We start from the raw sequence: 72,089 nt of genomic DNA on the forward strand, positions 1-72,089 counted from the left end.
TGTTTTCAGTGCAATGTGGTAAGCAGATTTCTAGAGGCACAAAGGAGATTACATGGAGCTAGGCAACCAATGTGATATGCCATATAATCATTTCTTGATTATCTTCTGTTCATTTCCCTTATAAAATTCTTAATTAATTTTGGTTTGGAAGAAGTCACAGATTTGCAGAAAAGTAGGAAGTATGGTACAAATGACTTTGTTTCCTGTACCAGCTGAGTATACATTGCTGCCTTCCTGTTCCTGTACCCCTAAAAGTTTCAGCGTTTGTTTCCTACATGACTTACAATACAAGCATAAAAACTAGGTACTTAATCCCTAGCCAGTTTGGCTCACTGGATAGAGTCAGCCTGTGGACCAAAGGGTCCTGGATTCGATTCAGATGAAGGGCAAATACCTTGGTTGCTGCCTTATCCCTAGCCTGGGCCCTGGTCCAGGCTAGTGCAGGAGGCAACCAATCAATGTGTTTCTCTCACATTGATGTTTCTCTCTGTCTTTCCCTTTCTCTTTCATTCTCCCTAAAAATAAATGGAAAAATATTGTAGGGTGAGGATTAACAAAAACAAACAAACTAAAAGAATAAACAAACTAGGAACTTAACAGTGATATATCATTTTTATTTAATTCTCATAGGATGCAGGTCAGAGTTAAATTATATATTTAGTTATTATATTTTCCTAGTTCTGGTTCTTTTAAACAGTAGGTTATATTTAAATCCAAAATCCATTTTCTCTATTATTCCTTGTTGAAATTGGAGTACCATTACTCTCAGGCCTGCAGTGGGCAAAGCTAGGAAATATGTGTGTGATATATCGGTATCTATTATTGATCTAATATATACCTGTTCAGTTTATATCTATATTTTCTACATGTAATTGTGTATATGTATACATATGACATATCTAAACTAATAAAAGAGAAACATGGTAATTGGCGTAAAACCGCTACCCTTCCCATTGGCTAATCAGGGAGATATGCAAATTAAGTGTCAGCCAAGATGGCGGCCGGCAGCCAGGCAACTTGAAACTAACATGAGGCTTGCTTGCTTCAGTGATGGAGGAAACCAACGTTCCCCGCCTGCCGCTGCCGGCCTCTGAGCCTGCAGTTTGAAGCATTTTAACAAATATAGAAGCTAAAAAAAACACCCAGAAACCAGCTTTCAGCGAGCTGGGATCTCAGAGCTGGAGTTATACATTGTTTCGATTACCTACTTTCAGCAGCGGAGGCCGAGGAGCTGGAGCCTCAGAGCTAAAGCTGGCCCAGAATTAAAAAAAGAAAAAGAAAAAAAGGAGCGGTTGGAAGCTTCCGTCACCTGCCAGCCTGAAAACAGCCCTCAGTCCCTCACCCAGACTGGCCAGGCACCCCAGTGGGGACCCCCACCCTGAAGGATGTGTGACCAGGTGCAAACTGCCATCATCCCCTCACCCAGGCTGGCCAGGCACCCCAGTGGGGACCCCAACCCTGAAGGGTGTGTGACCAGCTGCAAACAGCCATCATCCCCTCACCCAGGCCGGCCAGGCACCCCAGTGGGGACCCCCACCCTGGTCCAGAACACCCTGCAGGGCAAACCAGCAAGCCCCACCCATGCACCAGGCCTCTATCCTATATAGTAAAAGGGTAATATGCCTCCCGGCACCGGGATCAGCGTGACAGGGGGCAGCGCCCAAACCCCCTGATAGCCCGGTGGCTCTGTGTGTGACAGGGGGTGGGGCCACAACCTCCTATCCGCCCTGCTCTCTTTGTGACAGGGGAAGGCGCCCCAACCTTCTGATCAGCCCTGCTCTGTGCCTGATATGGGGGAGCTCCCCAACCTCTGATCACCCTGCGGCTCTGTGTGTGACAGGGTGCGGCGCCCCAGCCCCCTAATCGGCCCTGCTCTGTGCATGACAGGGGGTGGCGCCCCAACTCCCCAATCGGCCCTGCTCTGAGCCCGACCAGGGGCTGCACCTAGGGATTGGGCCTGCCCTCTGCCACCCGGGAGCAGGCCTAAGCCAGCAGGTCGTTATCTCCTGAGGGGTCCCAGACTGCGAGAGGGCACAGGCCAGGCTGAGGGACCCCCCTTCCCCCCGAGTGCACAAATTTTTGTGCACCGGGCCTCTAGTATATATATTTATAAATATATATACATATATAAATATAAATATAAATATATATATATATATATATATATATATATATATATATATATATACATGGGTATGCACACATGTGTATCTGTATTCCCACCAATAACTTTAATTCCAGTCCATTATCACAGGGTTTATTCTAGTTTTATACTTTTCTATATTTGTAAATTGCTTCTTCTATAATGGGAAACCTGCCTGCCCTAATGCTGAGCATACTTGCTTGATTGACCTTTTGTATGTATACACACTGCTCTTGCCTTTGCACTTGTTCCCTGGCATGGGCTCCCTGTTGGTATGACCTGGGCTTTAAAATTAAATGATGGGCCTTTGTTATGTAAGCCTACTCCCTGCTTCCTGCTTAATATCTGACACCTCCCACTGAGCTTCCCTTACACACTGCAAACCTGTTCTGGACCAGTGACACTTACCCCACACAGGTCCTCTCCACCTACTAACCCATAAATTGTTATGCTACAGCTGGAGGCTTTAAGCCTAATTTAAGAAGGGAAAGGACAAAAAAAATAAAAAAAAGAATGAGAGGGAAGCGTGCAGAAAAGAAAGAGGAATAGCTCTACATGTTCGTCAACTAGTACTTATTTATGCTAATTATGATCATTGCAGCACATTGTTCATTATTCATGTCCATTTATGAGATCTTTCAGGAGAATCTGACTAACTGTGAGAGTGTGCTAAGTGTGCCCAGGTCCTACAGAAATATTGGATATATTGTTTTAGAAGAAAATCAAATAGATTAGGGAAGTCACTGGAAGGCAAGGGAGAGTTAAAAACAGAAGTATACTAGATATTAACAGCTTGGGGGAATAGCATGTGAAAATGTCCAGAGGTGAGAAAGAACATTGTTTGGATGAACAGAAATGTGGTCTATATTCTTTTATCATGGCAGAGGAAGATGGTTATCTGAACAATAGCAGCCAATAATTCGAGTCCTAGTTCTAGGCTCTTGATTAGTTATTATCGTAGTATATAATGATCTCTCCCAGTTGTCCAATTTGACAGTTACCTCAACACTACATTTTCTAAGTATCCATTAGCTGAATTAGTCAGGATATTTGAGGCAGAATTTATTGACCCAAGAAATAGGATGGCTAGTTCATGGTTGCTGAGCCAAAAGACTGTCAAACGTGTTCTGTGTTAATATATGGCTATGTGCAAAAGACAGGTAGAATAAAGAATTAAGGAATATTTAGAATACCAAAAGTTACTATGACTTGGAAGGAACCCCTCCCCAGGTCTTGCTTCTACAAACTCAACATTCCAATTTGCATGGATGGTCGAAATTGAGGTTGGCACTATTGAGTAAGCATATCTGAGAAAGTAATAGTCATCTCCAATCTTAATTTTAAATATTCCACGTGAATAAGAAAACAGGTTTTAGTATTAAAGAATGTCATAGGTGGCTTGGTTAAAGTTGTAAATACAGTTTATGTCTTAACCCAGAAGCTGCCACAGAACATTATTAGGTTGCAGTCATAAGCAGGCATATTAAATGACTCTTTATTTTGGCAAGGTACCCCTGGAGAAATGGATCACAGAGAAGCAATGATCTCAATCCCAAATTCCTATGAATGATGCTTTGCCTTAACTGGTGATATTGCTGTCCTTCTAGTACAGTATAATTATAATTTTGGTTAATATAGAAAGATTTTTAAAGAATTCTAAACTTAAGATGAAATTTCTGAGCAGTGATTTATGCTGCTCTGATTCCCAAGGCTGGAGCCATCAGTCAACCACATTATAGAATTTTTATTTCTGTGGTTCTGGGAGTATAACTGCACCAACCATTTGATTTCATTTTCACCTTTCTTCCTTTTTTCTTTGACTTTTTCTTTCTTTTGGACTGGATATTCTGGTATCAAAGTGCTTATGTGGATGAGCTTATGTATGACGTCCCTTGAAAATGTTTGATATTTTGTCTTGCAAACATACCCCATCCTCCCCCGAGCAACCTCATGTTTAATCTTGGTGTTGACTCTGAATCCTTACTCTTGCCCTGTTTCTTATGTCATGGTGCTCTCCATTTCAGCAGGACCTTAGGGAAGAGTGTCAGGGAATGCTGTATTGTAACTTGGCTACTTAATGTGTTTGTGCTCCTGTGCATGCCAGTTTGGTATGATTACCAAAGACACAGAATGCATTTCAATGTAACACTCAAGTTCTGACATTTAGAAATGTAGGGGAAAAGGAGACAGGGAGGGAAGCAAAGTTAAGATAAAACTGGGGGAGTTGAGTATATTCTAAAACGGTAATAGGACATACATGTGGAAATATCTAGCATGCATATGTAGAATTAAAATGTGAGATAAAAATAGAAAGCACTCATTTTGTTATTTCACACGTAATAATGTGTAGCACTTGGAGTTTTATCATGTTGAGGAAAACACAGCGTCTTATTCTGTATCTGTATGTTCCTAGATGTATTCGAAGGTAGGCCTACTTGAAATATTAACTTTGCATGTGGGTTTCATTGGGCAGTATGAAAATGACTGTCAGTGCTTTTGAAGTTGATAAAGTTATACTTAAAAATTTGAAAGTTTTTAGACTTAATAGACCATAGATATAATTGCAAACTTATTCCAATTATTTCAGTTAAGGGATAAGTATATGCCATATTAAAAACAAAATCAGGAAATGATTCTGATTAGGATGAAAGATTCATCACAAATTAAGAAATAAAAGTGTAACGCTGGTACTTCATGTTAGAGCAGGCCATTTAAAAAATCATGAAGTGAAACTTAAGAAGGCTAGAAAAGTTTGGAGTAGGCTGGATAAATTATTTGGAAGGCTCGGTGCTAATCTGCCATAAGTGTAAGAATCAATTTGGCTGATAGGCACCGAGTGACTTGTGTTTGATATCTGAATTTTTCAATCAGCATTTTCTGAACATGGCTTCATTATGATAATGACGAAAGGATTAATTATCACCATGAGAACAGTGATAATAGCACTTTGAACTGTACTTGTCACCATATGACACAGACTATTACTTGTTTTTCAGATATTTTAAGAAAGATATGCGCACTTGGAAGCATTTGATTTACTTGGTGGAAGTGATACTATTAAGTTATTGGAGTTAAATGATGGGGAGACAACATTTTAAAAATACTACTTTCACACTGGCCATCCTTTTTACAGTTTTAATTGACCAGTTAAACCAGAGAATAATTAACAGTATCAGTGTGAATGCTTATGTCGAATGGATGGTTCAATTAGGATATTTGCTGCTTTCTTCTAAAACTCTCTACTGTAGCAGATAGAATGTTGTAAGGAATAATATTGCTAATTACCTTTCCAAAACAATATCCTTCACTAACTCAAGTGCAACAGATTAGATGTAAGGCATTTAATGAGAATGGCACAGCATACTGGATTTTAATTTCAGATTATTGGATACATGCATGGTAGGCAATGATATAATTGAGAAATGACTATGTTACTAATTGATACTAATGGAGGCAAAGTATAGATTTTTTTGGTATCATTTTTATAGGGGATTAGAAACAATGTTTTTAAAATAATCAAATTAATTATATAAGTGATTATATTTTCTTTGTTTTCTTTTATAGTGTTCCCTATTTATCATATTAATGAAGGCTGCTGAGTTAAAGCGATAAAAAGTTCTGAAATAATGAGTGCGTTTATTGTAGCTAGCTGGTATTCTTTCATTTATACAATGTACCATATGGCAGCATGATTAAGATAACCACTAGACTAGACAGTTATAGATGCATAGTGCTCCCGAATCTGTCACTCCTTACTCAGGTGGCTTTAGAGCAAACTGTTTGGACCCCTCTGTACTGTTGTTTCTTCTTCTGTTTGCACTGTTTGTTTTAGAGTAGTCATTTCAAGCTCTTCTGACCCATAGGAAGACATACATTTTATCACACAAAGTAACATTTTCATATATGGAAAACAGAAAAAGTTTAACAAAAATATTTCTTACTACAAAATGTACACTAATATATATATATATTTCTTATCAGCTTTACACCATTTTTTTTTTTAAAAAAAATGCAGTTCTCACCACTAAACTGGGGGATCCCAGCCTGCAGTTGGAAAAAACCCTGGTTATACGACTTTGATATTAGTCCACTGTGGGGTAAGTTTGAAGGATGAGATAAGTCAGGGATTACAACTGAATAATTCTACATGCACTGCATAGTAAATAACACAAATCAATAAGAACTAGTTAATATGTTTTTCAGAATCATATTTTAGTGAAATCTAGATAGTAAAGGACCAAAATGGAAAGTCACTAGTAACTTAGCTATCAAAAGATAATAATTGTTAATATTTGGTATATGAGTTTTTTATAAATTTTTATTTATGTATTGTACAATTTCTTAGTAAAATATAATAGTATGATATATACTATTTTATAGTCCAGTTTTTCTCAGATATTATTTTACAGTATCATTTTAATAGCTCCACATTATAGCAAATCGTTAGTGGTAAATTTTTCAGCTTGAGTCCTGGGATAAAAAGTGTCACTGACATCAGAAATTTGATTGCTTAGCTGCCCTACCAGAGGCTGGCTGCTTCCTGGCTATGCCAGAAACCTAGTATATATTCCTTTACCACATCCTAGATGAGTTAATCTTTAAGAACAGTTTTCTACATTATGGATAGCAGATAGAAATTTCTGGAACTACATGAAATGGATGTAAAATAAAGTAAACATGATTTAACACAATATAAAAATAATAAAAGGTTGGAGAAAGAGGAGAGATTCACAAAGTTGAGCCATTGATTTATTGGGGGAAAAGGAAGATTAAGTGATCTTAGATTATAACTCCTTTTCTGCACTGGAAACTTCCATAAACAGTAGTCACTGTAAATGGCCTTGGCCTCAGGATGCATTAATAATACCTGCTATAGGCCAATAGTGAATCGATTAATGGGTGCCTTCTATATAATTATTTTAAGTGACATATAATTAACTCATATCTTGTATATACCTAATAGTGCTGTTCAATTAACATGTGATGACTATATTAGTAAATCAAAGTTAAATGCTTACTGAAGACACTAAGTTTAGTGTGTTATTCTCTTAACCTTTTGTGATTTACACATTTACATCTCACTAGTTATTAGTGTGTATGTCCTTGGATTGTGACAAACCTTGCCAGTAAAAACAACAGCTCAGGAGTCTAACAAGGTAAGGAATAGTAGATTTAGTTAACTTGGTTGAGTAAAGAATTTATTTTAAACCCTGGAATTTGACACTACCAAGTGCAATCCCAGTTGGTTCTCATGCCTGCGCAGGGAATCTTCCAGGCCATGATCTCTTTCTATTTGATTTTTTTAAAATATATTTTATTGATTTTTTACAGAGAGGAAGGGAGAGAGATAGTTAGAAACATCGATGAGAGAGAAACATCGATCAGCTGCCTCCTGCACGCCCCCCATGGGGGATGTACCCACAACCCAGGTACATGCCCTTGACCGGAATCGAACCTGGGACCCTTCAGTCCGCAGGCTGATGCTCTAGCCACTGAGCCAAACCGGTTTCGGCTCTATTTGATTTTTAAGGGCACTTTTGTTCTCTTGAATTAGCCATTTAGATTTTTGTTTGCTTGTTTATTTGTGTTTTTTTTGGAGGGGGTTATTGTTTGTTTGTTTGTTTAAATTAAATTAACTGGGGTGACACTGGTCAACATGAACATATGGGTTTCAGGTGTGGGTTTCCATGTTTCTTTCAAAATGTAAGTGTTTACTACTGAAAAGAACTCTGAAGTTCGGAAGAAATCCATAGGCTATCTATACTGAACATCATTCTCTAATTGTTGTGTTTATACTGCTCTGCCAATGTCATTTCCTGTCTCCAAGAGGTTTAAATTTGTTTATATCTGCAGATTGAGCATTCCAATTAGCTTTTAAATTTAAGGCAGAACCATTTTTGATGTACATTTGAGGGGCCATAACAGGTAGCCACTAAAGTTGTAGATTATGGAAAAGTCTTCCTGAGTTTGAATTACTGCTCTACTATTTACTTGGTTAGGTGACTCAGGCTTAGGTATTTTACCATTTTGTGCCTCATTTTCTGATCTGCAAAAATATGGAATGTAAAATTCTATCTGTCTCATAGGGTAGTTGTGAGAACCAGAAATAATAACTCATGTAGCACACGTTCACAGCAACATTTAGTAAACATTACCTATCTCTGTATTTGTCCTTAGCATCTAGTAGAATATAAAAGATAGTCATAACTGAATAAATGTTATTGGATGAATGGATACATATTATAGTGAAATAGCTCACAGGCATCTTGCTTACCCAATTACTTTATGTAGAATTTGAAGATAAAAACAGCTTACTTTATATTCCCTAAAGCACCTAGTGTTTTATGCTACAAATGATATTTAATGAGTGGGATGTGAAGAATGAAATTAACAATAAATGTTACAAAACGAAGTGTACTTTATCCTAGAATAAAAGTAATTTATAATGATTTGATATGTATAAGTTACAGATTCTGCAACCATCAAGGTCATCTCTCTTTCAAAAGTGATTGTAAATGTACACTGAATTGTGTGTGTACACACACACGCACACACACACACATTATATGTGAACTATTTACATTGAATTTTACAGTTATATTTTGATAAGTAAATCAGAAGTATGTGACTCCTATGGACTTCAAGACTGTTCACATAACTGTAATGCTATTCAAATATCTCTGAGACTTGTTCCCAGAATAAATTTATTCTGGCAATGGATTAGAATCCAGAATTAAGACCTTTGTATTCAAGTAATTAGCAGTACTTAGTAGTATTAGCAGCTTGACCCTGAATTTTGCAGTCTCTTCCCTGGACTATGTATAGATATTTGTGTCAAGCAATGTCTAACCAGTGTACAAAAGATATTAAATTATAGGGAACATGTAATAGAGGCCGTGGAGGGACTTTGGCAGTGGAATGTGCATCTGGAAACTGATGAGGGTGGGGGGAAGCTAAGAGGATTCTGAACTTGACTCACATACTTATGATAAAATGGCAAATTGTCATTTTTTTCTGATTTTCTTATTAACTCTTAGAAAATAGAATATATTTCATAATGTCGTTTAAATTTACATAGTAGGAGACACCTACCTCAGAGTAGTCAAAATTTTTTTTGAGAAATTGAAGTCTCCACATTTTTGTAGTTTGAACCTGGGTTGTTTTTCTCTAACTACTGATCAGTTTCAACTTAAGAGGAAAAGGATTTCATTTAAGTTACAGAGTTCAGGAATGATTACTTTAGTGATAATCCAAAATCTGTTGTTAAAAGTTAGAATAAAACATTCTCTTGAATAAAAAAAGCTATTTTTAATGTAACTGGTAGGTTCAATAAAATATAACCGAGCATAGGCAAGAATCTGAGAAGACTAAGGTATGAAAACATTATTTTGGCTTGTATATTTCTATTGCAACCATCTTTTTTTTTTCATAAAAAAACTATAGTCGATATGTGAATTTGAATTGTATTATTTCTGATTATAAGAATCATGTCACTTGCTTAGATGCTGCCTTTGGATGTAAAACTTTAAGAATCCTCCTTTTACCTCATTCCCTTAGTTAAAATATTGTGAATTTGACTAATCTGGAGCTAGAAGACATTGGAAGACTATTCATTGAAATACATTTAATTGAACTTCTGATTCAATAGCTATATTTCATTTCCCACAGTTTTCTCTCTTCATTTTTTTTATCTTCCTCATGGCTATATTTTATCATTGTCTTTTTACCCATAATTTATTTATTCCATTACTTCTTTCTATTCCTTCCTTTTTTGCTTTGACATTCTCCTTCCTCTTTTCTCCTCTTTCTTCAACAAGCCTGAGTCTCCATTGTTTAACCTCTGAATCAAATGTTTCCTTTGCACAGGAATGCAGCAAAGTCTTAGAAAAATAGAGGTGAACAAAAATCAGATGAATATATTGTTGGTTGCTCTGTGCATACTGTATCAATTAGGTGTTCAAGTTAGCTATAACCTGAGCATTCGTCTGTATGAGTGGATCCTGATTTATCTAAATACTAGAGGCCCAGTGCATAAATTCATGCACCTTGAAAGAAACTGTGGGCCGCAAGGCTGTGTCTCAGCCCATCCTCCACGCCCCTGCCTGGCCCCTCCTTCCACGGCCCCCAGTCCCCTGTCCCCTGGCAGCCCTGCTTCCACCACCACTGCTCCCATGTGCTGATGGCACCGGCCCCTGCTCACACCCGCTGATGGCACAGAGTGATTGAGGACACAGAGATTGGGGCCGGCGCCAGCAGTGGATGCAAGTAGGGCCAGCGCTGTCAGTGGGTGTGAGTGGTGGCTGCTGCCCCAATTGCCCCTCAGGAGCAGGGGGAGGTAGAGAATTCCTCAGGGGTGATCGGGGCCAGCAGCCACTGCTCACACCCACTGATGGTACTGAGTGATCAGGACTGGCACCAGGAACTGGCAGCAGGTGCTAGCGGCAGTGCCAGCTGTGTGTGTGAGTGGGGCTGGCGCTGGCAGTGGGTACAAGCAGTGGCTCTAGCACTGGCAGCAGATGCAAGTGGGCTGTTACTGGCAGCAGGTGCAAGAGGTGGCTGCTGGCCCCGATCGCCCCTCAGGAGCAGGGGGAGGTGGAAAAGCCTTGAGGGGCAATTGAGGCCAGCAGCCACCGCTCGCACCCGCTGATGACGCTGAGTGATCAGGGCTGGCACCAGGCTCTGGCAGTGGGTGCAAGCACCTGGTGGGACCACGACGTGCGGGAGCAAAGAATTTTCAGTATCCACCAGAGGCTCGCCCTGATAACAGTGACCAGCGACTCACCTTGGTCTGGCGCCCCCGCTCATCTGCTCTACCATCCTGCCAGGGCCGATGCCCATCATGTTCCATGCTCTGCCACCTGCTGCTGATGCCCGCCATATTCCACGTGCACCCCCTGGTGGTCAGTGTACGTCATAGTGACTGGTTGTTTGGTTGTTCCACAGTTCGGTCTATTTGCATATTAGGAATATAAAATATATATATATATTCTTGAAGAAGTTGCATGCAGGCTACGGGAATCACTGGATGGCCATTTCCAAAGCAGGATGCATTTATCCACTTTAAGACTTCTCTACACAAGAGAGAGACACTGGCTGTCAACCTGGATTTTCACTGATCTGCACTTTTTATATAACCCAACAAGTACACATGTTTAACATTACTACAAAGGCTTTAAAGACAACGTTGCTGAAGAAAATGTATCTGCAAATTAGCAAATGATTTTTAGTAAAGTGCTGGGATGACTAGCCTTAAATACATTTCCTCTTTCTTAAAAAGTATATTCTACCTGGAAAAGATCAAAATAATGAATCAAAGAATGACTCTTCAAGCATGTTAGTTTAAATGCAGTGCAGAATTTATGGCTATAAAATTTTTGTATGTGGCTTCAAAGATGAAAATTATTAATCAGGGGGCACTTCAATGCAAAATCAACCATATCTTTCTATGTGTAAAAGTATGTATATATAGAAAAAGCACCCTTTATATATGTAAACAGAGTGTCTTTTATGAATTTTCAATCACTCATATTACCATGGCATTCTGTATCAGCGAGACACTTTGATGATTGGTACTTTTTTGTTATATTTTTGAAAGACTTTCCCTTCACATAATTTTTGCAAAACTATGTATTAACATACTTATGAAGATTTAAAGACGCTAATTGTGATTGTCTCAGGAATTTTTAAAGAAGGTGAGAGGAATAAACGCTTACTAAAAAGCATGTTTGCCTACATTACACTCCTATGTTGTGATGGCTTATGCTTGCATTTTTAATATTGCAGTGTTTATTTTTTTTATGAAGGGTTTCTGTCTTAATCTTTGAATTTTCCAGTTTCATTCTTCTACTGATTCCATTTTTAATAAGAATAATTTGAAAGTTCAAGTGAAGTATTTGTAGTTAAGTTATAGCCCTGAACCAGTCATCACCCAGCCGAAACCACACACACTCCCACAAGGTTGATTTTATGGGACATAGAAACTTGAGGAAGTTCAGAGATGTATATGGTTTTCTGCAGTGTGGCTCTTGGACAATTGGTACTGCATTTGAAAGTGCCTGAAAGAATGACAGCAACCATAAGAAAATTTTATCCCCTTCACAAATTCAACTTGAGTTGACCCCAATAGCAGAAATACACTGGTGATTCACTTTTTAATAAAAGAAAGATAACAGTTGTACCATTATTGCATAAACAAGCTCCAAAAGCTTTGAATTACTTCTTTTCTCCTCATGAAAGTAAAGTATGAGGTGACTGCAACAGTGTTACATTGAAGTTAGGAATATTTTAAGGTTAGATATCTTATGAAAAAGACTCAACCCCCCAATTCTTCAGTGAAACTATATTTAGTCCTTGTCAGTGTGTTGAATTGAAAAAGTTAGTTTACATTGATCTTAACTTTATTTTAAACTTTTTTCCTTCTTTCCTTTCACTCATTCCTATAACAATTCTCTCTGTACAACTTCCCTGACAGAAAAAGCTATGGAGTTTTTCAAATTCTATAAGCAAGATCAGAAGGGAGACATCCCTCAACCAAACCTCCACCAGAGACCTTAGATCTCTAGAGTATGGGAGATCTTTAGAGCCATCAATCTGCAGCATTAGCAATGCAGCTGACAGCTTGGAGTGCCTTTATAGATGCCTGGGATGGGCACTATGTTTTAGTATACGACACTCTGCATGCTGGAGATCCCTCTGCCCTTTACTCAACCTTTTGTGGTATCTAAGAAGAGAGAGAGAAATGAACACAATTGCACATTGTATACTTGCATCACTTCGGTGTGCCATTAAAACACATTTTCTTGAAGGCTACTTGACATCCTCTTCTAAAGCCCCTTGACTGATTCAAAACAAAACTAGCCATGTTAATCCAGTCTCTGCTTTCAGAGCTACTGTTTAAGTTGTTTTCAGCCTATCTGAATACTTACTTTGGCAGCTGAGTATGGATTATTATATTAGAACTAGAGGCCCGGTGCACAAAAATTCATGCACTTGGGGAAGGGGGGAAGGGGAGAAGGGGGGGTCCCTCAGCCCGGCCTGTGCCCTCTCGCAGTCTGGGACCCCTCAGAGGATGACCACCTGCTGGCTTAGGCCTGCTCCCCGGGGAGATTGGACCTAAGATGGCAATCAGACATCCCTCTGGCAGCCCGGCAGCCCTCAGGGGATGTCCACTTGCCAGCGGGGAGCAGGCCTAAACTACAGTCGGACATCCTTAGTGCTGCTGAGGAGGCAGGAGAGGCTCCCACCACCACCGCTGTACTGGCAGCCATCAGCCTGGCTTGTGGCTGAGCAGAGCTCCTCCCATGTGAGAGTGACCTGACCACCAGAAGGCAGCTCCTGCATTGAGAGTCTGCCCCCTGGTGGTCAGTGTGTGTCATAGTGACCAGTCATTCCCAGTCTTTCTGCTGTTAGGGTCAGTTTGCATATTACCCTTTTACTATATAGGATAGAGGCTTGGTGCACAGGTGGGGGCCGGCTGGTTTGCTGTGAATGGTGTCCCGGATCAGGGTGGGGGTCCTGCTTGGGTACCTGGCCAGCCTGGATGAGGGGATGATGGCTGTTTGCAGCTGGTCACACCGCCTTCAGGGTTGGGGTCCCGCTTGGGTGCCTGGCCAGTCTGGGTGAGGGGCTGAGGGCCATTTTCAGGCTGGCGGGTGACTGAAGCTCCCAACCTCTCCTTTTTTTCTTTTTTTCTTTTTTATTCTGGGATTTATTTACCTTCTATGGCTGTCACTGGGACTGAGAGCTGGCTTTAGCTCTGAGGCTCGGCTCCAGCTCTGAGACCTCGGCTGCTGAAAGTAGGTATCTGGGTTTGTTTGGGTTCTATAATTGTAACATTGTTGCAGTCCTGCTCGCTCCAGCTCTGACAGCTGAAAGCAGCTTTCTGGGTTTTGTTTAGCTTCTATAATTGCAACATTGTTTCTTAGAGTGCAAGCTCTGAGCCCAGCAGTGGCAGGTGGGGAACCTTGGCTTCCTCCTTTACTGGAGCAAGCAAGCCTCCTGTTCGCTTCAGCTGCCTGGCTGCCAGCCGCCATCTTGGTTGACAGTTAATTTGCATATCTTGCTGATTAGCCAATGGGAAGGGTAGCGGATGTACGGCTAATTACCATGTTTCTCTATTATTAGATAGGATACCTAATGTGGGATAGTGGGACAGATTTCAGTCGGGATACAGCAATTAATGCTCTCAAAAAATTCCCCTTTATGCTCCTTCAACCACCTGACTCTTGCTCTTCCTTTGCCAATTATTAATTGTTCTGAGATTGAGGCAATGAGACTGATAAAACTTATTTTCTATGGTGAGAAACTGGTTATCTCCCTCTCCTTTCCTCTTTTCTCCTCTCTTCTTATCTGCCCACCTGTCCCCTTCCATCCTTCTCCTCCCATTCCCTCTCCTCCTTCTTTTCTCCTTTCCTTCTCTCTCTCCTTCTTCTTAGCCCCAATTTCTTTTGGCATCCATTTTAAGACCACTAGGAGAAACAGCCATAGGACAGTGGACCAGAGAGATGAAATAATTAAGTATTTTGATGACATTCTCAAGCCATCCTACCAGTTCTACTTAGACTCGCCCTATCTCAGGGGGTAGGGACAATGAATTATCAAATAATTATTGAAGTTTCTTTATCATTGTTTATTAATCCTTATCCAAGGATATTTTTTTCCATTGATTTTTGGAGAGAGTGAAAAGGAGGGAGGGAGAGAGAGAGAAATATTGATGTGAGAGAGACACATTGATTGGTTGACTCCTGCAATCACCCCTAATCAGGGCCAGGGAGCAACCTTGCAACCCAGGTATGTGACCTTGATGGAATTGAACCTGCTACCCTTTAGTGTGAGGGCCTATGCCCTAACCTCTGAGCAAAACTGACCAGGGTAGAATTGGGTTTCTTTTAGTTGCAGCTGAAATAATTCCCTGTGACACAGAGAACACATAAAAAGTAAAGAGGTAAGCAGAGGCCTGGCATGAGTGACCTTGCTGGCCATACACTGGAGTTGGGGTGGAGGTTAGAAATGTGGGAAGTATTGAAAGATGTTGTGTATTTAAGCTTATGTATTTCTAAAACATAAGCTTAAATACACAACAGTGACTGAAATAGAAAAATATATTGGGAAAATACCTTGGGAAAAAAATTGTTCCTGTTCCACGTTTTGTGAGTCTACAGCAGCAGACTTAATATTGTCCTTTAGGAAGCCACATCAGGGCCAACCATTAGGGTCTTGCTCCACTTAGGGGGGCTTCTCTTATTAGTTTAATATCTTATGCCTCTGAATGAGATTTTGCTTGAATAAAAGAAATTTGCAATCAAATATAAGATTGAAAAATACTGTTGAACAATAAATATTAATTCTGTCATTGTTCCATGGTGAATACCATGAGTGCCCAAGAAACTTCCTATGCTATCCATTTACCTGACTCCTGGCAAGGTCATCATTGTTTATTATTCTCATGTAGCCTGCCATCACTACCCTTCCCGTGTAAGGATGAGGAAAGGGTGCTGCCATTTCATCTCTTTGTCTTTTATTCTCCTCTCAATGTCACTGTGCAAGAAATATACAAGTTGGTCAATATTCAATACGGATCTTCAACCTAACCTAAGTGCATAGTCATACTATTTTCCCCCCAAGGGATGAATATGGCTTTAAGATTTCAGTTTGTGCCTGGCTAGCATGGCTCAGTAGTTAAGCATCGACCTATGAACCAGGAGGTTAGAATTTGATTTACAGTCAGGGCACATGCCCAGGTTGCAGGCTTGATCCCCAGTAGGGGGCATGCAGGGGGCAGCAATCAATGATTCTCTCTCATCACTGATGTTTCTATCTCGCCCTCTCCCTTCCCCTCTGAAATCAATTATATATATATATAGATATGTATTTCAGTTTGCATTATATTATTAGAAAAATATTTATGATTATCAGTTATTTGTCTTTGTTTCTCATTTTGAGTCCAAGAAGTTTATTTGTTTATATATTTTTGTGACAATAGGTGAATAGCAATTATCAAAATATACTGATTAGAGCTTGTATTCATATGTGCATTACCCATGGACACAGACAATAGGGTGCTGAAGGCCTGGGGCGAGGGGTGGGGATGGATGGACTCGAGGGGGCCAATGGGGCAAAAAGAAGACATATGTAATACTTTCAACAATAAAGAATTATTAAAAAGGAAGGAAGGAAGGAAGGAAGGAAGGAAGGAAGGAAGGAAGGAAGGAAGGAAGGAAGGGAAGAAAGAAAATTTTATGGCTCCTCAAAAAATACTGATTTCCCTTTTTAAATCAGCAAACTTTCTGCCTAACTAAAAAATAGTAGTTGTAGCAGAAGCCTCAATAGCAACCTTCAGAAAGAGAACAAAATATCTGTCCTTAACTCAGGATTTTTACATATAATACAATTGCTTTTGTAAAATATCTACTGGCAAAGCTGAGCTTAAATAGCATTTCAGATGCATCTTAAACAGCTTGCCTGAAGACTGAAGCATACTGTGCTTATACACTTTCTGAAATCTATCTATATTTTATTTTGTCTTAGAAAAAGATTAAAGAATAGAATTATATTAGAACTGGTGGAGGCATGATCCATGCCCCCTTGATTATATTGAAACATTAAAATGTCATCAGCATGTTAATTTTGTCATCTCAACTGCATGAGATTTATTCAGCACTTCTATCTATTACATTACTCTGGAAACACAATTTATTCTGATTGTGGAAATGTCATAGGCAGCGACTAAAAACATCTGGAATTCTTAGTTTAGAAAGAATGCCTGGTTTCAATAATGTTATTTCTAAATTAATTTTATCTATGAAGATGATAAAATATTTTTAAATTATTCAAATTGAAATATTCACATGGCTCACCATTTTTTTAAATCAAGGAGTTAAAAATTTTTGAATAAGAAAGTATTATTTTTAATGGTTAGGAAGATAAAATGTTCTCCAATGAAAGTCTGATTTCTGGAAAATATAGTGACCTGGCTTTTTTGTTTGTTTTTCCTCTTCATTATATCAGGAAAAGCTTGACTAAGTCTATGACACATCTAGGAAGGAGAAGCAAGGAAGGGAGATGGGTAATTAATCCCTCAAAGACCAAAGACACTGAATTGTCAGAATGGCAAAAAGCAACATGCCTTTTGCTTTTATGTTTCACTTTTTCCATAAGTAGATTGTCAGATATAGTACATTTATTTTCTGCTTCTGAGGTAAAAGCCATTGCCAGGCTAAGGACTTGTATATAGGAAACTGGGGGAGAAAATTAATAAATATTGGTTGAGGCTAATCTAGGGATTTTCTCAGTACATACATCCATAATTTGTTGTCTGTGCTACCTAAGTTCTGAGAGCTCTGAAAACTGAAATAAATGCAATTGGGTGACAAAAACTAAATTTAATCTAAGGTGAGACAATTATATTATTTAATTCAGTTACCTGATATGTATAATTTCACTGCAGAATCACTAATATGGTCAATTACAAGGTTCTGCCCCAGACCTCACGTAGAATGTTTGTAATTCTTTCCTAAAATAAGAAAAAGTCTGAATTTCAAAACACATCTAGTCAGAAAAGTTTCAGGTAAGGGGATTATAGATCTACTAGAGGTCTGGTGCACGGATTCGTGCACAAGCGGGGGAGTGGGGGAGGGTGGCGGGCGTCCCTCAGCCTAGCCTGAATTCTCTCGCAATCCAGGACCAATCTCCACAGGCCAGGCCAGCAGTCAGACATCCCCTGAGTAATGTGGCAGTGCGAAGCTGCAGGCGGCTGGGGAGGAGCTTGAGCTGGGCCGGGCACCACCTGACTCGGCACTCGGAGCTCTCACCACTCTTGCTGCTCATCAAGAAGCTGCACTTGCTGCTCCTTAGCGTTGCCATGGAGGCAGGAGAGGCTCCTGCCACCGCCGCTGCGCTCACCAGCCATGAGCCCAGCTTCTGGCTGGCGGTGGTCAGTGCACATCATAGTGACTGGTTGTTCTGTCGTAAAGGTTGCTTGGGCTTTTGTATATATAGATAGTAAATTCTGGTAAAGTATTTTGAATAATTTTATATTTACAGAAAAATATAGTAAATTCCTTCCACTCTCTGCCTATCCAAAGCGGGTTGTTTCCAACTTCTCTCGGCCTGATTTAAAAATCTATTGGCCATGATGCATTATTTGAAAACCCTGTGATTATCCATGTCTTAACTGAAACTCAACTTATGTTTCAAATGTAGTACAACATAATTTTGCTAAAGTGTATGGGAAATTAACACATTATTATGTTTATTAAATATATGCACATGTCACATTCATACTTTTTATTTCTCACATACTTTAAATTTTGGATTATTTTAGATTGACAGAAAAGTCACAAAGATGATATGGAGAATGCCTGTATGCCCTCGTTCTGTTTCCCCAAATATCACATACAGTTAGCCCTCTGTAACCTGAGATTCAAATCCATGGATTCAGCCAACCATGGATCAAAAACGGTATTTTCGCCATAGCTGGTTTGGCTCAGTGGATAGAGTGTCTGCCTGTGGGCTGAAAGGTCTTGGGTTCAATTCCGGTCAAGGGCATATGCCCGGGTTGTGGGCTCAATCCCCAGTAGGGGGCGTGCAGAAGGCAGCAGATCAATGATGCTCTCTCATCATTGATGTTTCTATCTCTCCCTCTCCCTTCAATAAAAATCTCTGAAGTCAATAAAAATATATTTAAAAAACAATAATGGTATTTTCAATATGTGGTTGGGAATATGTGGATGTGGAGGGCAGACTATTTGCATTTTTATGCCATTTTATAATAAGGGACTTGAACATCCAAGGGCTTTGTTACATGTGAGGGATCCTGGAACCACTCCTTGTGGACACCAAGGGACAACTGTAGTAGGGTGCTCAAACATCTGTTAGTTGGCTAATAAAGTTGCTTTCTTTTAGTATTTCCCTTATTAGGCTTCACACATGGCTTATATTTCTGATTTTTAATTCTTACAACACACTTATGAAGTGAGTATTTTTCGGGACAGTTTAGAGAGGAAAAATGGAGAGCCAAAGAAAGGAAATGGTTTATCTAAAGCAGTAAGTCTTCAACAATGTAACTAGGTATCCAGCTCATTCTGAGTGACTCCACAGTACACGTTTTTGTCAGAGGACACCATTGTCTCAGCTCCTGTCCTGTTGACTGTTCCCTACTCAGCCTAATGCCTCTTCCTTTCTAAAGCTCTCAAAAGGTCTTCTGGCTGAAGCTGCACCCTCCCTCACCTGCCTCAAAGCTGGTTCTCCTAAGTATGTGGGAGGTTGGGAAGAGAGTGCTGTGGAGTTTAGCAAGATATGAAAAAACAGAGGTAAAAACATATTTTTTGCCACTTATGCGGTTAAGGGACAGGCTTTTCACTGTTTCTAGTCTATTTATGCAAAGGAACTCCATCAGCATTGACATGCATTTCTTTGCCTTCTAAGTGAAAAGGAAAGCCTGAGCTGTAGAGGCTTTTTTTTTAAATCTAGTCTCCTTTTATCTGGAGGAACAAGCTGTAAAATACCCTTAGAAAACCACTTAAGAGGCTAAAGGGAAGAATGGTTGCACGACTCTTGTGTCCTTTTTCTCCCCCCACCCGCATATACACATTGGCTTTGTTTATGTCACTCCAAAAATTGGTGTCAACAGGGGAGAAACTCTCATCAGAAGCAGCAAGTAGAATTGAAGTAAATAAGTCTGTTTGCAGAACTGCCACCTCTCTGAATCCCCTCTGTACGCTTACAACTCAGCTCCCATCCTGGTTTGGAGGGACGCCTGCAAGGCAAGGGTTGTATTGGGAAGAGGGGTTGGGGCATTCTGAATTAAAACTCTTTTAAATATTTATCAATAAATATGTCATTATACTTGGTTATCAGTTCATAGTCATCATTAGAGTTACCTTCTTTCGAGCCCCCAAAAGATCTCAGATGAAAACATCATATAGCAATTCCAAGATGACCTGTGTAATATTACTGGACTGTATGTGAGATGAGCTTATTAAATGCTTATATTATAGAAATTGAAAGGTATTCTTATAATATCTGCAGAAAATAACCGACTTGAGATATCTTCACTATGTTCGTATTTCTTCCTGTTGTTAACGAAAGCAACATTAATGGAAAGAGGTCTTTCTGATCTGCAGTCGCTCTGAAGTTCCTTTTATCTTGCAGCTCTGAGTCTTCAACACATGGCCGCCATGAAAGGACAACAATATAAAAACCACATTAGGGAAGTTTCTATAGACAGTTCATGGCTATGGCTTATATCATTCTTTGCATGCAGTATTGGCTAGATGGGAGTTGGGATTTATCCAGAAGGAAAAAATAAACTGGGGTGGTAAAGAGCTCACTAGTGCAGGCGCACCCTTATATAACCTACTTATGTTAATGTAACACAGATGTCGCTAATTGGAATGAAGCTTCTTTTGTTTGAGTGAATATGAAAGGTGCTACTGACCAGCCGGTGGCTGGCTGCTTTGTTTGTAGTAAAGCATGTCCCATCTACCTGCAGCTGCTCATATCTTTTTTCCCAATTCTTGGCGTCCAAGGAGGTCCAGTCCCTAGTAGAGGAACTTGGACCCAACATATACTCATCAGTCCAGTTCTCTGCTTCATCCACTGTTGTTCCACATGGAAAGCACCACCACCAAAAACGGCAATAGAAACTGATTAGTGCTGATGAACCTGTTTGTAACCTCGGCCTAACTCTAATAATGCTGTTCGGCTGTTACTGATTTGTCAACAACTCATGTGTTCATTCCTCAGGGAAGATATTGTGAGCTTTTATAATATACTTCATCCACTTATGTGGCCCTGCTTTGTTTCCAAGGGCTCTTCTGTTCAGACTGTTCCTGGTCCTTGCTTTATTATTTACCCCTTCTCCATCTGCCCCTTTCCCCTATCTATGGCTTCCTAATTCTGCATGTTGTTCCCTCTATAGAGGAAACTTTGATCCACCCTTCACAATGCATCTGAAATATTGTTTTAGAGATCCACTTTCTTATAGTACTGGAGGTTGGGAGGTCTAAGACTAAGGTGCTGACAAAGTAGGTTTCATTCTGAGGCCTCTTCTCTTGACATGTAGGCAGCCACCATCTCCCAGTGTGCTCATATGACCTCCTCTTTGTGCACCTATGAAGGGAGAGAGAGAACAAATTCTCTGGTGTCTCTTGGTAAAAGGGCACTAATACTAGAGGATCAGGGACCTGCACTCCTGACATCATTTAACCTTAATTACTTCCTTAGAGGCCCATCTCTAAATATATCCACATGGGGGAGGGAGGGCCGGAAATGTCTTACCATTGTTTGCAATTTCAGCATAAAAACCAGGCTCCAGCTATCCTTGAACATAATGTGTCACATTTTTAAAAATATTTTTTATTCATTTTAGAGAGGAAGGGAGAGGGAGAGAGAGAGATAGAAACATCAATGATGAGAGAGAATAATTGATCGGGTGCCGCCTGCATGCCTTATACTGGGGATCGAGCCCATGACCTGGGCATGTGCCCTGACCAGGAATCAAAATGTGACCTCTTGGTTCATAAGTCAATGCTCAACCACTGAGCTACACCTGCTGAGCAATATGTCACATTTTAGACCGGGGTCCTCAAACTACGGCCTGCGGGCCACATGCGGCCCACGGAAAACATTTATCCAACCCGCCAGGTGTTTTTGCCGCCACTTTGTGCATAGGAATTTGTTCATAGTTTTTTTTTAAACTATAGTCCGGCCCTCCAATGGTCTGAGGGACAGTGAACTGGCTCCCTGTTTAAAAAGTTTGAGGACCCCTGTTTTAGACTGTCTTCATATGTTCACCTCCAACATATGATTTTTAGATGGGTATAGTCCATTACACTTATCTTCACTATCACCTTCACAGTGCAGCATTCTTTGAAATGACCAGGGTATAGATTGTGCCCATATCAGTTTGAATAGTGTGTTGTAATGTCATGATACTTTTTAAAGTGAATTTCTTATGTATTCTCTCTGGAATATGAGCTAAATAGAGATAGAAAACATGTCTTAATCGTCGTGTCATGTCCAATAACTAGCACAGAGTCTCTATAATAGAGTGGGTACACAGCTATTTTTGACTGAGCAACAAGATCCTGAAAATCAACTAAATGATCAAAGAAAGATTAAATTATGGTGTGTGTAGCTTAATAACAAGATTGATGTATTTAGTTTGAATTATTTTGAAGTTGATCCCCTATATATAGCATGTATTCATCCTCAATGAAATAGTTAATTCAACTCAGCTTTATGATCATTTGGAGAAAATTTCATTTGCAAATATCAGCTTGAGTACATGCATAAATTCCTTATGAAGTAGAATGGAAGGATAAAGTATGTTCATTCCATTGAGCTTGTATATCTCAAAAGGCTTCCAAACTACTGCTAGAATTGGAAGTTTTTCATGAATTAAGCATAGTATGTAGAGTTGCAGCTATTTCTTTCAAGAAATCTTAGTAGTTCAAGTATATATTTTAGGGCCTTAATTCACTGTTCTTTCTTTGTCATTTTAGTCTTGCTTGATTCAAATATTTTTTTTACCAATTATATCTTGGAATTTTTGATTAGACTATTTTCTTTTTTTCCCTAGCTTGCTGTTCATGAACATTCTTACTAGTTCATCAATTCCATAGTTGTCAGAGAGGCATTTTGGCATGAAATTTAATTTCTGCAAGGTTGAAAAATTATCTTGTCTCATCAATGAGAAAAACTTCCACATTCCCCCCCACCCCCATCCCCGTTTTCTATCAGAGCAAAATAATCTCTTGAATTATCTGTATAAAATATTTTATATTGTTCTGGCAATGATATGGCTTCATCCCTTGATGGGAAATTGAACATGTATGGCTAGGCATCCAGTGGAATATGTTTACCAGTGAATTATCTTCCAAGGTTTTCACACCACCATCAGTTATGCCAAATACAGATCATTTACTCTCTGTCAGTTCAAATACACAGTCTTGTTTGGATGGCTTAAAACTATGCTGGCACCAAGATAGAGCGAGCAATATTGTTCAACTTTTGCCTTGAAAGCATGGACAAATGTATACAGTACCAAAACATGGAAATAATACAACATAAGCTGAATTTTGCTAAGTGTTACTTAATGTTAGCATGAGATTGCCAAAGGAATAGTGACATTTTCTCCTAAGGCAAAAAGAAAATTCTTCCACAATGGTAGACATAAATCTTTAACATGGAGTTTCAAGATGACTAGTATCATGTTCTGTATGGCCCACAACCCTGCCAGATCTCATAAAATAAAAAATGAAGCTCCTGGTAATGCTTCAGGGAAATGCCAAATTAAATTCTAGAATCTGGGGATTTAATAATAATAACTCAGTGCTGCAATATTTCATAGAGTTTAGTATCATGTCTGTAGACTATGAAATGGTGGATTAATAGCCTCAACTAAAGAAACAAAAAATATTTGACAATTTTATTTTTTATTTTTTCCCCTAACTTTTGAATCAAACAGATTATAGTACAAAAATTTAGACTCCAAAATCATTTACTTCTTGGCTTGGCCTGAAGAAAGCTTTAGTGAAAAGAAACTGACCAATACTTTCATTTGCTGAATAGAAAACAATTCATATTTGTACAACATAAATAGGATAATTTAATAAAATTTCATAGCTGAGGACAGTGGGTGAGAATCATGGATCATTGTGTTAGAAAATCTAGATTTCATTATTAGTTCTACTACTTTATTGTAGTATTGACATTCTAAACCTCAGTTTTCTGATCTATAAAAAAGGAAGAATACTTTCTAACTTATTAAAATGGTACAATTGATTCAGATTTGTGAAATGGAAGTATATATGCTTATGAAAACTGTAATTGTGATGAACACACATGAGATCATAAATACCTTAAGCAATTGAGCTGAGTAATCATGAAAATGAATTGGCTGTTTAAAAAAGAAAAAACACTGCTTTTATATGGATAGAAAAAAATCTCACCTTATTTAGTGTTTTCCTGGCTTCTTTGACCTTTTCTTCCCAGTTAGATTTAATTTGCGTTCAGTAAGCAAGCCTACTTAAAATGTTTTTCTCAGAGGCAGGACTTAGAGAGCATCCCCAGATTCTTCAATAGAAAAAAAAGCAGACATTCATGCCAGAAAATATTTGTGTTCCCTAAATCTTTCACATGCTTTGGTATAAAATGGCTAAGCAAAATAAATAAATGATCATGATCATTTATATGAAGACTTTAGCGCATTCTGCTTTTCCTTGATCAAGATATTATCTTCACTAGTTGCTTATCAGCCAGGACAGTGGTTCTCAACCAGGGGGGATCTTGCCCTCCAGGGGACATTTGGTAATATCTGGAGACATTTTTGATTTCCATGAGTCTGGTAGATGAAGAGGATGTTACCAGCATCATGGGTACAGACTAAGGATGCTGCTAAACATCCTATAATACATGAGACAGCCCCCACAATAAAGAGTTATCTGGTTTTAAATGTTAGTAGTGCTGCTCTTAAGAAACCATCTCTATTAGATTTATATCATATAGAGGCATTTTTTTTTCAGATCTAGAAGAAGACTGAGTCAAAGATGCTAAAATATATTTGCACACCTTTTCAGCATAATGCACAGGTGACCCATTGAGGGAGGAAATTACACATGAATGATCACGCGCTATAGACAGCGAACACAGCATGAGAAGTTAAAACATTCTAATTTGAGTACATGGGATATAATTTTTTGTAACTTAATTATCCCTAGTAGGTGATTAATAAATAATCTATTAACCACATGCATTGATAGATTATTTTCTGCAACCATAAATAGGTTTTGCTTTTTAATGCATATTTTCATTTGAATTAATAGAGAAAATATTTTCTAAATTTAACCTTAACTCTCATTATTATAATAAAGTAAAACAAGAGAGGATCAAGAAATCATATACCCCTTTATTTTACAATTGAGAAAATTGGGACACAAGAGGATGAGCAACTTTCTCAGAGTTATAAAGGTTGTTGTGTGCAGGGCTGGCCCATATTGTCAGTCCAGTCAATTAGTTATCGATATTTTAATCTTCATGATATTGATTCATTGTAAATGCATTTTATTTTATTATTTAAAAATATTTTTATTGATTTCAGAGAGAAGGAGAGAGAGAGAGAGAGAGAGAGAGAGAGAGAGAAAGAAAGAGAGAGAGAGAGAGAGAGAGAGGTCAATGATGAGAGAATCATTGATTGGCTGCATCCTACACACTACACACTGGAGACGGAGCCCACAAACTGAGCATGTGCCCCAACCAGGAATGGAATCATGACCTCCTGGTTCATAGGTCAATGTTCAACCACTGAGCCATGCCAGCCAGGCAGTCATTATAGATACATTTTTAGTTCTGCCCGCCCCGCCCCCCGCCACACACACATACTCACTCATTTCTTTTTGTATGATTTTTTTTTCCTCCTAATTTTTCTCAGGTTAGTGGAGCCAACTGTATGAAACCTTTAATTTGATACCTTACCCAAAAGCCTTTTCATGGGCTTTTATGCTAAATCAGACTCCCACAGATGCAAGAGGTGTGGAAAAGCTAGAGTAAGCTGTCTCTCGAGCTGGCTAACCTATTATTTGGTGGGGTGTGAAATGGCCTATGTGGCAGACTTCCTCCATCACCAGAGGAAAAGCTCTTCTCAGTTTTGCTGGTTTAACTTACAGGGATTTTAGTGATCTACAAAACAAGGGAAATTTAAGATATACATCTTTAGCTCAGTTTGTAAAGGCCTGCACTTTCAATAGCAAAACTCACAGTGACAGTGATGTATGGTTTTCTTTATGAGACCTGAAAACTGATGGATATGTGATCTTATAAATGCTTAGACAAACTAATGCACATAATTATATTTTCCATTTGAAGTCTATTGCTAGGCATTCTAATACAATATCATTAGTTGAAATGGCCACGATGATACAGCTTGGGCAGTTTGTCACGGTAATTACAGGGTGATTATTTTTGACTGGAATAAAGATTTCAGTTTTAGTATGGTGGAAAGCATCATCGCAAATTGCAAACAGTCTTGGAAAATAATAATAAAAAGTTGAAGATTTTAATGCATTTTATACCATTTTTCTAAAATGATTTCTCATTAAGGAAAAGGTCCATAAATTGGCTAAATAAATTATTTTTAAAGTGATTAAAATATGGCTTTGCCAAAAGGATCCCACTTATCTCATTAATGGTTCCTATGTATAAAAATGTCAACATTAGAGAAAATTTGAGTGTGGTAAATAAAGCTTATGTCATAATTAACAACCTTTGAAGAAAGGATTTTTTTTAAGCAGACATAAAAGTATGGCATTTATCTTCACTATTTTCAGAATGGTTGATTAAAGTAGACAGTGTCCTAACATCTGTATTGAAAACTATATTAATCAATTGATTAATCATGCAACATTAATCAAAAACCTCCCTAAGTGTTTTAGTATCTGAGCAGCTCTTAGTATTTTCTATCAGATCCCTTTTAAGGTGTCCATTAAAAAGATTAAATTTGGGTGGTAAATATCGAGGGGTTGTGGAACTTGTGGCTTCTCACTGGAAGGTCATAGCCACCACTCATTAGTGCTACTTTTAATGGGATAAGAAGCAAAAGTTTTGAATATGTGACTAAATCAATTAATCAGTCCTCAGTTGACTCATTCCAGTAAGCAGTTTAGTATTTGCCGAATCGGCACCATGGTCATCTGCCTGATTTGTCCTGAGTAAGTTGGCTTAAACCAAAGAATACTTTTTACTGAAGAGTTTAAGTTGAATGGCTAATAAACTGCTATGCAGCAACTGCTATGCAGTATGTTGGTTTGTGGAACCTAGTTACAAGTCAGCCTTTATTATTAAGGATGCATTTAAACTAAGTTACTGTGAACAATTAATGTAAAACTTCCTATTACTGAAGTGGATGGTTCTAAAGCAAATGAATTATTTTAGTGTTGAGCGAGATTCAGTTGAACTTCATAGTATACTCTCATGCGTACTAATCAACTGTAAATTCCAAGATTGGTGACTTATAATTGGGTAGTTCTTAGATTTCCAAACTCTTACATATAAGATTGGTCAGGCAAATTCAGGCAGTAAATGTGGAGAATGTTAGCATCACTACCAAAAGCAAAAAAAAAAAAAAATCTACTCAATATTTTTGTTATTATTTGTCAAGACATTATAATAACCAACTGTTAGGCAGTAAATAACATTATTTGTCCCATTTTCTGAAGGCACCACTCTATTATTTTTTTGTGTCCTCTACCTTTCTAATTCTGGAAAGCAACACTTTTCAATATGTTTATTTATTTTGATTGTTTTACAATATAAAAAGTGTGGTATGCTCTGCAAGCTATTTGGATCCTACAATCCTTTTTGTCTACTTGATGGAGAATGGGTAAGATTTTCTTTCTACTGTTGAATAAATGATTATTATGACAATCAATAAAATTAAATCTTGTCAGTTTTTTTTCCTGGAAATAATTGTGCCAGCTTTTCAAACAGAATCCAAACCTATCGGCATTTAAAACCATGGTATGGTCCATCTGTTTATCCCTGCTGTTACTTAAAGAAAGATTCTGTAGGGAAGACAGCTCCCGGAGTTTGTGCAAAGGACTTCATGATTTGGGTAATGTCTAGCCATTGCTGTTTTTCAGCAAAATGATTAGGTGGTAGTTTTAAAATTTGCAAACATGTCGTGAAGCTTCAGCAATAGAAACACATATCTAGATAACTAAATTTAAATATAGGCTGAATGAGTATCTTTCATTTCAAAGGATGTGACTTTTTTTCCCTTGGCTAGTTGCTCAGAATGAAAACATATTTTATTATATATGATCAAGTTATATTCATTTATAAAAGTATGGTGACTGGGAGACAAACGAATGCATCATCTCTGCATTCTTCTTTTGGATAAAGTTTTCTACAGAAGAAAGGCATCTACTAAAAGTTTTGCCTGGCCACCATGGGTCAGTAGTTGAGCATGGACCTATGAATCAGGAGGTCACAGTTCAATTCCAACATAAGTTCATGGTTCAATTTCCTATTCCCGCTCAGGGCACATACCTAAGTTGTAGGCTTGATCCCTAGTAGGGGGCATGCAGGAGATAGCCAATCAACGATTCACTCTCATTATTGACTTTCTATCTCTCCCTCTCCTTTCCTCTCTGAAATCAATAAAATTTTACATATCAAAATAGTTACTTTTATAATGAGTTGCTCACAGAAATTCTAAAGAAATGATTTTAAATTGATATTGGTTTTAGAGATGGGGTGGGGGAGAGAGAGAGATTTGTTATTCCATTTATTTCTGCATGTACTGGTTGATTCTTGTATGTGACTGAGTATGGAAACTGCAGCCGTGGTATATTGGGACAATGCTCTAACCAGCTGAGCTACACAGCCAGGACCCTAAAGAAATATTTTAAAGTAGATTTTTGATTTGGAATTTAGTATGACAGAAAGAGAAAATTTAGGTAATCCATTTACTTCCCAAAGTTGATAAACCAAATTTAAAAAAGCTACAAAATAAATCTAAGTAATGTAAGGTATTGTAAAAAAAAATGGTTTCTGCCCTAACGGGTTTAGCTCACTGGATAGAGCGTCGGCTTGCGGACTGAAGGGTCCCAGGTTCGATTCTGGTCAAGGGCATGTACCTGGGTTGCAGGCACATCTCCAGTAGGGGGTGTGCAGGAGGCAGCTGATGGATGCTTCTCTCTCATCGATGTTTCTAACTCTCTATCCCTCTCCCTTCCTCTCTGTAAAAAATCAATAAAATATATTTGAAAAAAATGGTTTCTGTTGTTGTGCACAATCTACATTATGATTCTGAATGTGTGTTTTTATATAAAGTATCTAAATAGTAGTCTTAGTTGATTAATATTTAGAACTATCCAGGTAACCACCAAATGCTGTAAACCTTTATTTCATTTCTTTGTTACCAAATAATTACATGAAAAAGATACACGTCTAAAAATAATCAGAAATAGGTTTGGTTATGTCTCTGTGTACATATTATTTCATATTTGAGTTATATTTTCATTTTGCTGTTGACGTGAAGCTTGGTTGCCTTCAGCGGGGAAGGAAATATAATCTGCATAATTCCCATTAGTTCTTCATTGGGAAAATGCATTTTGCTATTCTATAGTAGGTTGGTTTGTGTCTAATCGTTTTTGTACTTAGCAGCAGGTGTTACTGCTATATTGAAAAAAATGGTACATGTTTTAGAAATTATGGGTATAATTTAGCCATAAAACACCTTCATTTTAATATCTACCAATTCATTAGATAAGCTTATTGGAAACACAGGAAATACAATTAGTTGCTCATATGATCATTGTTTCATTACCTGGTAAACTTGTATACTATTCACAAAGCATTTTAAAGAGATATTTATTTTTGATATTGCTCTTGTGGTATGATAGAGCTACATGTCATCACATACTCAAAAGGTATATTATTTACGGCATCTTGCTTTGGCACAATTTTTTTGAAAGGGCACTATGATGAACAGATGAAAGCATTATATGTTAGAAACATTTTGGTTTATAGGATTTGGCTAAGATTTAAATTTCAAGATTTAAATTTCAACCTTATTTTAAGATTCATTTAAAAGTAGATTTATCTGGTTTTTGAAATGATAACACCTTAGTGGAATTCAAACTTGCACACTTTTATTATTGCAAGCATGAACTATTTCAGATTATGAGTGAAAACAACTTTCTTTATTTTAGTCCTCAGCCCTTTAGCAGTATGATTTAGGAAAGTCAGGGCACCACTCCTCTCTACTCATTTTTAAGAGAAATGATATGACAAATATATCTGCCTCGGAGTTTTGTAAGGATCAAATGAGATAAAGGAATTAGTATTACTTTGAAAGCTGTCCATTGTCCAAAGAAATGTAAATTTGTACTATTGCCTAAGTTCCTTTACAACTTCCCTTTCTGCTTACTGTGTAAACTTCATCAAGAGACTTAACTTATCTGCACCTCATTTTCCTTATTTGTAAAATAGATAATAATAACTCATAATTCATAAGGTATTTGGGTGGATTAAGTGAATCAATGCAATGAAAGCTCTGGAGGGTGACTCACAATAGCTATTTCTATTGCTGTTACTATTAGTTTGAGATCCGGCCATTTGAGTTTTTATGATATAAGCTTGAGCCAGTGACAGGAGAAAATCTGTCAAAATGGGCTCTCTAATATTTTTTAAAACATAATTCTTATTTTTCTACATAGTACTTAACTTTGTTCACTAATAAGGCCCTCAAAAATGGAAATATGGCCCTAACTGGTTTGGCTCTGTGGATAGAGCATTGGCCTGCAGACTCAAGGGTCCTGGGTTCGATTCTGGTCAAGGGCATGTACTTTGGTTGCGGGCACATCCCCAGTGGGGAATGTGCAGGAGGCAGCTGATCGATGTTTCTTTCTCATTGATGTTTCTAACTCTCTATTCCTCTCCCTTCCTCTCTGTAAAAAATCAATAAAATATATTTAAAAAAATGGAAATACGATACAACATTTAACTTCATTGTTCCAGAAAATACACAGTTTTCCTTATAATCATTCAACAAGTAGATTTGTTTCCTGGGCAATAGCTTACTGTATCATTAGGACAATTCTAACCATGTAGTTCCTATCTGTAAGTGAAAGTGAAGTTAATTTGTTCTAAAAAAAAAAAAAAGGTTCTGATTATAGTTAAAACCATACTACATAGACAAGGAGGGTGGAACAAGAAAACTGGAACTTAGTGAAGGGGTAATTCTCATTAACACCTCCTTATTATTGGCCCTTAGTCTATCCATACATAGACTGGATCACCTGACTTTCTATTGAGACAGGGAACCCACCAGTGTAATTGACTATAGGGACAAGTTGGATTTACTTCCCACTGTTTAATTCTGCTAACATCCTCAGATTAAATTTGTGGCCTTCCTTTTTAAACCATTTCTTTATACTTTCTTCATTTTCAATATTAAATGTCATAGGGATCTGATATTTCTTAAGGCTAAATATAAGAAATAATGACACAATCTCTTAATTCTTTTTTAATATATTTTATTGAACCTTCACAGAGAGGAAGGGAGAGGGACAGAGAGTTAGAAACATCGATGAGAGAGAAACATCGATCAGCTGCTTCCTGGACACCTCCCACTGGGGATGTACCCGCAACCAAGGTACATGCCCTTGGCCGGAATCGAACCTGGGACCCTTCAGTCTGCAGGCCAACGCTCCATCCACTGAGCCAAACCGGTCAGGGCACAATCTCTTAGAAAGATTAGTTAAAACCTAAACCAATTTTTTTTTTTTTTTTTTTACTTTCCTAGGAATCCCCATATCCCATGTACTAAAGCCTGTGGAGGGCTGACGGTTCCTCTTCGGGACTTATTTCCCAGGAGTATAGACAGTGGCATTTTAGCTTCCCACGGGGAAGTAAACCTAACTTGTATTTCCAGTTCTAAATAAGGGAAGATGTTTTATAAGCTGTGGATTTAGTTTTATTCTTTATATCCCCCTAAATCTATCCAATTAAAAAGGGCACGTAGAGCAGTAGACGATGGTAATTTATCAAGAGAGTTATAGTTACAGGTAAATAAGACAACGTAACGATCTCTTTAAAAATATAGAGGCTACTATATTTGAAGTATGAAGAAATATCTCATTAGTCTGGCAACGTCTAAGTGTTTCTTTCATTGAAGCAAGGGTGAGGTGGAAAGATAACATTCTAAAATGTTAATTATTTAACTAGGTTGCAATATTGCATTACTAGGCTTTATCTCTTAAGATTTAGAAATAAAAATGTTCCAAAGACTATAGTAATAGTAGCTTTATTTATTTACTATAATTTCTGAAATATTTTTAAAATAATGTTTATAAAGGCTCTTCACTAAGGTTGTAAACTCACAGCAAATTTCAGATATAAACACTTTTCAGAATCTTTTCCATGACATCTCGACAGCTCAGAGGAAAGACAGCTTATCACTTACTCTTTAATGTAAAACTATCACCAGTTATGCTAAGGAGAAATTTTCTCTTTTGCTTTGAGACACAAAAATGTTTATTGAAACAAAAATAGATACTTTTAAAATGCTAATTCTTAGAAATTTCTAAGCAGTTAGGAATACAGTTGTTTTCAATGTCCACAAGTATAATTGCACCCTCTCCAATCTGGGACATCCCTCTTACAATCCGAGACTGCTGGCTCCCAACTGCTCCCTGCCTGCCTGATTGCCCCTAACCACTTCTGCCTGCCAGCCTGATCACCCCTAACCATTCCCCTGCCAGCCTGATCGGCGTTTAACTACTCCCCTGCCGGCCCAGTCTCCCCTAACTGCCCTCCCCTACTGGCCTGGTCCCCCCCCAACAGCCCTCCCCTGCCAGCTCGGTCACCCCTAACTGCCCTCCCCTGCCAGCCATCTTGTGGCTGTGGATGCCACCATCTTTGAGGGCGGGGAAGTCAATTAGCATTTCCCTCCTTATTGGCTGTGGGCATCACCATCTTTGAGGGTGGGCAGTCAGTATCTTCCCTCCTTATTGGCTGTGGGCGCCACCATCTTTGAGGGCGTGGCAGTAAATTAGCATATTCCCTCCTTATTGGCTGTGGATGCCACCATCTTTGCAGCCTGCTGCTCAATTGTTAGGTTGCCCTCACTAACCCCCCTGACTGTCTGGTCGCCCCATGCAGCCTGTTTGGTCGTCCGTTTGGTTGCGATGGTCGCTTAGGCTTTTATATATATAGATTTTTATTTTTGGACATTCTCTCATTACCAGTATATTAGAAAAAAGTTATTAGTAGTCATTGTTCAGTTGTCTTTCACATATGAGGTGTCTTCTTTAATTTTCTTAACAACCCTAGTAAGTAGAAGTGATACCTGCATTTTACCCAGACTTACAGTTAGCAGTTCTGTTAATCAAATACATATCATCTGATTCAAAATTCCTTACTCTTGTCCTTCTTAGCCCTTATATTACAAAACAAACTATATATATATATATATATATATATATGTATGTATATATATATATATATTCTATTGTGGAACATTTGGTTTTTTTATTAATGCTCATTAGTTATATTTCAATTTTTTGAGTGAAATTCTGTTTATAGCTATTTCTGCTCTTCCTCCAAATTGTGTCATTTTGTCTTCAAATGCACCCAGCCCAACATGCTTTACATATTAAGAACAATAATATATGGGATTTTATTTTAGTTAGAAATACACATTTTTCATCTATATACTTCAGTGTAAGAGAAATTCTAAGGAAATATATGTTTAGTAAGTCATTTTATTAAATTATATATTTTTGGCTGTTAGGGTTTTTTAAAATCCTATACTTTGCCTGCTGTGTTTTCATCTACAATTTCAAATTAAAATTTATTCTAGTAGACATTGATAGGAATATTGAAGTCTTTCTTTTTGGATTTTTAAATATGTTTAAACAATCATGAGTACAAACCACAAATTAAATGAGGTTATTTTTTGAGGTATAAAAATATACTCAATGGTATGTGCTAATTTATCAATATTCTTTTACTAGTAACTTTATTTGTTTTTAATTAAAACATGTGAGATAAAATTTGCAATGAAAACTGCAGCCATGAGCCCACCTATGACTGCATCGTCACTTGAATCTTGCTTAGTTTTGATCCCAAGCTCACACTACTAAACCCTTGAAAGTTTACTTTTTAATTATTGCCAAGTAAAATTTTAATTTGCTCTGAAATTGCATGGTGAATAGGGTTATTACAATTAAGTTTATATTAGAAATTGGCACTAGAGGGAGCTAAGTAATTGTATCATTTATGTGTTTGGGAGAAATTGAACATTCATTTAAAAACTTGTATTTTTTTCAGAACCTGCTGATTTTACAAATATGGCAGCTATGCCTCAGCAAATTATAAGCAATAATGAATTAGTTAATTTTCTTTAGTGAAAACTGCTATGGTAAGATTATTAAATTACTGTATTTCTCCTTAGTGAAAGTAGCTACCAGTCAGTAAATTAGGATTTCTAGGACTCTTCGGGGAAAGGGATTATTACTATTATCCATGTTTATCATTATTTTGGCTCTAAAAGAATTAAAATGCTCATGGTACCATGTTAAAATACAATATTTTGTTCCCAAATTTATAGTTTGATAGGAAAATGGCCTTAGTGAATAGGATCTTAGTGCAGATTAGAAAACAATTTTACTCTTATGGAATATTCTAGGAATGTAGTTTGTTTGATTACTTTGAAATGCTGATTCAATTTAACAGTGTTCTTCCCCAGCAAGCGTAGCCTACCATGGATTGAATAAAAGTGTGCCATTGCCTACTGTTATACTTAACTCTAAAATGAACAAACGTCTGCTTAGTTTTGTAAAGCCAAAAGTTGCGGGATGTTTTTATTTACACCAACTATAATTCACATTTGAAAATAGCTTAAAGCAAGTCAATACTCTGGAGGAAAGTGGGAAATTTTATCTTCCCAGTCACATCACTTAGGCAGTCAAGGCAAAAAAACACACACACATTTTATGTCCTTATAAGTGAGCATGTCCTTTTACAGATAATGCATATGGGAATTAATTCCTTTCATTTGTTTGTACAGGTCTTTGGAGGGGAAACTATGTTTATATGTCAAAAGTATTTTCATTCAAATTTCATTGTACTTTGAAAATACAATGATGTTGAAAATGTTGAAATAAAGCCTATGATCTTTTATGGTGAAATCCTCTTAGTTAATCTTTAGTTATAGATTTGTATTGACATACCAGTGTCCAAAGGGAAGTTTCTTGCCTTTTTCAGTGGTCCACACGACGAAACCCTGTGAATTAAACTACCTATGCATACTTTCAGTTTTAAAATAGAGGTGAATTTCAGAGAAAATAAATGAACAAACAAAGGAAAAAAATACAGTGAGGCAGTACACTATTTTGTAAACCACAGAACTGTTTTATTCCTGTTTGCTTCATTTATTCTCTTAAGAAAATGAAGCATTCTTTAAATTTTATTTTTATAATTTGAACAATTCACATATTACCTGCCTCAAATGAATGTTATAATCAAGGTTAGCTGTACAAAAGAGGTTAGCAAGTTATATTTCAAAGACAGGATTTTGGGGGAGGATAAAGGTTTGCATATTGAATACAACTAGGACATTTTTCACATCTTTAAATTAGTGTTTGACAAACTTTAATGTACATGCTAATCACCTGAGAATTTCTTACAATGCAGATTCTAATTCAGAAGATCTGGATACTGCATTTTTAAGAAGCCCTGTCTTAATGTCTGAGGACCACAGTTTGAATAGCAGCTAGTGTTTACTTTTTTAAAATTCTGATACACGCCGAAACCGGTTTGGCTCAGGGGATAGAGCGTCGGCCTGCGGACTGAAAGGTCCCAGGTTCGATTCCGGTCAAGGGCATGTACCTGGGTTGCGGGCACATCCCCGGTGGGGGATGTGCAGGAGGCGGCTGGTCGATGTTTCTCTCTCATCGATGTTTCTGACTCTCTATCTCTCTCCCTTCCTCTCTGTAAAAAATCAATAAAATATATTAAAAAAAATAAAAAAAATAAAATTCTGATACACGTGGATCTGGCTTGAAATAAGAATTTAGAGCAAAAGAGAAATAGGATTCTCAAAATAAATGATGGCCCTGATACTGGCAACTTGAAGTGCCAACTATAGTTGTTCTTGCCTTTATTAGCCATGTTAGATGCTAACACAATAGTGAAAACATATAAGAAGAGTACTTCCGTACAATAGGGCCATAAGCAATCATCACATTGTTTAGCTGCAGACCTCCTTTGATTGCACAACAGGTAGGAGATACCATAGTGGTATCTATTAAGAATTTCAGTAGCTTTAAAATATTTCCTTTGTGTAGATAGACCCACTTAACACGTTAAGCGCCAGGCCTGTTTTGTCTTCCTTCCCATTTTAGTCACTGGTGACTGACATGGCACTTAACATGTTAATAGGGAGGTTGTGAGATGTGGGGAGATAACATGGTGTGGCAAACAGAACTGTTTGATATGGACTCAGATTCATCTGGACTCAGATTCCAGCTCCAGCTCTCATTGGGTATGTAATCTTAAGAATTTGATTTAACATTATTTATTTTTGGTAAAATAGAGATAAGTAACTACATCCTAGGTTTGTTGTTTTGCTTAAATTTTATCATTTCTGATGTGCTTGGCTTTGATCACTGAGCATCTAAAATGTTTATATATTTTAATCAGCATTAGGATTTTAACATCAGGAAATGCTCTGGTGAATACGAACTATCCTATATAATAAAAACCCTAATATGCAGTTGACCAAATGGCGGAACAACCGGTCGCTATGATGTGCACTGACCACCAAGGGGCAGGCGCTTAATGCAGGAGCTGCCCCCTGGTGGTCAGAGTGCTCCCACAGGGGTAGCACCACTCAGCCAGGAGCCGGGCTCACAGCTGGTGAGCGCAGCGGTGGTGGTAGGAGCCTCTCCCACTTCTGCTGCAGGTGGGCAGTAAGGAGTGAGGGGTCCTAGACTATAAGAGCCCCAGACTGCGAGAGGGATGTCCGTCTGCCTGCTTAGGCTGATCCCCAGGAGTATTGAGCCTAAGCCGGCAGGTGGATATCCCTCAAAGGGTCCCAGACTGTGAGAGGTCACAACGGACTGAGGGACCCCTCACTCCTCCAGTGCACGGATTTTGTGCACCGGGCCTCTAGTCATTACTATAACTATTATCAGCAAAATAGGCCATTGGGCCATCAATAGTTGAGTGTAAATGTAATAAATAGTTTGTGAAATGGAAAGGTGAGAGGGGAAGTAGAAAGGAAGATGGGGATAGATAATGAAAGGTGTTAGAGCTATTCTAAGGATTTGAAATTGATTCTGTAAAATATGATGAACTATTAGAGAATTGTGAACTGAGGAGTAGTGGGAGGAAAAAACTATATGTCTTTTTTATTGAAGAATGTTTTAGATCGGGCTTTAGACCAAGTATTTCTTCTCTAGTTCCGGTTAAGAGATTGTGAGGATAGCCAAAATAGCAGTAGAGAAAGAGGGATATATTATACGTTTATTTGGTAGTCAAATTTGTAAGGATCAGAGGCAATTTGAATATGGGACTATGGATTAGGATATTTAGAGCTATCAAAAACTTCAACTCATCAGACTTTAGGAAATTTATTATTCCACATACCAAAATGTTCAACAGAAAGTGATATTAACTTTTCTGTGGTTGTTTGGTCCTGTTTACAGGTTGCTGCATGTCCGGACATGACAATCTCCAGAGATGGTATAAAGGACCATTTCTTTTTTGTGTCTCTTCTAAAGTAGGATAAGTTTTCCTAGAAACTACCCATCCAACTTTCCTAGGTCCTGCCTAGATTTGTATCCCAAAGTTGGAAACCATTCACAAGCAAGGGAAAGAGACTGCTAGTCTAGTGGCTATAAGGACCCTCTTCCCAGACTATGGAATAGAGGCAGCTTTTCCTGTAGTCCATGACTACTTTCAAGAGTGGATTGCTGCTCTGTTAGAGTTCCCTTAGGAGGTCCTGGGGCTATATTTGAAGGTGTATGTAGGGGAGGGGATGTGCATCTGTGTTTTGTGTACATGTATTCACCTGTTGTGCATGCGCACTTTTAGTAGAGGGAAGTAGCACTTCACACAAATTTTATTATTTAGTGTTTGAATCTTTATTTACAAATAAATGTTTATTTAATGTTTTTCTCTAGAGTAGACTATAAACACCATGAGCTCTGGGACCATACCACATCATATATGTGTGTGTGTTTATATATATATAATTAATTATTGTATCCTTATCACATTAAATAGTGTTAGAGATAGAAACTTGCGATTTTTCAAGAAAATATTTTCTGATAACCACCCATGGCCCCTCCCCTGTCCGGGCCCCACCCCTGATAGCCCCCCTCCACCCTTATTGGGGGCGGAGCCAGCCAGCCAACCTCCTATAGCCCCTCCCCCCTTCCCCAACCCCACCAACCGGGCCCAGGCCCCCATTGGTGCATGCACACTGGGCCCCATCCATGCACTAATTCATGCACCGGGCCTTTAGTAGGATATATGTGTGTATATGTGTGCTGCCTATTTTCAAGTTTTGGGATAATCTTTCTGACAGGCTAAAGGGAAGAATAGGCTTCACCAAAGAAAATAATTATGTGTGTATCTATGGGAATAGAGATGTTAATGATGACTGTTTGCTGCTAACATTATCACCGAACCACTATAGTATGTCCTGAAATTTAAAACTTTGGATTTCAATGTATTTCTATAACTTTGATAAAACCAGACATACTTGACCAAAGCATTTTTCAAAAAAATTGGTAGCAGATATAATGTGTTTATAGATTTGTGAACTCTAGGTAATATACATGATGTGTATTTTTCCAAAATAAATCAAAGATTGAGTGTTTATGAAGAAATGTGGTCAAACCTATCTAGACATTCCAACATACCCTATTTAATTTTCCTTTGGATGAAAACACTTCAGAACTAGAATCACCTACATTAAAACACTATTAATGACCCATTGTTGTTCCTTTATGCACTGCCCTTTAGGCAGCTGAACTCGGATTTTTCTTTAATAAGAAATTGGTGACACTCTATTAGGTTGATGCAGCATCTATATTACTCAACACAGTATGTCTAGAATAATAGGTCTATAATAAATGGCCAAACGACAACGTTCTGATAAATTGTATGTCGTTTAATTTATGTAATAAGAACTTTGAGGTAGATAACATTTTACAGATAAAAATTTAAGATTTACAGATCTTAAATAATTTGGGAAAGCCCATAGTCATTAAATGATGAGGCTAGTATCTACCTCAGTCAAATTAAAGTTGCAGTCCATTCTTTAATTATGAATTTTTATACTAAAAATAATTGTTTTTTCCTACTGCTATTTTTTTTAGCAACCTCTTAATAGCAGTAGATTATTTTTTACTAGTTATATGATTTTTCTATAGGAACTTAGTAAGAATATAGCTGCTACTTATTAAACATTTACTTTTGTCCTGTGTAATTTTTTTGTTATTTTTATTGCTGAGAGTGTCACAGAATTCTCCTCTTTCCCCTCCACATTGCTTCCCTCCCCCTGGTTCCAATTCCACCCCAGACCTTCACCACATTAGTGTCTATGATCATAGGTAATACATATATTCATATAAGTTCTTTGGATAATTTCTTCTTGCCCCTCTTCTCTCTGAATTTCAACCATTTCCCGTGGTAAGCATTATTAGTCTAGCTTTATGCATTGGGAAATTAAAGTTTAAACAAATGTTCAGAATTGCCCACTAAGTGGCCAGATTTGTCTGACTCTCCTGTCCAAACCTGCCTCTGTCATGAACACTGCACTTACTCAACATTTAAGAACATGATTTCAAAGACATACCTTTAGTATGAGTTTCAAAATTTTCCCCTTTGGTAGATCCCAGAATCATGATCTAATTTTTGTCCCTGCCTTTTGGATGGGACTTTAGAGGTTGTTGCTGATTTCTCGACAGTATTTCTGCTCTCCTCATTGGAGCCATCTTCATGATAGCTCAGTCTGGCATACGCATGCTTGTAAGCATGGACAGTACTCTAAATATAGGAAGAGAATTTATTTCCTCTCCAGTTTTTGCTTGTGCTATTGTTTATAGTTATCCTGCATTTATAATTTCAATACAAACTATCAAAAATCTTATATTCCCTTCTACTAAATACATCTTCTAAGGTTGGGCCAAAAAACATCTTACTGCTACACTAAAATGTGATACTCAAATGTCTGTCTATATATATAGTAAAACAAATACCACAAAGTATTAAATAGTATGCTAAATGAAGATTCTTTATGAGTGCACACTGTGAAAATATTTCAACATCTCTGTGTTTGAATTCTTTCATCTTAAAAAGCCTGGGGGAAATGTCTATCATATATGAACTTGCAACTAATTTATTGTGTGTTGTCAGGAAGCTTTGTCTCTTTTGTTCAAAGATGTGTTTCAAGTGCCTAAAACAGTGCCTGGCACATAAGAGTCCCTTAATAAATATTTGCTTAGTGAAAGGGTTTACTGAGAAAAATTACAAGAAGACTTAATTATGGCTAGTGGTAAGATGTTCACACAGTGGGATTAACGTTTTTAAAAAGAAGGTAAAGCAGGGAGATAGGTGAGAATTTACTGTCTAATCTAAACCAACCAAATAAATAAACAAAAACTTATGATTTTTAAAGCTTATTTTCCTGGGACACTACAGGATGTGACTAAATGCTTTGAGAGGGAAAACAGAGTATCTAAAATATCAAGATTGGTTAAACAGACCTCCTCTCTCTGTATATGGATCAAGTAGGAATCTGAGGATCAGTCTTATAACTAAACTAGAAGCCTGTTGCATGAAGATTTGCGCATTAGGCCTTCCTTCTCCTGGCTGCTGGCACCAGTTTTCCTCTGGAACCTGGGACCCAGGTCTTTGGTCAGACTGCAGCAAGGCTTGGCTTCTCTGCTGCGGCCACAGGGAGGCTTGGCTTTTCCACTGCAGTTTCAGCGGAGGAGCCAAACCTCTTCAGTCTTCAGTCTTCACTCTGCTCCTGCGTATGCAAATTAACCACCATCTTTGTTGTGTTAATTTGCATAGTCTCTCTGATTGGCTGGTGGGCATAGCGGAGTGACACCAGTTTGCATGTTTCTCTTTTATTAGTGTAGATTCTCTTACCTTCTGGGGTTTCCCATGGGGAGAAAGTGCAGGACAGAGCCAACGTGGGCCTATCCATTCCTGGACAGCCAGTGAGTTCAGAAAACTTTGGTATTCCCATACAGTGTAGGAGAAAGCCTCCATAGCAGAAGAGTTTCCAGTGGGAATGCAAGTGTAAGGAAGATAGCTAGCAGAGGCACTTTTTCTTTTATTCCTACAATAAATAATTCTATAACCAGAGGTAATATTGTTTGAAACTCTGGAATATACAGCCTGTAAATTGGGAATTTCTGGGAAGGGAACACCTTTTTTACTTCTGGAAAATGTACAGCAGGAGCAATTGCTCTTCTGGCTCCTCCAAACAACCCTTTTGACAACCACTAGGGAGAAAGAGATAAGGTTTCACTCCAGAAGTTGGAAATAAGTGGGAAGAGAAGTCTTGTTTGATGTGAGAGGGTTGGTGGTATAAGCCTGCATCTCCTCAATGTTGTTTTCTTCAGGCACGTCAGCAGTGTTCCCAGAAGTGTGTGCAGACTGGGCTTCGTGTGGTACTTTCATTACCATTATTGGTATCTATGTTGTGCCTTGATTAGACTGCAAACTGGATTAATTTTTAAACATATTATGGAAGTTTCCAAACAAACACACAAAAGTGGGATTGTTATAAAAAAAATCTCATAAAGAAAAATTATCCATACATACAGACCACTACATTAAACCTATGACTTTATTTTATTAAATAAAACCCATCACCCATTCTTATCACCTTTCTCATCTGAAAATTGAACCACCGTTCTCCTATTTTTACACTGATTAAATTCTTTTCCTTCAATCTGCATATTCACATTCCTATGCTGTACATAATGGAATCTGTCCTTATAAACTGGCTAATTTCATTGTCCTCAAATATTATCTCCTTCCATATAATCTAAATCACTGTCTGAATTTCAGGGTCTCTAACTTATCAAACAAGATGTCCTCCTTCATCTGAATTGGTTTCCTTACTACCTCATTAACATATTAATATTTATTTCTGCTCAGAGCCATGTGGTTTCTCTCACATGAACATCTCATCCAGGCACCCCCCCAACATATCCACATATAAATAGCCCTACACAATCCCATCCCATATCCGTATGGTCCAAGCAAACATTGCTGATCTTAGTTGATCTCATGCAGAATCTCTGAATTCCTAAGCACTTGTCTAAGTTAAATAGTGTGATATAATGGGATACTATAGTTCATATTTGTCCTAATGTTTTAATACTTCTTCATTTTGTGTTTTCTGTAGGAACATCAAGTCAGTGAGGTCAGGGCACATGCCTTATATATCTTCTGAAGCCCTTACAATTGTTAGTCCTGATTCAGGCTGCCTATCAAACTCACAGGAGATCTGCATACAAAACAAAAATAATTCTACATATACTGTTAGATTCCTAGAGATGGAGCCTTAGAATGTATATATTTCATAATTTTCCATGTGATTCATCTATACTTATGTCAGGGCTAATTCATGAACTAATATTTGGGTTCCCTTATTTCAGAGAATATGATCAAACTGCTAGTAAGTATTTAAGAAACTCTTAATCCAAAAATATTAATTTACTAAATTCACAGGTTTTGTGGTTAAAGCTTAGAACATCTTTGTAATACTTAAATGTGCATACAAGAATTACAAAATAAAGAAAAACTTTAAACAAGTGCACAACAAACATACTCATCTAACTTATAATTACCTAATGATGTTGATAAAGGTATTAATAATAATTCTTTAATGATATCCCCAAATAAGTCATATGATACCACAAAATGTCATTTCTAACCCTATATGTTTCTTCTGAACTTATGGGATTTAGTAAGAGGTACTACCTATCTAATTCACCCATTCATGGGACCAGAATCTTGACTATAATAATAAAAAAGTTCTGCCCAGATGAGCCTGTAAAGGTCTCAGGAGTATAATATGGGACTTTAAGAGACCGACGGAATGATACATATATATCATATACTTACACATGTATATTCATCTTTGTTCTCTTATAAATCCCCACTTCCTCATTGCTAAAGATCTAATGATAATTTATCTATGAAAAGATAACATTTCAGAGTATGATCTTTTATATATATATATATATATATATATATATATATATATATATATATATATATGTCATTCTGTGACATCAGGGTTGCAATGACTGCTCCTGGTTTTATGGACTTTACTACTAATTGCTGAAAATATCATAGGCTTTGCTTATTCACCACTCAAAGAATGATCTTTCATTACCAGGTCTTTAATAGATTGATTTCTATGCTACATTTGCTTTCTTTTAATGATCTCTGCAAAATTGTTGCTTCCTCCATTACTAATGAAAGAAAATTGAGGAGACCTGTTTTGGCTGTGTCTCTTTTCCCCCCAGGACATATCACTGTTCTATCTGTTACTCTCTTCTCTTTGCCATCCATGAGAACTTTCCTCTGAGCTGTGGCAAAGTGAAGGTCATTTAAAAACCATTCTTTGGGCAGAATGAACTGCTATTTGGGCATTGTCAGTATTCTTTCTCTATAAAACATCATACATATGATGGGAAATAATTTAAGTGCTCATAGATATTATCACACCCAATGTTGCAAAGGGTAACAATTCTCTAAATGCTTATTAAACAAAACAATGAATACACGAATGTGGTTCCTTGATATGGCACTCAGAATTTTGTTTGCATATCTCAAATAAGATCTGATACAATAAGAACACTTTGATGTTCAGTAATTGCTATATATTTAAAACAATGCCTCAATGAAAAATACATAAAATTCCATAAGGACAATTGTTTAGTGATTCTAGAATACTCCTTAGTGTTGCTAGAATTTTATTGTCTGTTTTATTTCATTTTAGAAATTTGACCTCAGGATAATATAGAAAAAAGACTGTTCAGAGTTGCTAGTTATTACCATTGTTGGGCATTAATTTAAAAAATATAAAGTAATAAGCTGATTTTAAGACATATGGCTTAATTTATAAGAATTTAAATTTCATTCCATTTATGTTATAACGTAAGCCCTATTATTAATGATATTGCTCTAAATAACCCCCAAACTTGAGACTAATTTTATTTGTCAAGGCCAGATAATTTTTTATTGATATTTAAAACTCCAGGGGAGAAAAAAAAATATATTTTGCACCTTCTCCCACTGATAATCTCTAATTATATTTAGTGTATATACTTCTACAATTATATATATATATATACATACATATATATATATATATATATATATATATATATAATATAAGCATTATTTTAATATTTCTGCCTCTTAGTTCAATAGGAAGAAATGTTCTAACATTTGTATTACGTGAAGATGCAGTGCAATAAGGGGTCAAGTTCCTGGTGCTTTTTTAATGCCTTACCCATCCTCAATTTTTTGTATGGTTTCACTGTCCAATCATTTTTGTCCTCTGTTCAATGGTCAATTTTGGATATATGTTCCGTTAAGAATAAAAAAATGTGAAGGTCAGAATGCACTGTAGAAATCATTTGGACTACTGCTGCATTTTACACAGAGGATAACTGAGCATCAGAGAGGTTAAATGATTTGTGCATTGTGACATAACCAGTTGGTTACAAAGTTGAGGATACACTACTAGTATACTGCTGGGGTCCAACCCCAGCAGGGCCAGGGGTCCCCAAAGCTGTGGATGGAGTCGACGAAGAAGGAATGACACAGAGACAGCGTTCAGTTGATCAGCAGCCTAGCCAGTGTCTCTAGCCAAGTTCTGATCAGGATCTCCAGCCAAGTTCTGGTTCGGTTCTCTCACTAGGTTCTCCAGCCAGGTTCTCCAGCCAGGTTCGGTCGCTAGATTCTGTAGCCATGTTCTTCAGCCAGGTTCTGTTGCCAGGTTCTGTCTAGGTTCTCCAGCCAAGTTCTGTAGCCAGGTTCTGTCCAGGATCTTTTGCCATGTTCTCTCGCTAGGTTCTGTCTCTAGGTTCTGTGTCCTGTTGTCTTGTTACATCTGTATTTATACCAGTTGATTTTAATCCTATCAATCTCTATTCCAAAGGTTAGGGCATTTCTTATCTCCATTCCAGGGAGTAAAGATTATGTAGCTTAAGCGTGATTGTTTGTAGTTAAAGTGATTAACTACCCGCCTGGCACTTAGTTAAGGGATTTTATTCCCTCCCTAACTTCAGGGGAAAATCCCTACCTGGGGAAACAACCTTTCTCAGAGAGGTGACCTTGGTTAAAACACATAGTGCCAAGAAGGTGAGCAAACATATTAAGAACAGTATGCCATATACGCCAGGTCCCTTGAAACATATGCTGTGCAGATGTTTCTTCCCTGCAGCGACTGTGTCAAGCAGCAAGGATGGACTGGCTCCTGGCAGTATATCATAAATGAATGTGTTCTTATGATTATCTTATAACAGTTAGAATCTGATTGTGAATAATTGTTCTAAAATTACTCACAATTAATTTTTATTTGGTAGAAATCTGTCATTTATGGTAACATTGATGAAATTTCCATGAATATAAGGAGTGAAAAGAGGAATTAATCTAGTGAGTCTTTTTCTTATGAAGTACAATGGAATGTTACAGTAAAGAAAGATTACTGTTGTTAGCTAATTTTGCAACAATGTAGGCCAAAGAAATCTATAATCACAGAACTTTGAAGCATGAGTGATGTGGAAGAGTTATGGCTATTAATTCAGTCTTTCCATGTTGCGCTCAATGAAATATTAAGCTTTAAAGTCTGTGTGGGAGTGTATCTAAATATAGTTGTTATTTTGCATTTTTATTCTGCAGTTTCTCAGACATATTCATGGCAGTAAGGGGGAAAAATGTCTGCCATTAAGGCATGATTCTCAATAGGATGCTGAGAGGTCATTTCCTTACAGCAAAGGCACAGATAGCCAGAAACAACATTGCTTGGTTCTGCTCTGATTTGGTCTTCTGAACTCTCCCATCGTCCTCAGTGTGCACATCTGGGTAGGTTCAAACGTACATAGTGTAAGAGATGCCAACTTTCATGAAAAAAAAATCTTACACACACAGACGGTAACTAATTTAGTTTGATTTAAAATTATGATTGGTCTATTCTCTGAAAGCCTTGTCAACAACCTGGGGTGCTGATAAGGTGATGAAGGTCAATATTTAAAAGCAATAGATTAGCAATTGGAAAGCTTTGAGTCTAGAGAGGTAAAGTGATTTATAGAAGATGAGACATGAGAGAAAAAAGGGAGGTAACATTTGTAGTGAACCTGAAATGCACCAGGTAGAGAGCTAAACACTAAATTCATATCATCACATTTAATTCTGAGATACATAAAATGGTTATGTGTTATTGATACACAGTTAAGGAAGGAGAAAAAAAGAAGAGTAGACTTGGGAGTCAAATACTGGTTAGCCTGACCCAAAGCACATAGTCTTACAAACAGAACCAAACTTCTGATTCAATTATCAGTAAACTTTCAACAATATCATGCTGCCAATCAATTAGGCAAATGATTTGGAATAAATAATTATGCTTGCAGATTTAAAAATGCACCCATCTGGTATACGCACCACATGTTTGCCTTAGGCATTTTTGCTTAAAATGCAGGAACATTCCAGAAGGAATCCCAAACTGAAATGTATCCGATTCCCTGTGTTCTTATCCTGCCTCCCAGTATGTCATATAAAAGTTAGTAAAACAGAATGACATAAAGGCTGATATGTCATTTTCATCTGGATTAAATTTCTCTGTGCCATTTATTAGCTTCTGGATTTGGTAATAGATTAGGAGTCTCCACTGTTTGAAGGCCACATGAAACATTCCTCATTTCCTCATCTTCCTGATCATCTCAGAACATCTGGTTTCCTGGTGTACTTAAGATCTTGTTGACCTATAGGACAAGTCTGAATAATGCCAAAGTTGATTGCTAACTCACACCAGCAGCAGTTTCTACTTACACAAGTTTTCTTAGCATTCATCCCGAATCAGGACAGTTCCTCTGGATTTTTATTTTTATTTATTTATTTTTTTTACCTAGGCCTCACATCATTTGATGATAGACAGTTTAACCCAAAGAGGAAAAGAGGAAAGTAAATAATAAAGATCTCTGTCGTCCTGCACATACATGTGTCAAGAGGTTGTCAGGCAGAATACATAGCAATGATTTATTAAACTGAAAGCCTACAGAAAAATCATACCAGTCACCTTCTGAATGGATATTAGACTTGAAATTTTCCTAGAAGATATGTCTAGAAGGTTCATCAAAATCACTTGTAGATCATATTTATTATTTAATAGAGTGGAAGAAAGACTTACTATCTATTGGATTTTAGAATACATCCAGTCAAAAGTAAGGCTAGTTGGAGTAGACTTGTGAGAGGAGCTAATAAGGTAAGATGAGTGGGTCAGCAGGACCACACATGGGAGGTGTATTATGAGGGTCTCAGGAGACAGAGAAACCTGTATCACAGTACTCAAATATTCAAGGAGACATTTTTTAAATCAAAAGTACTGGGACACTTCTTAACTTATAAATAAATTAAAACTCTGAACTGTGACTACCAAACATTCATAAATCCTTTTAGAAATATTAGCCTCACATCATCTTTTCTAGACAGGACGAAAAGGATACACAGATAAAGAAGAGGGATCCTTGGTTCACAAACAAACATGCATAATTATTTTGATGGATCATTGATATTTTACTCCATGTAGTTTGTATACATACAGAAAAAATATGTATACATCAAATTGTGATTATAGTGAAAGGAGTTCTAGAGTGTTTATTTTGATATAAATGACCATGGGCACACATTGTATACACTTACATGCATGGGTGCTCACACATGCATATGCCCACACACACACATACACAGAAGCCCTAATTGATCTAACCTGCTTTGTAAACTAAGACTGCTAATGGTATGTGAGGCATCAATAGTAGCCTTATGGCTAGGTAAATATGGTATCTATATAGTGCCACTTTGACCCATTCCTCTTGTTCTATCCTGGTGTTCATCTGATCTTTCTTCCTTATAATCATTAAGCATTGGGCTGGTGTTTTTCTCCTGGCTTCTACTTGCCTGTGTTCTGTAGACTAAGAATCTAAAGGATAAACCCAAAATGTGGACTTGAGGAAAAGTCAAATTTATATCTGGGTAGACTGCCCAGGTGATTTCTTCCTCTGATGATATTGGCATTAAAAGACAGTCTGGCTAAAGAACAATTGGCTAGAAAACTGTGACACTAAATGGGATAATTAAAAGTGAAAGGTCCTTGAAATATTAATGTTTATTGCATGTAACATTAAAAAAGTGAAAGGTGGAAGAGCGTGCCTAGGAAAATTTTAGAATTCATAAAGGACTAGAGGCCTGATGCATGAAATCCATGCAAGAGTAAGCCTTCCTTGTCCCGGCTGCCAGCACTGGCTTCCCTCTAGCACCTGGGACCTGGGCTTCCCTCACAGCCCCAGCTTCTTCCAGAAGGATGTCTGGGAAGGATGTCCAGTCTAATTAGCATATTACCTTTTATTACTATAGATTAGTTTTGCAGCTTTTGAAGAAATATCTCCATCCTCAGAGTAGCATGAACGAAGCTGTTAAAGCCCTGACATAGCATGACAATTTATTCTCAGTAAGTCATTAGAAAGGTGAAGCATGCCACTAGATTGAGGGTGGCAGATAAGTTTCATCTTGGCTGCCACATCTAGTTGATTTGTAGAGGCTGCCTGGAGATATGTGGACAAAAGGACTCTAAGAACTTATCTAAATCCAACAGTTTAGTGTCCTGTGATTGATTAGTGATGTGTTCATGGGCACAGAAATGTGAATTATTCACATAGATCATGTAATGTTTCTTTCATCTTTGTACCAGATATCCCTCTAGAATTGGATAGTTGAAAGAGTCCATATCTGACTAGTGGAAATTTAGCTTATCATTTGAGTACCTTAAGTGGTGGTTAACCAACTGGTTGGCCCACATAGCTCAAGGTGAGACAGTGGGTTTTCCTTATATATTGATCAACATAATTTGGGAGTACAGGTTTGCCGTCGTTAAGATGATCAGGTAGGCTGATAGTCAAGATTTTTCTTTAGTCTGTTCATACAACCCAAGTTTAAAAATGTGGCCGTGGAATGCATGGTCAGAATTCAGATGAAAACAACCAGTGAGGTAGAGTTCTAGTCTTTGAAAATAAAATATCAGTTATGAGAACATGAGTCAGCTATGGGTGCCAGTTTTATGAACTGCATTTTGACATTGGTGCACAGATAACTCCTTAACAGAATCCCAAAGGCAAGTAAGTGTGCTTTGTCAGTTGTCAATTTAGGGGAGCACCAGGACAGCAAAGGTCTGCAAAAGGGCACCACAGTGGGGGTCAGCCTAACAGGGAGGAGGACTGAACAATAAGCCTTGCTGTATTGGGGGTGAAGCCTGAGGAATGGACTTTGGGGCTGCTTTAGCGGTATTGCCAAAGCCGTGGCCTGATGATTGGGATATGAGTGAACCCCTAGAGGGAGATGTCAGAAGGCCTCGCTGTGGAAATACTTGATAAAGTCAGGACAGGGAAATAGAGTCCTTGGCCCACTTGATTTTCCTACATGAATTAAGCAATTGGAGTTGCAGTGTTTATCCATGAATCAAGTTTTCTCTCTCCTATACAAGTCTGCTGGGAAGGGTATTAGATAAAGTATTAGCAGACATTTATACCTAACTGCGAATGCATCTACTACATGCTTTCCTAAATATACACTTTTTGCAAGCGGTTAGAAACTGCTATAGAGAAGCTGGGGAAAAAAGATACAAGAGGGTTAAGTTTGGCAAATTGAAAGCCAGAGTTAGGAAAAAACATGGAGAAGAGGAGGTAGATCTCATGTCAATGGTTTCATGAAGAAAGTACTTATTACTGGGCCCAGAGAACAGATAAGAAACCCTAAGGAATATATAATGAAAATGGTGGTTTATGGCTATTATTTCTGGTGTGATGCTTAATGGGCTTTGTTAGGCTTCCCAGAGGTTGCTCTAGGGTTACTGAATAGTCCTAGTTTCCCTAAGACATTCCCAGTTTTAGAAATGAAAACTGTTCCAGGAATGTCCTTACTCCCAGGCAAACAGGGGTGGCAGGTCCCTCTCAGAGAGGTAAAGTGTAGCCCTTTTTTGGGTGTGGGGGAAGTAGAACTTTCAGAAAATGCTTCAACGCCTGAAGTTGACCTTTGACCCTTTGATTGAAAAGCATAATAGTAACATGGTGATGCTTTCAGGTATCAGTGAAAGAAGCTGGGAGAGAACCTCTGTCCTGCTGTTTCGTTTATTAGAGAGAGAGCGAGCGAGAGAGAGAGAGAGAGAGAGAGAGAGAGAGAGTGTGTGTGTGTGTGTGTAGGGGGAGTTGTTTCCATTTTCTGGACAGGCTAAATGGATAATTTTTAAAATATATTTGTTATTGTTGATCGTATTACATCTATCTCCCATTCCCTCCCTTCCCCCCTCCTCTCAGTTCCTACTCACCCTCCCAGGTCTTCACTACCCTATTGCCCATGTCCATGGGCTATGCATATAAGTATATAGGTTTATCTCTTCTCATCTCCCCAATGCCACATCGAGAGCTGTCAGTCTCTCCCATGCCTCCATGCTTCGGGTCTTATTTTGTTTGTTGGTCCATTCATTTTGCTGATTAGATTCCATAAATAAGTGAGATCCTGTGATATATATGTGTTTGTTTGTGTGTGTGTGTGTGTGTGTGTGTGTGTGTGTGTAATTTTATTTTATTTTTGAATTTTGTTAAGGTTTACCTCCCTCCCTCAAGGAATATTATGACTGAATTTGATTAGCATTGTGGCACTTATACATATTTCTCTATTATTCTAATAGCTAAATAAACTACTAATACATGTTGTGTTCAAAACTATTTCCAAAATTTATTGAAAACAGTTTAAACTTTTCTTAAAGTTTATCTATACCACCTTCGCTGTATTTCCAAACCTTTTCTCCAATTCTATTTTACCACTCTTTAGCCATTTCGACACCCTACCATTGCCAAGACTTTTCATACCTTCCTGCTTAGGACATTTTACTCACATGCATGTCCTTAGAGGGGACTGACATTTTATATTCCCTCCTTTATACGCATTTTTCAAATCTAGCGCATAGTTTAAGGTGGAACTTAAATATCATCCCTTCTGTGAAGCTTCCCTGGTTGATCATCCAAATATGGTATCTTCCACCTCTGACCATTTCACAGCACTTAGTAGGTCTGGGTGGCATGTTTTCTCTTTGTTCTGTATTAACTGCATTTGGTAGTTTACTTATCTAACAACAAAATTGTAAGCTACTTAATGACTTTAAGGTAAGGATTTGCAGTAAGGCCTAATTTGCATAACAAATGTTTTCAATCTGTCTCTTATTTAAAATTGTCAAGAGCTGTGGAAAGGTTTAAGTTTAACCTACTTGCAAATGAACTTTAGGCTGTGACAGTTTTGTGGGTACTGGCAAAAGCACCAGGCACCTGATAAAAAACAAGGGACAGTTTACTACTTATAGTAATAGCAGTTGCTAAACAATCAGAATTTTCTTGTACGAGTTTCCCAGTTCTCAATTTCAACAGGACAGTGTGAAGAGGGCCAGGTGTAAGATGCACACAGTGTGTTGCAATATAGGACATGAACCTTGAGCTTAGGGAACCTCTTATATGGAACAGTAAGCATCGTTCCTAAGTGTGGATGAAAGAGGCTATATGCTAACCTGACAAGCTCAGGGAAGGCCTGCATGGCAGTATTGCAAACTCAAAGTATGGTCTGAAATTAAAACTTTAACTCAAAGCAGTCAGGTTCTAGGCCAGTATCTTCCCTGACAAGGTCAATATTTACCTTAACTAAGCCTATTGTCTTTTTGCATCTACAATAACATATCCTGGAAATGTCAGGGTAACTTATAACTTTCCCCTTTTCAGGACTCCTCAGGGCACAACCAAATGCCCAGGGTGTCAGGAAGATACCACAAATTCCTTAGTTATTATTGTTATCATGCTAATTGTTGACTGTTAACTATCCTGTACCCACATAAGTAAAAGAAGTATATATTTATCATTTTACTTTTTAACTGTTCCCAGAGGTTTCCCCGCGTTGCTTTCTCTTGCCCCTCTAACCTATCACCAGTGGATTTCATGTAACCCACTTACACCTCCTTTTTGGTTGGATTGTATGAAACAAGGTGAAAAACTACCATTCTCTGGAGCATTATCCAAATCCGTTGAGATTCTGCTTCCTGGCAATTGTGGACAGTTTGGCTCAAATAAAATCACAAAAATTCTTTACAGGTTTTTGTTTTTTAATCCTCACTTGAGGATATTTTTGCATTGATTTTCTAAGAAAGTGGAAGAGAGAGAGGGTAAAGCAGAGAAAACCGAAGTGAGTGAAACACATTGATTGGTTGCCACCTGCAAGAGCCCTGGCCAGGGCCCAGGCCGGGGAGGAGCCTGCAACTGAGGTACATACCCTTGATTGGAATCGAACTTGGGACCCTTTGGTCTGCAGACCCACACTCTATCTACTAAGCCAAGCTAGATAAGGCAGCACACAGATAGTTTTGATGCAGTTTTAACCTACTTATTAATAATAAGAAGGAAACAAGGGGAAGGCCAGACATTATAGGCATGTTCCCTGCAAGACACCAGGGGGTCGGGTTGGGGTAGGGGGGATTGGACAAAGGGAAGATAGATGTAGGCCCAGTAAAGTTGGCATAGATATTTGTTGTCAGTCACATCTGGTAAGGGAAGTCATTGGCCAGAATGGGTGTGGCCAGTGCAAGTGCTCAGAAATATGGGATACAGTGGGGCCTTGACTTATGAGTGTCCCGACTAACGAGTTTTTCGAGATACGAGCCGTCTCTCGGCCGATTTTTTGCTTTGAGTTGCGAGCTAAAATTCGGGTAACGAGCCAGCTTCAGATACCCCACCACTAGTTGGCGCAGCGAACGTCACAGTGAACACCACAACATCAGCCCAGCATCATGTGTCTCACTCGTTCACTGTTGATTTGACATACGAGTAGTTTGAGCTACGAGCTCCATCACGGAACAAATTAAACTCGTAAGTCAAGGCCCCACTGTATTAAATTCCCTAAACAAAGGAGTTCACTCTCTTATGCTCATGGTTCCTCTTGGCACACTTGGCTCATGACTTATGCCTGGCTCCTTGGCATTCTCCCATGTGGCCCATGGCCATGCGGACTCCCATATACAATGGACTAATGGACTGCAGGTAGCCTGATGCTGTGCTGGACACAGCTCCAACTTGCAAAGGAAACTCTGGACACTGGCTTTACTTCTAGCTTTACTGAAACTCCAGCTACACTTCCTCTATGAGGGGACTAAGGGAAATGTGACTTTAGAAACCCACGCATGTGATTCCACGTAAGTAAAAATTACTCATTCTCCCATGTGAGTCTCAGAGATTTCTTTTTCTCGGGATATGGTAAGAATTCTACCCCCAGCAGCACCCAGTGGTGAAGAGGACCCTCACTTCATCAAATATCAGTTTGGAGCAAAGATACACAATGCCTCTCCTCACAAGACATGCCAAAATGTGAGAAGCCCAAGGAGAACTGTCTCACATATAAATTATTTATTCATTCAGCAAGCATTATGTGAGCACCTCATATGTGCCATTGTTCTAGGCACCAGGAAGTGGTTACAAGGCAAACAGTTGGCCTTTGTTCCAAGCATCTATTGGTAACAGTTCTCTCAGCTTAGTTCATTTTGATCCATATCTCTATATATAAAAGCCTAAGCAACTGAACGACATTCAATTGGTAGCTATGATGTGCACTGACCACCAGGGGGCAGATGCTCAACACACGGGTGTGGAAACATGGAACAGACTGATCAATCTCAGAGGGAGGGTGGGAAGAGATTAACCAAAGATCTTACATGCATACTAGAGGCCTGGTGCACAGATTCTTGCACTGGTGAGGTCCCTTGGCCTGGCATGTGGGGATCATGCCAAAATTGTCAGTCTAACTTCCCCCGAGGGGTACCGGATTGCGAGAGGGAACAGGTCAGGCTGAGGGACCCTACCGGTGCATAAATCTGTGCACCGGGCCTCTAGTGTATTATAATGTGGTAGTGGCTTGATGCATGAATTCATGCACATTGAAAGGAAATTAATTAGAAGAAATATTTTAGTACTGCTATTTGCCCTTTCTCTATAATAGAAGTGTCAACCAAATTCACAATCAACAATGACAGATCGAAACACACATGTGCGATTGGTGCCAGTGAGAGCTTTATATGTATTGCACATGCGCGAGTCAACTTAGCTATATATATATATAAATAAATAAATAAACTTGCTTAATTAGCCCTGCTTTCTGATTTAGCTAAACTTTTTCCAGTTCAGTGAAGCACCCCAACTTCTCTTTTAGGTAATTGTCAGCAAAACAGCAGTAAATATCAACACAAAGCAGATTCTTATTGTAGATCATGCAGGGAGAACAAAGGGTAAAATATTTAACTGCAGCAGTGTTTGACTCTATTCTGTACAGTGAGAAAACCTGAAGTCATTTTCAAGTTCTACCATTTCTTACTTCTTTTCAGTCGGGTCAAGTTTCTAAACTTTCTAAATCTCCATTTTCTGGCTAATGAAAAGAAAATAGGATTCCATCGAGTCTCCTATCTACCTACTCCAGGACTTCTGTAAGAATCAAATGAGATGTGGCATGGGAAAATGCTTCACAGACATTTGGTTAAAGTGTAACATGTTTGCTCCTGGCTATAAAGCAAGTTGTGTTCCTGGGCTGAAGAAACTGCAAGGAGGCTAGTTGCCAGGGAGAGGAAGCTAGGCATTGTTATGTGATGTCATTACCCGGTGCCCACAGTGACCATTTCTGGGCTGGGCTGGGCTGGGCGCTGCATTTTGTGCCATGGGGTCTTAGAAGCATTGGCTGAAATTTGATGGGCTGTCACTCTGGGGTGGTGGTGGGGCCTATGTCCCACTTGGGGGAAGCAAAGTGTTAGTTTGTGAGTGCCAGGTCCGTAGTGCCATTTATTATTAAATGGCCTGTCACTAGGGAGAGGAAGCCAGGCATTGATATGTGACATTATTACCCTCTCTCACAGTGACCGTTTCTGGGCTGGGCTGGGGGCCGCACTTTGTACTATGGGGTCTCAGGAGCATCAGCTGCGATTTGGTGGGCTGTCACTCTGGCATGGTGGTGGGGTCTGTGTGTTGCTTTGTGGGTGCCAGGTCCGCAGTGACGTTTCTTTGTAAATGGCCAGTGCATGTCATGGCAGCTCCTGCATTGAGCATCTTCCTCCTGGTGGTCAGTGCACATCATAATGACAGGTCAGGCAGTCAGACACTTAGCATATTAACTATATATATATATATATTTTAGAGGCCCAGTGCACAACATTTGTGTACTGGGGGGTGGGGGTGGGGGTGGGGGAGTGTCCCTCAGCCTGGCCCTGCACCCTCTTGCAGTCTGGGACCCCTTGGGGGATGTCAGCCTGAGGGGTCCTTAGCACTGCCTTGGAGGTGGGAGACGTTCCTGCTACTGCCTCTGTGCTCACCAGCCGTGAGCCCAGAATCTGACTGAGCAGTGCTGCCCCTATGGGAGCACACTGACCACCAAGGGGCAGCTTCTGTGTTGAGCGTCTGCCCCCTGGTGGTCAGTGCATGTCACAGCAACTATTCATTCAGCCACTTGGTCAATTTGCATATTAGTCTTTTATTATATAGGACTAGGGGCCCGGTGCATGAAATTTGTGCACTGGGTGTGTGTGTGGGGGAGTGTCCCTCAGCCCAGCCTGCCCCCTCTCACATACTGGGAGCCCTCAGGCGTTGACCCCCATCACCCTCCAATCGCAGAATCGGCCCCTTGCCCAGGCCTGACGCCTCTGGCCTAGGCATCCAGCCCGGGCAGCGGGGACCCACAGCTGCAGCGGCCCCACGATCGTGGGCTTCGCTTTAGGCCCAGGCAAGGGACCCCTAGCACCCGGGACTGCCAGCTTCGACCGCGCCCAGCTCCCATCGCTGGCTCCACCCCTACTTCCTGCTATCACTGGCCAGGGCGGAAAAGGCACCTGATTCTCCGATCATGGCTGGGGGGCAGGGCAAAGGCGCCTTTGCCCTGCCCCCCAGCTCTTAGCTCCCCCCTGGGTTTCTGATCACTGTCAGTGGCAGGGGGCTTCTTCCTGCTTTCCCTTTCGCCTCCCTGCATTGTGCCTACATATGCAAATTAACCACCATCTTGTTGGCAGTTAACTGCCAATCTTAGTTGGCAGTTAACTGCCAATCTTAGTTGGCAGTTAACTGCCAATCTTAGTTGGCAGTTAATTTGCATATAGCCCTGATTAGCCAATGAAAAGGGTAGCTCGTACGCCAATTACCATTTTTCTCTTTTATTAGTGTTGATATATATAGAGGCCCGGTGAACGAAATCTGCGAGAGGGTGCAAGCCAGGCTGAGGGACCCCACTGGTGCATGATCGGGGATGGGGAGGGACCGTGGGAAGGTTCCAGGGCATGTCCAGCCCACCTTGCTCAGTCCCAATCGGCTGACAATAGCAGCAAGCTAACCTACCGGTCAGAGCATCTGCCCCCTGGTGGTCAGTGCATGTATAGCAAGCGGTTTAGCAACCTTAGCATATCATCAGCATATTATGCTTTGATTGGTTGAATGGCTGACTGGACGACCAGACAGCATATTAGGCTTTCATTATATAGGATAAGATGAGAAAATCATAGTTTACCCTCTGCTATAAACATGAACACATCATTGGGAAATATCATGCAGCTTAACTACAGCAATCTTTTTTAGACTAATTAGTACAAATACATATTCCACTTTAAGCATGTAGATTTGGACCTAGAATATTTGATAAACATTTGATGAATATATTTTTACTTTAAATATGAAAAAATAACCCTCATTATTGAATGAACTAATTAGTGACAAAAATCTGGGGCACTAACTTTCTTCACATTTACATAAAGAACTGAACCTACTTAATCCTACCATGTCTACTACTATTAGCAATAATAATTTAAAAATTAAGACTTAAAAAGAAATTTCTTAAGTATTGTTAATTGTTGTTGTATATTGTCACATAATAAAAATTATTTTTTACTCTAAATTATAAACATTATAGTTCTATGGCAGAAACTAAGCCTCACAATACATATATCATCAGCAGAAACACTGAAAATATCTCATTTCTCCATTGAAATCTCCTTGTAATGGGAGACATGTAGCTTGATTCTAATCTGTTTCTGCGATCTTACTTTATTTCACAGATTGCTCTAGTATGGCAGATTGTTAAAGGGAATGTGATTGCATTTCAAGAAAACAATGATGCTTCCCCAACAGAAGTATGACATTGTCAGGTTTCAAAAGGTAAAAAGCATTTACTCTGTTCAGCCTCTATATAGGCTGTTCTCTGTGCTTTAAAAGTTTTGCAGGAAGTGAATTAATGGAATAGTTTTTACAGTCTATATGGTATAAAATAGACTCAGATTAAGCTAGCAGACTTGTTATTTGACAGTTTATAAAATATTTTAGTATCTTTTTGGCAGTAGCAGTTTGAATGTTGGCAAATGTACACATTGCTTGCAGTTTCAAAACCTTGTAATGAGTATTTTCCACTGTAATAGCAGAGAGCTAAAATTTGGATAAACCACTTAGACTTGTGAACTCTGACATGCATGGTAACAATGTCTTTGTAAAATAATTTTGTCAAGTATTGGAGCTCCTACTAATAGCACATCCATCTTTCTGTGCACCATAAATCTTAAGAAAATTTCTATTACTCTGCAATTTGTCTGGCTTATGCTATTTATTAGCCATTTTATTCTGCTGCTTTAAGAAGTAATGTGATGTTCATTTTATTGCTGGTTCAATAAATTGTTAATTATAATGCAGTGATTGCAGCTGACGTGATTTAAAAGCCACATTAGCACTATAACATTAAGTTTTAACTATTTTACCCTTCAATTTCCTGTTTATACAACAGTAAAAGGAAAATAGCCTTAGACTAATTTAAAAAATGAAGGTACTTATATCTATTGATCACATGACACATTAGAAAATCTTTTTTAAAAAATAAAGGTTGCACATTTCTCTTGAAAAAGAGGGGGAAATGGGTGAGCAATACACAATAGAATACCCAAAGAATGCAGTGTGATTTCAAGGCAGGAAGAACATATGTGAAGTTAACTGTATTTAATATTATAGCCTTTGTATAAACTATTAAATATAAAACAATGGGTCATGCTAATTTTATAAATATGTTTCTTCTGAAATTAAAAAAGAGTTACTAAAAATATAGGAGTGACTTTTAAAGAAAACTATAGAAACATCAGTGATGAGAGAGAATCATTGATCTGCTGCCTCCTGCAATGCCCCCTAACCAGGATTGAGTCTGCAACCTGGGCTTGTGCCCTGACCAGGAATCAAACCTTGATTCTGGGTCATAGGTTGACCCTTAGTCACTGAGCCACACCTGCTGGGACGGAGTGACTTTTGAAGAATATATTCAATTTTATACCCTAAATGGTCAAACACAGAGCAACATAAACATCTCTCCCTTGTTTCTTTTCAGCCTCAAACTAACTTAGAACTTTCTTGCTTGCCTAAAATACATGAAGCCAAGCCTAACAGATATCCTTAGAGCAGTAATTCTCAACCTTCCTAATGCCGCGGCCCTTCAATACAGTTCCTCATGTTGTGGTGACCCCCAACCATAAAATTATTTTCGTTGCTACTTCATAACTGTAATTTTGCTACTGTTATGAATCGTAATGTAAATATCTGATATGCAGGATGTATTTTCATTGTTACAAATTGAACATAATTAAAGCATAGTGATTAATCACAAAAATAATATGTAATTATGTATGTGTTTTCTGATGGTCTTAGGTGACCCCTGTGAAAGGGTCATTCGACCCCCAAAGGGGTCATGACCCACAGGTTGAGAACCTCTGTCTTAGAGATTTGTTGAATCACACTCTTCTTAACCTGGAAACTGTAGAATTTCCTATACTGTTAATTCTGTATTGCTCTGTACTAGTATACTTTCAGAATGTAAATTCTGTCTTATCTAAAGTCTGAATTTTGCTCACTGGTTTCAGTTCACTAAAGTCAAAGATTTCATTTCATTATTATTTGCCAAATACCCCAAACTCCACCCCCAGTCCCCTGCCCTCAACCCTCTTCTTCCTCAGAATCCTGCCAGTTCTTGGCACAAAATAAACTATTCAAATAAATGTCTGTTGGTTCCTGAACCTTCCTCTAAGTCTGTATGTATACATTTTGAATGTTGGATGATCTATGAGGCACCATTTTTGTTACAGTGTTAAACATGCCCATTAATGCCAGTAAATAAGATGAACTCTCTCTGAATTTTGGGATTGAGTTTGTAAAATTTGCCCTCTCAATCACTGCATGAATTTGGACAAATCAATTAATTCTTCTGTGATTTGATTTCAACATTTCCATGTTTTATTAAACCGATTCATGTAGAGAAAGTACCAGGTGCCTGGTATTCTACTACATACTAGGAATAAATTGTAGATACCCTTGTAAAGTTTAATTTCTAGGAGGGGGTTAGCAAGTAGATACCTAGATCCCTTCTTTTTCTCTCCCTGAAATCATTTTATTGATCTCACAATTTATAAATCATTATTTTGTCCTTTCTATAGTATAATAGTGCCTTATTATATTACAACATGTATGAAATCTACATGTGTTGTCTAAATGGAAAATTAGATAATTAACTATAGCATCATAGAATATTAAAGATAATAAAAGGGCATTTAAGGACACTTAGTGTGGAATTCTACTACATCAGTATAATTTTAGATTTCAAATTATACAGCCGGTTTGTTCCCACTTCCACAATTTGGATTCAGTAGCTTGGGGTGAGACCCTGCAATCTGCATTTTCCTGTCCCTCCCTGGGTAAGCGCCATTAACCCAGCTCACCTCTCTCACTTCCTTGCACACGACAACTGAGGCCCGGGGTGTTTGTTCAGCGTATGTCAAGCCCTCCCCGCCTCTGGGCCTCGGCACCTGCTCGCCTACCTTCTTGAAATGCTTTTTTCCTAGGTTGTTCAGTAGCTGGCTCTTCCTTTTCAGATCTCAGCTCAAATGTCACTGCCTCACAGAGGCTTCCTTCAAAGTGCTTCTTACATTTACTGCCCTTTCAAAATTTGTTCACATTGGTAATTAGCATGTTTAACTGTTCGTCTCTCTCCCTTACTACAATGTAAATTTCATAAAGCAGGATTTTTCTCCCTAGTTTTTCATTGTTACATTCCAGTGCCTAGCTTGGGCATAGAAGGTACTAAACATACCTGTGGAATGAATGAATGAATGAATGGATGAATGAATGAGTTAATGAATGAAATGAATGAACGAACAAATGAGTGAATGTTTTGCTCAAAGTCAGATAATTTGTTTATTGTAGAGAGAAGACTGTAGGCTTAGTGTCCTCGCCAGCAAGGCCATGATGTCTCCCTTTTGCAATCTCTGTCCAATGACACCCAATTCCAGTGTTTGTGGTGTGATTCCCCCCCCCCCCCACTCCCAAGAAGTTCTCATACAGCAACCTGGTGTCCTACAATTCAACTCAGTTCTTACACTGTCTGCTCAGAAATAGCATCAGGTTCCACAGAGTAAGGGCTCAGGCCCAACAGATTGCCCTCGACTTCAGATGCCGGTCACCAGTCCAGTCTGTCATCTATGCTTTTGACCCACTGACTAAAAACCATAGGTTCTCACGATACCCTCCTTGAGTTCAAGCAATTTACTAAAGTGGCTCACAGAACTCAGAAAAATGGTTTACTCGCTAGATGATTGGTTTATTGCAATGGAAATTAAGGGATATGAATGAATAGCCAGATGAAGAGACTCATAGGGCAGGGTCCCAAACAAATGAGCTTCTGTCCTTGTGGGATTTGGGGCTCAGTATCTTGACATTCTGGTTTATGTCCATGGAGGCTTTCTGAACCCCCTTCTCTTGGATTTTTATAGAAACTTCATTATGTAGTTATGATTGATTGAATCATTGACCATTAGGATTGATTCAACTTCCGGTTTCTCTTCTTTCCCCAGCAGTCTAGGGGTTGACCACAGGCTCCAACCTCTAATCATATGGTTGGTTCCCCTGGAAACTAGGCCCTTTCCTTAGATAATTTTGGGGCTTTCCAAAAATCACCTCATTAACATAAGACACCTTTAAAGCTCTCATTGCTTAAAAAATTCAAATGTTTTTAGGAATTCTGAGCCAGAAATTGGGTGGATGACCAAATAAACAGTAATTTCCCCTTATCTGTGGTTTGCTTTTCATGGTATTAATTACCCACAGTCAACCTTGGTCTGAAAATATTAAATGGAAAATTCCAGAAATAAAAAATTCATAAGTTTTATAAAGTATGCTATTCTGAGTATTGGGATGAAATCTTGTAAAGTCCTGTGTGGTCCCTTGAATCATCCCTTTGTCAATCATCCCCAAGCTATATACACACTACCTGCCCCTTATTCACTTAGGAGTCACCTTGGCCATGAGATCAGTTATCAAAGAGAGAGAGACCACATTCACATAACTTTTATTACAGGAAATTGCTATAATTGCTTTATTTTAATACTAGTTATTGTTAATCTCTTATTGTGGCTAATTTATAAATTAAACTTTATCACAGGTATGCATGCATAGTAAAAAATCATATATAAGGGTCAGTTCTGTTTGTAGCTGCAGGCATCCACTGGGTGTATTAGAATGTATCCCCTTGGATATGGGGTGACGATAGCATATTTCTTATTATATATTACAGCATCTCACTCCTATTGTTTTTTACCATTGGGTAAGATTTTTAAAGTTGTCTGGTCTAAAGTGTTAATTTTTTTAGTTGAGAAAATTGTGCCCCAGGCTAGCAGAGTTTAATAGCTTTGCCTAAAGTCATATGTAATTAGTGCTTCATTTGGAACAAAAACTCGGGTATTTTATCTGTTGATCTATTGGTTTTTATTGTTGTTGTTGTTTTACTATATAACTTAGCCTCTGTTTTAATATATATGTTATTTTACTGAATTATTTAGATTTCCTCCAATCTCTCTTCAATAGAAAGAAATTGCTTTTGTCTATAGAGATAATATGTCTAATACCAATCTCTGTTTAGGCATTTCTGTTCATATTTGATAATTTAAAAAAAAGATCATCTGTCAACTATTTTTTTTTTTAACTTCCAACATATCTGTGGTCATGATCATACACTTGTGGCCTGCATATGCCTAAAGCAATGGGTGTCCATTCCTCTCTTTCTTCACAAGAGAAAACCTCCCTGCAGCAATGGATTGACAAAGTGAAGTGATCTTTCTTTCTTAATAGTGCATTACTCTTTGTAAAGAATCAGTCTCTCTGAAGGTTCTACAAATTCTATGTTGTATCAATGTTGATGCAATGTTAAAATTTATTTTTCAGTAATCCATTTGGAAAAGCCAACCACGCATCTGATAATTTAAATTTTTACATTGATTTTAGAAGCTCTCTATTTTAGACAATCTTTTATATAGTGTCTTCAATATACAATTAATCTTCATTTGTGTTTTTACACCTCTACTTAGGCTCTTCTGTTCATATTGGCCAAGTTATATTTCCAACTCCTTGTCTATGCAGCTTTGGGAAAAGGAGATAAGAAGAGCAGGTGGAAGAAAAGAATATCCTGTTTTTATCCCTTGCTTACCACCCAAATCTGAGTTTTAGAATCTATTTATTCATTTATGATACCATTTAACCAAACTAGTATCCTCCAGATCATGCAATTATCACATTAAAATAAGCTCCCGAGATTAACATTTGTTACGGTTATAGACATTTAATTCTAAAACTGAAAATAGTATAGAATGTAGGCAAGCAAGAAAACTTCAAAATTCTTACTTATATAACTACTAGGGTTCCGGTGCATGAAATTCGTGCACTGGATGGGGGGGGGGAGTGTCCCTCAGCCCAGCCTGTCCCCTCTCACATACTGGGAGCCCTCAGGCGTTGACCCCCATCACCCTCCAATCGCAGGATCGGCCCCTTGCCCAGGCCTGATGCCTCTGATAGAGGCGTCAGGCCTGGGCAGGGGACCCTCATTTCCCCCCATCACTGGTTCTGCCCCCAGCCCAGGCCTGATGCCTCTGGCCCAGGCGTCAGGCCTGGGCAGGGGACCCCCAGACCCCTCCGATTGCTGGCTCTGCCCCTTGCCCAGGCCTGATGCCTCGGCCAGAGGCGTAGACCCCCATCACCCTCCGATCGCCTGATCGGCCCCTTGCCCAGGCCTGATGCCTCCGCCAGAGGTGTCAGGCTTGGACAGGGGACCCCCATCTCCCCCTGATCACTGGCTCTGGCCCCCGCCCAGGCCAGAGGCCTCTGGCCCAGGAATCATGCCTGGGCAGGGGACCCCCCTCTCCCTCTGATTGCTTGCTCCACCCCCCGCCCAAGCCTGACGCCTCTGACCCAGGCTTCAGGCCTGGGCAAGGGGACCATCATATCCCCCCAATCCCCGGCTCCGCCCCCCACCCAGGCCTGATGCCTCTGCCAGAGGAGTTGACCCTCATCACCCTCCAATCACCAATCACCGGATCGGCCCCTTGACCAGGCCTGAGGCCTCCGGCAGAGGTGTCAGGCCTGGGCAGGGAACCCCCAGCTCCCCGCGGTTGCAGGCTCCGCCCCTGCCCAGGCCTAACACCTCTGGCTGAGGCGTCCGGCTTGGGCAGCGGGGACCCTCAGCTGTAGTGGCCCCGCGATCGTGGGCTCCGCTTTAGGCCCAGGCAAGGGACCCCTAGCTCCCGGGACTGCCAGCTTTGACCGTGCCCAGCTCCCATCGCTGGCTCCACCTCTACTTCCTGCTATCACTGGCCAGGGCAGAAAAGGCACCTGATTCTCCGATCATGCCCTGGGGCCGCCTTTGCCCTGCCCCCCAGCTCTTAGCTCCCCCCTGGGTTTCTGATCACTGTCAGTGGCAGGGGCCTTCTTCCTGCTTTCCCTTTCGCCTTCTCTGCATTGTGCCTACATATGCAAATTAACCGCCATCTTGTTGGCAGTTAACTGCCAATCTTAGTTGGCAGTTAATTTGCATATAGCCCTGATTAGCCAATGAAAAGGGTAGTGTCGTACGGCAATTACCATTTTTCTCTTTTATTAGTATAGATTAGAGTCCCAGCGCACGAAATCATACGGGTAGGGTCCCTAGGGCCTAGCCTCCTGTGATCAGGGCCATCTTCTGCCCCTTTGCCAGTCCCCAGGCTGAACGCCGCCTCTGCCCCTGGGCTGTCAAGCCGTTGGGATCACCAACTCATCCCTGGATGCTCGGGGGTTCAGGCCTGTGGGAAAGCAGGCACCAGTGACTTCTCCTTCATGTGCATGCGCTGGGCCGGCCGCTAATGGAATGCGCTGCCCGTTTGGGGCCACTCATGCAGGCACGGCTGCTGCTGCCGCTGCCACTGCCGCTGCTTCTGGGGCTTGAGGCGCTGACAGAAGCTGCGGGGCATGTCCACGACCTACCCGCCCCAGCATGAGTGGCCCTGAGCAGGCAGTGCGTTCTATCAGCAGCTGGCCTGGAGCACGCGCATGGAGGTGAAGTCACCGGAGCCTGCTTTCCCGCAGGCCTGAGCCCCTGAGCAGCTGTAGATGAGCTGGTGATCCCAATGGCCTGACAGCCAGCCTGGTTCTCCCACCACCCACCCCAATTCTCCCGTTCACCATTGCTGATCCATCGGAGCCTGCAGGCCAGGGACAGAGACCAAGAGGTCAGCCATTCAGCCTGCTCACCAGTCCCCAGCCCCACCCTGCCACACTTGCGGGCCTCGGCGGGGAGGGACTGAGAGGTGCTCAATGCACCTCATGGTGACCAGTCGTTTGGTCATCATGGTCATCACCGACACTGGCTTTGTGTGTGTGTGTGTGTGTGTGTGTGTATGTATATATATATTTTTTATAAGTTGCATAACTTCTTATAAGTTATGACAAACATCTTAATCTGCATAGACTCTTATTTTATTTTATTAGTCCATTTCAGGAGTTTTTAGAGGGAGTAAGGTATCTCAGGCAGATTTACTCAGATTCTGTATGGGTGGAGCCCAAGTACCCATGTTTTTATAAGTTCCCCAAGGTGATTCTGATAGACTATAAGAATTGAAAACTAATAACCTTCTCATTATTTTAGGACATCATCCTACAGCTTTTCCAGACCTCATATTTCTGTCTTATATGCAAAAGTTATAAACCATGAAAACCTTGAAGAATTGTGACATATAAAAGTCTGAAGTATTATAAAATGTCAAAGAAACTCTTTGCCAAGGAATCTACACTAATAAAAGACAAAGATGCTAATTGACCCTGCCTTTGCTACGCCCATCAGCCAATAAGAAGAGTATGCAAATTAACCCAACAAAGACGGCCGTTAAATTTGCATACTGCAGGCGGGGCAAGACAGCGTGATCTGCTGCCTGCCCTGCCACCATCCAGGCCTGCCATGTGCAACCCGGGGTGGCAGAGCAGGGCAGCGAGATCCGCCGCCCACCCAGACGCCATCCAGGCCTGCCATCTGCGACCCAGCGCGGGATCCGGGCCTGCCATCTGCCACCTGGGGAGAGGGCCTAAACCAGCAGGTGGTTATTTCGCGAGGGGTCCCATACTGTGAGAGGGCACAGGTTGGGCTGAGGGACACCCCCCCGCCATTGCACAAATTTTTGTGCACCGGGCCTCTAGTCTATATATATAAAAGCCTAAGAGACTGGCAACCAACTAACTGGCTGACTAGCCAGTAGCTATGACGCACACTGACCATCAGGGGGCAGATGCTCAATGTAGGAGCAAAAACCACAGGCATGGAAACATGGAACAGACTAATGAATCTCAGAGGGGAGAGGGGAAGGGAGAGTGGAAATAGATTAACCAAAAATCTTATATGCATACTAGAGGCCTGGTGCACAGATTTGTGCATGGGTGGGGTCACTCGGCCTGGCCTGTGCCCTCTTGCAAACCAGGACCCTTCGGGGTATGTTGGAGAGCCAGTTTTGGCCCAATCCTCACAGGCCAGGCTGAGGGACCCTAGTTATTAATAATCTTTAACTCTGAAAACATTAGTTCTGAGTGCTACATAAACCCTGATCAAAATATATCCTTTGAAATGAACTTGAAGACAATGATGGGTATTATTCAGTTAATAGATATTTCCAAATCACTATGAGCAGGCTTTGCTATTATTTCTATCTTCCCTTGGCTCCACAAATGACATGGCTGCCAGGTAGGAGGACAGGTGTATCTCAAAGCTAGAATAGCCCATGTATTACTGCTATTCACTTGATCTATAAAGAATATTCACTCTGACTTTTATTCTTCTAGACTCTAACTTTATTTTTCTGTTTATTATTTCATTTATTCTCCTAAATGCGATATGTGTTATTATTTCACTAATTTGCATCCCCAAGTTCCTTCCTCAAGGGTAATACTTCACCCCACCTTCAAAATTTGCTTATACTATTTTCACTACTTAAGATAAATAACTCTTATCTAGGCCTCAGAGTCCTAAACCTTGGTGGAAATCTCTTTTTATTTTGTTATTATCATAATTATCATGTTCTAATAGGAACTATCATCATATTTGGGGTAGAACAGGAAATATTAAAATTGGATACATAATTGGCTTTACATTTTATCCAATTGAAGCATCGCTTTTTTAGAATGAACATTTTGTCTTGCCTTATATTTGACTGTGTCTGTTTCATTTGCTAGATTGCTTCCTTAAAAACATTCACCATGGAAGGGGATTAAGAGGTACAAACTTCCAGTTATAAAATATATGTCATGAGGATGTATTGAACAGCATAGGGAACATAATTAATAATATATTAATATCTGGTGACAGATGGTTGCTACACTTATATTGGTGATCATTTCATAAGTTATATGAATATCAAATTATTATGTTGTACACCTAAAACTAATGTAATATTGTATGTAGACTACACTTTAATGAAACAACAACAGTGAAACAGCACATATTAATTTCCATTGTCCAGCTGGAAGGGTGTTTTCTAAGAAAGGCAACCTGAGCCTCAAATTTTTATTATGGTAAAACAATATATTACCCTGAAGATTATCAGTATAGACCTTTTGGGCTATTTCCTGTTCCCTTGTCTTCTGGAAATGTATCTGTTGCTGCTCCCTTGTCTTCTGGAAATGTAACTGCATCTGGCTTCTTTGTGTTATGGAAATGTACCTTCTCCCATTCTGTAGCCCTGTGTTTTTCCATGGACTCCAATTCTAAAAATTCCGTAAACCTGCCTATATTCCCCCAGAATTCCTATTTCAATCATAACAATAAAGACCAAAATTAGCCTAGCATGCTTGGCTCAGAGATTGAGTGTCCACCTATGAACCAGTAGGTCACAGTTAGATTCCTGGTCAGGGCACATGCCTGGGTTGTGTGCTCAATCCCCAGTGTGGGGCATGCAGGTGGCAGCTGATCAATGATTCTCTCTCATTGATGTTTCTCTTTCACTCTCCCTGTCCCTTCCTCTCTAAAATCAATGAAAATATGTATTTTTTTAAAAGACCTAAGATTATATAGGGAAGACCATAGCAATCAAGACCACAGGAATACTAGAATAGTGTGCTGGGGATACAGTATAAAAGGAAAAACAGAAAAAAAAGAGTTTTGAAAAGGATAAACTATTAATGGAGGGGAAGGCTTTCTTTTTAAAAAAATATATTTGATTGATTTTATACAGGGAGGAAGAGAGAGGGATAGAGAGTTAGAAGCATTGATGAGAGAGACACATTGATCAGCTGCTTCCTACACACCTCCTACTGGAGATGTGCTCACAACCAAGGTACATGCCCTTGACTGGGATCGAACCTGGGACCTTTCAGTCTGCAGGCTGACGTATCCACTGAGCCAAACTGGTTAGGGTGGGAGGGCTTTCTTAAAGCAATTTCACTCTAATTAGGTTTTGAGAATTCACAATACAAGAAGGGATTTCTTTCTTATAATATATGACAGATAACATTGCTTTTTATGGCCCACAGTGTTAGTAAGCTTTATTTCCTACAAGTGGAAATTCCCTACAAATTCTGAATGACATCCATATGGAAGCAAGGTATTATGACTTTTAATAGCTCATAAAATTGTTCATTAAAATATATTGGCAGTTTAAATGAAGTACCTTAAATAAAAAGACATTTGGGGGCCAGCTCCATGCTAGATACTGGGCTTAGATAATAAATAACCCCAACTTCCTATTTCCCAATGTGTAGTCTAATAGGAGAGGTTAGCAGATGACAACTGTAACAACTAACTAAAAATAAATTGCAATAATTTTTATAATAATGTGAACAAAGCTATCCAAATATATATTAAAAATGTTTAATCCCACCTATAGTAGGGAAAAGCAGAAAAATAAATAGAGACCTTTAATGTGTGGTTCAAATTTTATTGCAGTCTAGAATATTGTATATGAATAAAATGTAAATTACTGTAATTTGCAATATTCATTTATCTGCTTCTAGAATCTCATTCCTATTGTTGCAATTTATAGATCACTTCAAACTAAAATTCCAAAAGGATCACCTTGATTATAAAACAATATTCACCTGTTTTATCCCTATTGATACATGAGGTCTAAATTTCTACATCTTACTTTTACAGCTATTTAGTATTTTTTTTTCCTATAATTCGAAGATTATTAAATTTTTCCAGTGTCAATTTATTATCACCTTCATTGTAATCAACATTTTGATTTTATCCATTGTGCAATCTCTTCCGCTCTTGTTTTGTGTTCAGTCCACAGGCTTACGCTCTATCCACTGAGCCAAATCAGCTAGGGCTGCTTGGCTTCGTTTACTTAGCATAACCTTTTTACTTTTACCTATGGTGTTGCATGTTTTATCAACTCGTCCCTTTTTATTGTTGAGTATATATCACACTAGAGGCCGTTGTATGAAACCACATGCACCGGGGGAGGCTTTCCCTCAGCCCAGCCTGCACCCTTTCCAATCTGGGATCCCTCTCACAATCCGAGACTGTTGGCTCCCAACGCTTGCCTGCCTGATTGCCCCTAACCGCTTCTGCTTGCCAGCATGATCACCCCCTAACCACTCCCCTGCCAGCCTGATTGATGCCTAACTGCTCCCCTGACAGCCCGATCGCCCCCAACTGCCCTCCCCTTCCTGCCCGATTATCCCCAACTGCCCTCCCCTGCCATCCTGATCCCCCCAACTTCCCTCCCCTGCAGGCCTGGTTGCCCCAAACTGCCCTCCCCTGCCAGCCTGGTTGTCCCCAACTGCCCTCCCCTGCTGGCCTAGTCACCCCTAACTGCCCTCCCCTGAAGGCCTGGTTGCCCCTAACTACTCTCCCCTAAAGGCCTTGTTACCCCTAACTTCCCTCCCCTGCAGGCCTGGTCCCCCCAACTTCCCTCCCCTGCAGGCCTGGTTGCCCCAAACTGCCCTCCCCTGCCAGCCTGGTTGTCCCCAACTGCCCTCCCCTGCTGGCCTAGTCACCCCTAACTGCTCTCCCCTGAAGGCCTTGTTACCCCTAACTTCCCTCCCCTGCAGGCCTGGTCCCCCCCAACTGCCCTCCCCTGCCAGCCTGATTGCCCACAACTGCCCTCCTCTGCTGGCCATCTTGTGGTGGCCATCTTGGACCACATGGGGGCGGCCACCTTGTGTGAGAGCTTGATGGTCAATTTGCATATTACCTCTATATTATATAGGATATTGTTTCTTTCTTCTGTTGAGGGACATTTGTGTTGTTTCTTGTTTTGAAAGGCCTTGGTAAATAAAGTTACTAGCCTCAGCGTTCCTCACAGTCTTTCTGGGGACACATGTTTTCCTTTATCTTGGGCAGACATGTAGTAGTGGAATTGCCAGGAGAGGTGTATGATTTACATTGAGACAAAAATCCAGAGATATTTCCAAAGAGCTTGTGTCATATGATACTCCCATCCTCGCCAACACTAGGTGTTTTAATTCTTTTATGTTTTAGCCATTCTAGTGCAAGTATCATAAAATCATATTGTGTTTTTAATGTACATCTCCCTGTTAACCAGTGGTATTCAGCATTATTTCATGCACTATTGATTATATATTGCTTTTGTGAGGTGCATGTTCACATTTTTGTCTTTTTAACATATCTTTCCCTTTCTTTCCTCCCATCTTTTTTTCTGTCATTATATATTTTCCTCCTTGATATATTTATAAACCTCACAGGACAGTGTTATTTTTGCTCTCAATAGTCAATTAGCTTTGAAATAACTTAAAAACTAGAGGGAAAAAGTATTTTTCAACTTAGCCATATATTTATGCTTTCCACTTTGTGTTGTCCTGAGCTTTCATCTGGTATTATTTTTCTTTGTCTGAATTCCTACTTTTAGCATTTCTTATTGTGCTCATCTGCCAGTGACACATTACTTCAGTTTGTCTAGATAAATATTCTTATTTGAAGTGCTATTCTTTTTTGTTGAGTTTAAATATTTAGAAAAATACATTTTTTCTTTGTGAGGCGCATGTTCACATTTTTGTGATCATCTAGTTTGCATTGTGTCAGATGAAAAGTCTTTGGTTATCTTATTGTTGTTCCCCTGTAAATGATGTGTCTGTTATTCTTTTTGCTTTTAGGATTTTTAAATTTTTTCATTACTTTTCAAAAACATTATTATGCAAATCATTGGTGTACTATTCTTTGTGATTATTCCTATTGCATTCATTAAGGTTTTGGGGGTTGTATGTTTATAGTTTTTATCAAATTCAGAATAGTTTCAACCACTATTTCTTTAAATATATTTTTTTCTAACTCTTTTTTTGTTTTCTTTCCAGTACTTAATTACATGAATTTTTAAGCTAGGCTACATTGCTAAGTTTTTTTTTTGCCTTTTTATTTTTCTCTTCTTAAGTTTGGATAGTCTCTTTTTTCTGGTATTTACCTGTACCTTCTTTTTATTCTGCAGTGAAACTTGATGTTAAGCTGATCCAGTGATAATTTTAATATCACTAGTATAGTATGAAACTTTAGAATTTCAATTTTCTTCTCTGTTATGGTTTGTGTTTCTCTGTCTTCTCATCTCATTGATACAGATGTGCTATATTGGTTCTCCTATCTTCTATGCCATGCAAAATACCTTCTTGAAGAAATCATAATCCTGTAGTGCACCTAATAAAGCCCTGTGAATAATTATGTTATATTTTTCTCCAATTATGAAGTTTATGGCAGGAGGGCTGATAGTAGAAAATAAAATAGATTCAATACTAGTGGCTTTGATTTGACTGTTGGAAAACAGACATATTTTCTTCCTTCCTTCCTTCCTTCCTTCCTTCCTTCCTTCCTTCCTTCCTTCCTTCCTTCTTTCCTTCCTTCCTTCCTGGCTTGATTTGAACCTGAGATAATATAGATCTAGAGATATTATTACCCATCTTGCTGCCACATCAATTTTGAGAATGACAATGCATGGAAAAACTGAAAGGAGTATATGACCTGGTGATTTCATTGAACCCAACTCTACTTGACTAGATTATGTGATCTAATAAGCTGCTATACATCTCAGACATATTTTAGTCAGTACTTTTTGATTTACTTGCAACCCATACAATCTTGATATGTCTTACAAAAGACAATGTTTCCTACATAAGGTTTTACTATTTTAATATCAATAGAGTATGTACCATGGTACTCATGCTGTGATTGATATTAGTTAACATTAGTCACAATACTGAAGATGGATCATTTGATTTGATCCAATGTGGTTATTTGTATCATATTAGGCTTTTAATGAACTTTATTTTCTAAAATTAATTATTATAAGGTAATTAGAAAAGCAGTTACACCCTAAAATTCCATATTCATTTGGGATAATTTATAACATGCTTTTCCAATCAAATTAAAAATCAGCATTGTTAGATTAGCATCAGCAAAGAAAATGAACACTTACATTGAGATATAATCATCGACACTTTTTAAATTTACCATTTATTATTATTTCATTCATTATTGTTAATTTTACCTTGATATGTGTATCTGTATATGTGTGTCCATATATAATATATGTTTTATAATATATTATATAATATACTAGTGGCCCGGTGTACAAAAATTTGTGCACTCGGGGGGCATCCCTCAGCCCAGCCTGCCCCCTCTAACAATCTGGGAGCCCTCACAGGATGTCCTACTGATGTTCCTGTGGGGAGTGGGCCTAAGCCACAGTCTGGCCTCCCTCTGTGGGAGGCAACTGGCCGATCAGGTATATATATACTTTCTGAAGGCAGCACAGACT

Source organism: Myotis daubentonii, chromosome 7 (genome assembly GCF_963259705.1).
Source record: "Myotis daubentonii chromosome 7, mMyoDau2.1, whole genome shotgun sequence".
NCBI lineage: Eukaryota > Metazoa > Chordata > Mammalia > Chiroptera > Vespertilionidae > Myotis > Myotis daubentonii.